Raw genomic sequence first — 72,089 nt, 5'->3', positions numbered from 1 at the left:
ATTTCGAACTTATGAATCAGTTGACTCACTCTAGGACTTGATGAAGACTCCTAGCCTCTAATCTTCATGACTGCAGGATACTAACACTAGACATATGAAGGAACTTAGGTTTGGAGAAGTATTTACCTAAGGAAACAAGTGGCAAAGCAGGGGTTATCCAGGTTAAGTATTTACCTAAATCCACAAGTGGAAAAACAGGGGTTATCTGAAGACCATATTTATTATCATTTGCTATTCTGACAGGCAAAATTTAAGACTACAAGAATATTTGATTGCAGGCTTCTGGAATTATGACCTAGCAACTTCTAGAATTTTTTCAACCATATTTTGCAGCTATGAAGTAGAATATGTGCATCCTCAAAATTTTGGGGGAAATTTTAAAATACAAAAATAATTAAGAGTTTCAGTACAATTCATAGGAACACACAGCATGGTGCAGTTCACACAGTAAACTAGGGGATGGAAGAACCAGATTCTGGTCCCTGTACTGACACAATAGCCAAATACAAGACCTTGTGCAGATCACCTCCCCTCTGTTCCAAGTCTCTTACTACGAAATTGTCCAAGGTCAGATCAGCTCTTTCGGTTCTAGTTAAGACAGACTTCAGCTCTTGGTCTGAGGTAGAAGAAGCAACTCTTTTTATGTACTGCATTTTAAAAAAACTAACAGTATTTTTTCTCCAAATATAGTTTCTTTATTCTCAAGTCACCTTGATCTATATGGTTACGTCAATGATGCTGCTCATGCGTAGGACCACGAAGCAAGACACCATCCCCAGAAGGTAACTATCTGTGCTCAATCTTTCCTCTTCGGCACACAGGCAGGGATTCCTACCAAGTGAAGAGCAGCACCTGAGAAGGGATTGTGAAACCCTAGTAACTAGGTGGTACCCATAGAGAACAGGCCAGGTTAAGGTACCACCAAACAAGTGCCATGGGTTCCAGGAAGTGAAAAGGATCACTAAAAGGATGGAGGGTCTGAGATAGACCATTCCAGCCACCAGTGAGTTGTCTGGGCTGTAAGATATCCAGGAGAGTGTTGCGGGACAGAGACCAAGACACAGTCGATGATAATAACTACTCCCATGCACCAAGAGCAATATTTGAGTTACTGTGCATGTGTTTTCTGAATTATTCTTCACAACCAAATGATAAAAACACAAAGAGCTACTTGGTGTCAGAAAAGACATCAAACAGTCTATAGAAGGGCCCCACACACTATGAGGCTCCAGTTTCAAAGAAACTCTCAAAGCAGAATTGCTTCAAATTTGAACTTGAAAAGCATTTCAATTATTAAAAAGTTTTATTTAATTTACATTTTAATTAAGCATAGTCTCTTATGACAACTATGCATCAGCTCTTAGAACAATTGGGAGTGTAAGGACATTGGCATAATGTATTTCCTAAAAATTTGTGACAAATACCATCAAACCTTTCACTTCAAATTTCAATTCACAGTGCAAAAGATAATTTAAAAATTTATTTGACTTCCCTGATGCTCTGCCTTGGGATTTCTCCACATCCATGAAATGCCACCCAGCCCTTGTGGACACATCCCAGCCTCCCCCCTGCATGGACGATCTTAAGGAACAGTCTACAGAGTTTCTCAGAGGGTCCTCAGCAGCATTTAGTCTCAGTCGTCCACAGGGGCACTCAATTCAGTAACTCACCCTTTTGGGCCATCCCTCATTCCCTCTCTCACTTTCCCTATGTTTATTCCCAAGTCCTCTGGATCCTCTTCCATCCACCTACAAGGTTAATGCAAGACCTTGTTTTAGGCTCTGCTTTCAGAAGAACCCCAATAAAGTCAACCACAGTATTATTTCTGTGACAGGAAATCCAAACTGAGATGCAGACAGTGTTGAGCAGGGGCTAACTTTATAAGTTATCAGTTCATTTGTAAATATCTGTATTTTCTACAATATTTGCCTCTCCACACAATTCTCTAACACCATGGCATTTATTTAATAAATATTCATATAAAGCTGCTTCTGGTGCTGCTAAGTCACTTCAGTCGTGTCTGACTCTGCTACCCCATAGACAGCAGCCCACCAAGCTCCCCCATCCCTGGGATTCTCCAAGGAAGAACACTGGAGTGGGTTGCCATTTCTTTCTCCAATGCATGAAAGGGAAAAGTGAAAGTGAAGCTGCTCAGTCATGTCCAACTCTTAGTGACCCCATGGACTGCAGCCCACCAGGCTCCTCTGTCCATGGGATTCTCCAGGCAAGAGCACTGGAGTGGGTTGCCATTGCCTTCTCCTAAATTATAATTCTTCAACTTAACAATCAAATATACCAAGGCTGAGAGAACTTAAGTAAGAAGCAGACAGTCTCCTAGCTGGTCCCATATCTGAAGCCTGAATTCATGTCAGTGGTCTCTCATTCACTCACTTTACAATCTCAGGCAGCCTTCACTTCTTGAAGTAAAATTCCTTCTGTAATTGACTGAGACAAATAGGCTAGGGCAGTTACACACACTGAATAAGTCAATCCATTCCAATGTGCTTTGCTGACACTGTGCTGTCCTCTTTTGCGATAAGGATACCATTATTTTTAACCAGGCATAATGATGTGATAATAACACACAAAGCAAAGGGGAAAATATTTTATAAACTTTTAAGTCTGATATGTGAAAGTGTGACAGTGTTAGTTGCTCAGTCATGTCTCTCTGCGACTTCGTGCACTGCAGCCTTCCAGAATCCTCTGTCCATGGAATTGTTCAGGGAAGAATACAGAAGTGGGTTGCCATTCCTTTCTCCAGGAGATCTTCTCAACCCAGGGATCAAATCCAGGTCTCCCACATTGCAGGTAGATTCTTTACTGTGTGAGCCATCGGTGAAGCCTAAAAGTCTGATACATATAGGTAATTAATTTTACTGCTGTGCAACTTTGGACCACTCAATTGCTTTCTCAGGACTTTCCAGCCATAAACAAGGGATGATCAATAAGATTCTCTTTAGTCTTGATATTTATAACCACAAAGAATTTACATACCTGCTAACCACTGACACAGGCCAAATTCAACAGAAAGCCAGAATAAAAATAAGGTCTTTAACCAGGTATGATTAATTATCTAAAGACATCTTAGTCCTCAAAATTTAAAGTTCACAAGGACCTTTATCCCCTCTTCATACACATTAATGTAAAAATATTAATGATAATACTAAATTAGTGCAATGTTTTGTCTACATTTTACAAATAAGGAAGGAAACTGAATTCTAAGAGATAAGGTAAATAGTTAACAAGAATGAATAATTACAATTGCAATGAGTAATAACAGGCTGCAATCTGTGTGGTTAACATGAGTACTTTATGTGTTGAGTACTGTATCCTTACCACAACCAAGTGAGGGATGTCCCATTTTTCAGATGAGGAAACCGAGGTCCAGAGACATTACAGCCTAACTCTGCACTAACCGTTCTAAGAAAATCTAGGCTAATAGTTTCTTGGGAAAGCAATCTGGACCTGTGCTTGACATAGCAAAGGACAAGGGAGCGCATACCATCAGCCTCCAGAATAAGCACACTACTGTAGGTGTCTCTAGTAGAGTGGATGCTGATCTTTAACACCCCTGGTCTTTTTTAATCCTGGTCACAGTAATGTGGTCTGTGAGGTATCTATGGGATATGAAGATCAGTTGGATGTTTGCACCTAGCTCAGATCGCTGAAGGGGGGCCTTGCAAGGCTTAAGAGTAGCTGCTCCTGTCTATAGGGGAGACACCGCCTATGAGATGATGCAGAGGAGCCCAAATCCAATGTGAGCAAATCGTCAGCATCTCCATCGACAAGGCACATCGCCTCCTCTTCCACAGAGTTTGAAGATTACCTTCCGAAGTGAGCTTGATTATGAAGCTGATTTCAGAAGGAAGACAAGGAAGTTACAGGATCCATGGGAGTTTGTAAGGAGGACTGACTCCCACCCACACCTCACGACCCTGCTTACTGACTATGAAACCTAAGCCATCGAGTCCTCACTGAACCCTAGGAGGGAGCTGCTCCTATTCTCATTTCATAGATGAGGATCCTGAGTCCAGAGCCTAAGTACCTTGTTCAAGCTCCACAGCTGGTCAGTAGAGTCAGGGTTCTTAGCCAGGAGTTAAGGACCTAGGATCTGCGCTCGCTGACTAAGATCAGCTCTGTCTTCAGTCCCGGGACAGGGAAGGGTGTATTACTGTTCAAGGACAGGTCAGATGAAGGCAGGCAGTACAGAGAAGGGGTAGGAGCACAGGCTTTGGGGTCACACTCAGCCAAAGTTTGCACTTTCAGACCCTCCATGGCATGAGCCTGGATAACTCAACTCTCTAAGCCTTAGTCTCCTCATCTGTAAAGTGGGAATGATCCTTAATTCTCAGAGTTATTTAGGAAACTCAGTAAAGTAACCCACCTAAAATACAGTACTCACTCTACAAGTTATAGCTATCATCATCATATATCCGCTACAACCATCTGAGAAACCTTTTAAATCATATTTCTAAAGTTGACAGAAGAGAGGGATGACTCACCCAAAGGCCTCACAGCAAACAGAACTCACATTCCAGCTCAGGAATTATGACTGTTACATCACAGCTGTCTCTATTTCTCCATAGTTGTCACCATTATAATCAATGACCTTCAGTATTTTCCTACTTTCACTTCAATTTTGGACTGGGCAGCATGGAAACTATATAGAGTCATCTAAGAGCACCCACCGTGGGCCCCACTGTCTGGATGCCAAGCAGGGGTCAAGGGAAGGGGTCCCCAGCTGATCCCCCTGAGGTGGACATAACACTGTTATTGCACAGTTGAGGAAACTAAGCTCAGGAGTACAGTTCTTTTTCTGGTGTCACAGATGGCTCAGGGCAGCCATGAAAGGTGACACCGATCCATTCCACTCCAAAGACTGGCCACCTCCAAACGTGAGAGGCAGTGTCTGCTTGTCAGTTGTGAGAGTCTCAACAGAGAGGAGAGGCAGAAATGCATCAAATTCCCAGTCGGAAACTTTCGGGAGACCTGAAGTCTCGGTGCCAACTGTGAGAACTGAATGTGTACAGACACGACAGTTCAGGATATTAAATACAGAGAACTGAAATGGAGATTTGAAATAAGACTTCTATAACTTTAAGATTCGTATTCTTATGGAGAATGGAAGAAAAAAAAGTATAGAAAGCACATTGAATGTTTAAACAGACAACCCTGCCTCTAATCCCAGCTCTGTCGTTTGAGCCCTTAAGACCTGGTCTCTCTGATCCCCCTGCTGCCTGTCCCATCTCATACATCAGACAACATACATGGGGACACCTGGTACACAAAAAGTGCTGTACAGGGGTCAGCGAACATGACCAGAGGCATAGAGGTGGGAGTGTGTAAGGGGTGGGAGCTGAAGAAGGGGCTTAGGGTTAACCTGAGGAGGTGTTACTGCAAAGGCGCAATAAGTCCAAGCAGAAGGGGGCCTGATGCCAGAAAAGGAAGTTTCCCTTCCCCACTGCAAGACCACAGCGCCCTCAATCAGCTGCACAGGGAGGTGGCAGAATCAAAGTGATGCTTTCACGGGACTAACCTTGCAGCAGCTGGACAGATACACTCGTGCAGGCAAAGAAGAAAAACAAGACAAGAAATACTCAGAGTGAAGAAGAAAGAAATATTATAACTTGATTCTGATCAGAAAGGACCAGTTTGGAGTTTTTCGCACCGATCTGGAATCCTACTGGGTGAACATTTTTCTTATTTTCTGCTGGATTAAAAAGAAGGCACACAGAAGTTGAAGGTAGTGGGGTCATTCATTCTGTCTGAGAATTCTTGGAGCAGGCAGAAAAGGCCAGTTCTTCCAGAGAGAGAATGAATGCAGGGTCAGTGCCCTTGTGGTAAATATGTGTGGTTTTCCAGCCCAGCATCCCTTCTACCTTTTATGCAGGTGGTTACTTGGGCTGTAATACAGGTTGCAGTCACAGAAGTTCCCATTGCTCATACGGAGCTTTTCCCGACTCTGGTTCATTCTTGTTTGGCCCAGAACTGGCTAATGCTAAACTTGACCTGAAATTTTTTCCACCTCTTCCCTCTCCACATTCCTGCCCTTCCGCCCAGTTGTTCATTTGCCAAGCTGACTCATTTAGTAATGTTGGAGCACACACAAAAAAACCCTCCCTTTGGGCTGAACTGCTTGCTGGCAGCTCCCTCTTGTGGAAAAAGACCTCTGAAGCTACACAGGGTGAGATAAGGAGGGGGAGAAAAGATTAAGATGGAGAGGAAAGAGGGAGAAAGAACAAGAGTCTGTGAAGAGACAGGGTGGGGAGGGGGAGTGGAGGATAAAGAATGATTAAAACTAATAGTAGGGAGAATGAGAATCTTGAACCCACATCCACCTATTTCCCAGCTAAGCCAGTCAGGAAAGAATTCCGGCCTGTCTTTAAAGTTGACTTTGAATAACTTCCTGCTGAACCAGTGTTGATTGAAGCCTTCCTGGAAGGGACTTGGTGCACAGCTGAGCATAATGTCTACTGTTTCCTCTAGTCTAGTTATTAATACGGAGAACATTCAACCTGAAGAGTACATGGAGTTGGGGACAGGAGTTTGACTCCTACTTTAGGAGGATGTAGGGGGTGGAGCGGAGAAGGTGATGGCACCCTACTCCAGCACTCTTGCCTGGAAAATCCAATGGATGGAGGAGCCTGGTAGGCTGCAGTCCATGGGGTCGCTAAGAGTCAGACACGACTGAGTGGCTTCACTTTCACTTTTCACTTTCATGCATTGGAGAAGGAAATGGCAGTCCACTCCAGTGTTCTTGCCTGGAGAATCCCAGGGACGGGGGGGGGCCTGGTGGGCTGCCGTCTCTGGGGTCGCACAGAGTTGGACACAACTGAAGTGACTTAGCAGCAGCAGCAGCAGGGGTGAAGAAATGGAATTTGGGGGTGGATACTTGAGAGTTTTATCACCAGTCCAAGGTATCCTCCCTTTCTTCACCATCATCCCTTTTTACCTGAGTCCTTAGCCTACGACTGTCTGCACCCAAGGCAAATAGCAGGTGTTTTCACATATGACCTTCCTGCCAGGCTGCCCAGAGGGGCTGGCAAGAGGCTTCATCCACCTTTTTCCAGCCTGGATTCCTGAGAAAGTCTCTTTTTCAGTATTTTATTTCAGTCCAGTTCTTCCTTCCGTCATTTCAATGTTTGCTTCTTATACTTAGAACTCTGACATTTGATGTACAAATATCAGTTATAGTTTCCTGGTTGAATTGATACATAGTGACCTTTTGATCACTATGTAATCCTTTTTGTTTCTAGTATCAGGTTTTTACTTAAATTCTATTTTAACTACTCTCAGTATAGAGACCCTTGCTATTTGGTTACCATTTTAATGAACATGATTTTCCTTTCTTTCAGCCTCAGTTTAAGTATGTTTTTTCAGATCTAAAATGAGTCTCTTATAGATAGAATGTGCTTGGGTCCTAGTTGCTTTTTCTTATTTAGTCAATCTATGTCTATTTATTGAGGAGTTGAATTCATTCACATCTAAAATGATTACTATTGGAGAAGTGCTTACTATTGCCATTTTGTTCACCGTTTTCTGTATATCATATCTTTCCCTCCTTTCCTCGCTTAATGCCTTCTGTTGCTTTTGCATTGTTTTTATCTCTGCTCTAATCTGCCCTAATCTTCTCATTTTCTTCCTTCTGCTGGCTTTGTGTTCAAGAAGAAGAACACAGTCATCTAAATGTATTTCACAATATTAATTCAGGGGATGGCAAGGGGGAGGAAACACTCATTCCCAGAGAATAAGAGAAGAGCGGACCTTGGAGTAGAATTCTCAGGGCAGACCAAGGAAAGGTCAGGGGGCAGGAGAGTGAATCAACCCCTCCTGGAGAGCTTTTCTAAACATGACCTGTAAGTGGGTGACACTCGAGACCTCTCCTTCCAGTCTCATAATTCCCCAGAGCTACTCCTGGCCTTAGTAGGAGGACACACTCATTCACTGACTTCCTATGTGGGGAATGAATGAAGTCCCTGACTAAACGGTGGTGATGCCTCAGGTACTTGCCACAGGCCCCATTCATATTCCAGTTGGAAATTGTTGCATGGAATTGTGAAGATGGGAAGAGATTCTGCTTGCTTAAGGATTCCCTTGTTTTGGCTCAGTTGATATTGGGAATCTGGGGGCAAGTTTCAACCATGCTGAAATTTCATCCTGAGTCCAGAAGCTAGAAGGCAGCTACAAGTATCTGTTTCTGATATTCAAGGTCAAGAAATAGGTCATAAGAGACAAAACATACATTTTGGAGCCCAGATTTGTTCCAAAAGTTCAGAATGACTAATCAGCCTTCCAGGTCTCAGTTTCCAACTTTTTGGAAGTTGCTTTGCTCCTACGTCAAATATTTTTACTTTGGAATGTCCAGTGCCTTACATTTGGGATATACCATATTTGGCCACCACAGAAGGGCTTGATTCAATATTGGACAAAGGACCCTAGTGTGAATAACCAGAAGGGCCATCAGCAGGATGCCAGTCTACAGGGTTGTTTGTGAATGAAGGGGAACAGAACCTAGTATGTGACAATGATTTACAGCATATTGCAGATTTTTAAAAATTTTACTTTTCCCAAGCAAGGGTATAGAATTATCAGATTATTAGCACCATTCATGGACACATAAGTGCCTGAACCAGATACACGGCATGTCAGGATGTCCTGTCATTAACTTCACACAACAGAAAGTGAAAGTGAAAGTTGCTCAGTTGTGTCTGACTCTTTGTGACCCTATGGACTATACAGTCTGTGGAATTCTCCAGGCAAGAATACTGGAGTGGGTAGCCTATCCCTTCTTCAGTGGATCTTCCCAACCCAGGGACTGAACCTGGGTCTCCTGCATTGCAGGCAGATTCTTTACCATCTGAGCGACTAGGGAAGCCCCGCTTCACACAGCTAGGGGTCCACAGTTCCTCTGACACATCCCTGATGAAGATGGGATCAACCTGTTTTGTTCCTTATTGTGTTTTCTACTTGGAATACTTGTGGGAAATGTCTTCTATTGAAACCATAGATTAGTTATCGTTCTTGCCCAGTTGCAATTGAGCCGCTAGAAAGGACTTCCTGGGGACAAAGAAGACACGTTGTAGTCCTGGTTAGAGCATCTCCAGCCTTGACCCTCACAACGCTCAGGTTAGTTAACCCAGAACTCTTCACCTGAAGTTCCTGTAGGGAATGCCACTTCATTGCCCAGGTTCCTTGTCTTGGCCCAAGATATTCTGATGTTCTCTTAAAATCAGGGTGAGATCTCATTACACATCCTTTTAGCCACATGTACTGGCACCAACTTATAAATGTGGTTGCCACATGAGTCAATAGGAGGGGGGCAATGCCCGGGAAGGAGGCTGGCATCTTCCTTTTGCATCAGGACATGAGGATGGCCCAGAGCATAGCAGACACAATTTAACACACTTACGATGAGGACAAATACATTTTAATTAAACAAGAAATGTCAAATAGAATTTATGTTAGACGTTTCTTTATGTTCTAGGATCGGAGACAAGGCCCCAATCTAAGAATGTTTTGATAACCAGCATACAATGTTATAAGAGTTACCTGGAGAAAGAGCCATCTCCCATTTTCTGAAAGTTCACTTTCATGAAAATGAATGTTAAGACTTGCTTTCTCAATGAAATTGATATGTTTCCAAATGGATGAGAATTATCATGTGAAAAAATCTTAACTATCACAATGTTTCATAGTAATCAGTGCTCTACCTTACCCAACAGATCTTATTCTTCAGTATTTAATACTCTTGCTATATGTTCTTAGGTATCACACAACCATCATTGTCACTGAGTTCATGGAAGATACACACAGAGTGTATTTGAGATGAGTTCTACAAAACTATGGAGGACTTTTTCTAGACAGATTTCTCAAATTTATTGCATTTGTTTTCTATTGCTGAATAACATATTACCACAAATATAGCGGCTTAAAAGACACAAGTCCATTATTTCATAGTTTATGTGAATTAGGAGTTCAGACACAACTTATCTTAGTGGTCATTCACAGAAAGAAGATGGTGTTGTTGCCAAAACTTGGCCTCTGTTCACTGGCGCCAGATAGAAACACAGAGACAGAGTTTTGGGTGAATTAGAAGAGAGTAGATTTTATCGCTTTGCCAGGCATAAGGATCCACAATGGGCTAATGCTCTGAAGACCATGTGACCCACCCTGGAGAGGTTAGGGAGGAGTTTTATAGTGTTCATGGAGCAGAGCGTGATCAGCTCATGGATATTTCTTAGACTGGTTGGCATCACGGTGATGTTTCAAGCAGCATCAACCTTCTGATTTCAATCAGTCGAGGGTCTATGTTCTTGTGGCCAACAGTTTTCATCTGGATGGGGGTCTGCTTCCTGTAAAAACAACTTGGAATGTGTATCAGGCCTTTATCTATGTCTTTCAGGGAACTGGGAGTTCAGTGACTCTGTTATGTGGCAGAATCCTAGTCTACATTTTTGCCAGTCCCCCAGCTCAACAACTATTCTTTGTTTCTACATCTTCACATTTCCCAGTCATTAACTCTTGAGTCAACATTTTACTTCAAGAGACAAGGACACAGGGGCTTGTACCTGGTTTCAGTGTGAAGACACAGGGGAATGCCATCTACAACCCAAGGAATATTTGAGGTACCAACTGGGAAGAGACCTGGAAAAGACTCTCCCTGAAGTTCATAGCAGCTTTATTTATACTTGCAAAAACTTGAAAACAACCTGATGACCTTCAGTAGATGAATTGATAAAGAAATTGATAAACCCAAATAATCAAATATTATTCAGAACTAAAATAAAATGAGCTCTCAAGCCTTGACATAATGTGGAGGAATCTTAAATGCTATTAATAATTGAAAGCAAAAACCTACATGCTTCATGATTCCAACAATGTGACATTCTGGGAAAGGGCTCTACCTTCATGATCTAATTCTTTCCCAAAGACACACTGCTGAACACCATCACCTCAGGGATCATATCTGAATATGTGAACTTTGAAGGGACACAAACATTCAGCCTATACCTGACTTCCTTAAGTTTTCCATAAGTCCTTGTCCTTTCCAACATCCCATGCTGGATACTGTACGCATTTACTTGTCATGTCTCCTTAGGTTATTCTCAGTTGTGACACCTCTGACTTTCCTTGTTTTTGAATGAATATTATTCAGATGTATTATCAGAAATTTCTCTGGTATTAGTACAATTTGTCCCATGCATTGCTCATAATTAAACTAGGGTTAAGGGTTTTAGGGAAGAAGATCCCAGAGGAAAAGTGCCATTTTTTATCAAATCTATATGATTTATGCCTATTGATATTGATTTTTGATTGGTGATGCACTCTTGATGACCTGGCTAACTTATTTTTGTTAGATTCCCTACCTTGAAGTTACCTTTTTACTCTTTTCTTTCTGTCCTCTTTGAAAGGGAGTTACCAAGTGTAGCCCATACTTTTGGAGTGGTGAACTTGATTTTCCCTTATTTAGACTGAAGTTTCTATTTGTACATAAATTTCTTGGGATTTTCCTGCACAGAAAACTTTTGGAGAGGGAGGTGGGGGGGGTTCAGGATGAGGGGGACACATGTATACCTGTGGCCGATTCATGTTGATGGGTGACAAAAAACATCACAACATTGTAATTAAATTTACAATTTAATTTTATAATTAAAATTCATTAATAAAATTTCCTTCATTTATTAATATCTTAAATTATTTATTTATACTAACATGGGCTCATATATATTTCTTTTATAATTTGGGCTATAATCTGTCTTAGTCTATTTGAGCTGTTATTACAAAATGTCACAAGGCTTCCCAGGTGATTCAGTGGTAAAGAATCCACCTACCAATGCAGGAGATGCAAAGGACTCAGGTTCGATCCCTGGTTCAGGAAGATCCCCTGGAGTGGGAAATGGCCACCTACTCCAGTATTCTTGCCTGTAAAATTCAATGGACAGAGGAGCCTTCTGGGCTATAAACCATGGGGTCAAAAAGAGTCAGACCTCACCGAGCACACACGCACAGAACGAAACATCTCAGACTGAACAGCTCACAGCGGAAATTTATTGCTCATAGTTATGGGGGCTCGAAGTACACGATCAGGGTGGCAGCATGATTGGGTGAGGGTCTTCCTGGATGTCAGATTTCTCATTGTATCTTCACATGGCAGAAGATGCTAAGATACTGGATGTCTTTTTCAGTGCCGGGAGCCAACGTGAGGAATCCCACCGTGACAAGGTCATGAGGAAGGAAGCCTGGCAAAGCGCAAGGACGTGATCAGGCTTCAGGGGTTCCCCCTGGAATTTCCTGAGCATCCACCCCCCAAAACCAGTCTGCTTTACTGTGTTATGCTTTCCACCTACTCTTCTGATATTAACAGGGGGCTGTCCCCCCACCACCTTTTTCTGGAAAAGAAAAAAAAAATTAATTTAGAGCTTTTAGATAATAAATCTCCTGGGCATAATACGAGTGTTTCAATCCAAAAACCCCTCTGATGGCTTTCTAGCCTGCCTGCAGGACTCGTACAGCTGCGCATGTGATTGTTTGAGGCCTCCTGACTGCGGGAGGCATAGGAAGCTTAAAACATCCTAGGAATGTAGGGGCTTCCAAGGAGTCAAAATCATTACAATAAGACTGATTAAAGGTTTCATTTGTTGAGCCAATACTTGCTGCCAAATTTTCATATCCTTTATTTTTAAATATAGTTGGCATATAGAAAAACAGGTAGTAGACCTGGTATTAGCAATATTAGATCTTTGAGTTAAGGACTTTCTCTGTTATAACCCACTACACTTTTGTTCTACAGGAATGAAACTTTATTTAGTACTTTGAGGGTGATGCAGAGTAAAGAAAAAACACTTCTAGGGAAAAGGACTTTTCTGGTTGATAGACAGTTATCCAGGAAGAGAGCCATAAAAACGTTATTAGGCCTCTTGGCCGGAAGATAATGGGAGGGTATGCAAAAAGAAAGCCTTGTCTCAATGAGGGTCAGGACTGCTGCCCCTGCATAACTCTGCATATTCCATTATTTCTTTATGTACAACTTGGGGTATATAAGCTGATTTTGAAAGTGGAGTCTTCGGAGTCTTGCACCGATGCTGGGCTTCCCCATGTCGTTCTTTTCTTCCCTTTTTCGGCTGAATTCCCATCTGGAGCGGGGAGGCTCACCACGTCTACTTACTTGTCCCGGCTTCTAAGATCCGTAAGAGAGAGAGCCCAAGGTGGGGGCACTCTCCGATATTCAAACGGACGCCGGTGGCCTAACGTAGATGGTACAAGTTCCTTGTCTGGAACTTTAGTGGCTTTCCATGTAAACCAAGTTATTCAGCCTCCTTTTCTCCGCCTAAATTTCCTACTATACCATTTCTTCCTAATCTAATCTTATATTTCTATATTAATAAATAAATAAGTTTCTCCTTGCCAATGCCATCCTCGTGTCAAATTCCCTGGATCCACCAGGGCTGGACCCCGGCATTTCAGTTCAATCGCTCAGTCGTGTCCGACTCTTTGTGACCCCATGAATCACAGCACGTCAGGCCTCCCTGTCCATCACCAACTCCCGGAGGTCACTCAAACTCACGTCCATCAAGTCGGTGATGACATCCAGCCATCTCATCCTCTGTCATCCCCTTCTCTTCCTGCCCCCAATCCCTCCCAGCATCAGAGTCTTTTCCAATGAGTCAACTCTTTGCATTAGGTGGCCAAAGTACTGGACTTTCAGCTTTAGCATCATTCCTTCCAAAGAAATCCCAGGGTTGATCTCCCTTAGGATGGACTGGTTGGATCTCCTTGCAGTCCAAGGGACTCTCAAGAGTCTTCTCCAACACCACAGTTCAGAAGCATCAATTCTTCGGTGCTCAGCTTTCTTCACAGCCCAACTCTCACATCCATACATGACTACTGGAAAAACCATAGCCTTGACTAGACGGACCTTTGTTGCTTTTGAATATGCTATCTAAGTTGGTCATAACTTTCCTTCCAAGGAGTAAGCGTCTTTTAATTTCATGGCTGCAATCAAGGGTACTAATTCCATGCATGAAAGGAGAGCCCTCATAAAGTAATCACATTCCAAATGTGCCAGTTTGTAACAGGATCACCTTGGACAATAGTATTCTAAAATGTGAGGTTTGAGGGGACAAAAACATTCAGAATATGCATATATATACATACACACACATACATATGTATCTCCAATGCTTTATATATTTGTTGCTCAAATTGTTCCATTGTTGACCATTAGTACCTCTTTTCATTGGTTCTGAGCCCCTTTGACAAACTCCAATCAATGACAATTTTGCTTTTCTGTATTCTTTTGGTTTTTAAATTCCTTGCTTTCTGAAGAATATTGAATTGATTATAGGATTTCTGAACACAAGAAGAGAGATTAGCCTTTGATGAAAGGACTTTAAAACACAAGATCCAGGTGACTGACTTAGGTAATTTTTATTTTGAAATCATTATCTAGTAAAAACTAATTCAATCATTTATTAAATTAAATATTAACAGCCTAGTATGTTGCAGTCACTGTTTTGGCAACTGAGGATTCAAAGTCACTTCTCATTAGAACTGACTTTCTGTTTGAGGAAGAAACATTACATTTTGCATGGTGCATGAGTTTCAGTTTAGTTGAATAGCACCAATCCCCCAACACACAGTTCAGTTCAGTTCATTTCAGTTGCTCAGTCATGCCCGACTCTTTGCAACCCCATGAACTGCAGCATGCCAGGCCTTCCTGTCCATCACCATCTCCAGGAGTTCACTCAGACTCACGTCCATCAAGTCTGTGATGCCATCCAGCCATCTCATCCTCGGTCGTCCCCTTCTCCTCCTGCCCCTAATCCCTCCCAGCATCAGAGTCTTTTCCAATGTGTCAGCTCTTCGCATGAGGTGGCCAAAGTACTGGAGCTTCAGCTTTAGCATCATTCCTTCCAAAGAAATCCCAGGGTTGATCTCCCTTAGGATGGACTGGTTGGATCTCCTTGCAGTCCAAGGGACTCTCAAGAGTCTTCTCCAACACCACAGTTCAAAAGCATCAATTCTTCAGCACTCAGTCTTCTTCACAGCCCAACTCTCAGATCCATACATGACAGTTCAGATGTCATTTACCACAAGAAATTTGCTGTGAGCAATTGCATAAAGTACAACTTTGCTGCTAACTGTCCTGCAGACCACAAATCACTATGTGCTAACAGATGCTCACTGTGATCTGTATCCATCATGTCCTTTCTTCAAGTTACTGGCCACTGTTACTCTGTTAGTTTAGGCAGAAACACTAAAATATGTACTTGTGTTGTCTCCCCTCATCTGATGATAAATCTACATGACATTTATAAAGAAAATATCGTGGAAAGGAATTGGCAGCAAAAATGAAAAGTGAAATGAAGAGATGACAAATGATGCTGAAACTTACATTCAAACTGAAAATTAATGGATTACAGAAGACATAGCTGATCGTGGGAGTAGTAACTTTATACTGTTAGAAAAATTTCAGATGTGCAGCAAGAAGAACTTAGCGAAGGCCCGCTGACCACATAAATGAGGAAGCTGGTGGTGAGGGGCCAAGAGTGAAAAGATCCCAGAGGGAGTGAGAGCAGCAAGTTAAAGAAAGTCTCGTAAAGATTTCACAACACTGAGAGTACAAGGCATATCATGTCTGAAACTGATCCAAACATAGCAAGGAGCTTGATAATTCATCACGTCATAAAAAAGATACTCTTTTTAAAAAATTTAATTAATTAATTTTACTTTACATATTGTATTGGTTTTGCCATACATTGACTTGAATCATTGTAAATTATACAAAAAGGAGAAGTCAAGCACTGTTGAAACACTTTGGATAAGTTTTTATAAAGAAATAAGTTTTATTAACGCTCAGTGTTTCTAATTTGTCAAACTATATATTATTGGATTTACTTTTAAAAAATGTCTCCATATATTTAAAGATGAGAGTAAGGTAGTTTTTAAGGTTTTGAAAGTAAATTTTAAAGATCATAGAATAATCATTATTTTTCCCATTGGTTACTGAGATCATTGTCCAGGATTCAGCGTACATAGTCATTTTTATGGTTATTCTCTATGATGCACAGTTAGCACTTCCTACATCAGATGGTAAAAAGTTCTCAGGAAAAAACCAATCAGGTGAAGAGGCATGGAATGCCAGGGTGAAATGGAATTGATATTTTGTACGGGGTGGTGTATGAAAGGTGCCTTTGATAAAGTGGCATTTGAGCAGAGGCTTGTAGGAAGAGAGAATGAACCATGCAGGTATGTGAGGGAAGGGAGCAGAGGAGCAACAAGATTTGACTGACATTTCCAGAGAATCACTGTGCCTGAAACGGGAAAACCAGTTAGAGACCATAGCAATGGTGCAGGAAGAGATAATGATGTCTGGGATCACAGAGTAGAGATGGGCATAAGAATGGGCAGATTCTTACCCACTGGAAAGAGCTCTATGGTGTGCTAGAGGAGGCTTGGACTGATGAAAGCTGATATTTACATTTTGAGGAATTTTGCAAGCTAATTATTGATTTTGCTAACTTGAAATTAACCACATTGGGAGTATTTACACCAAAAAATTGTACTATCAATAAAGTTTTTTTTTTCTTTTAAAAGTCAATTATTAAAGATTTACCATCTCACCACTGGACATAACCATTTTGAATATTGTCTATAAAAGAAAGATATGACTCCAGGTTTCTGGACATGGTATATTTTATGAGCAACAGGGTTGAGAAGGATGCACAGTAATAGAAAAACTCCTCTTCCCATTGCAGAGAGAAGAGGGGACACTACTTTCCAGAATTGACAAGTAGGCCATTTAGACAATGGACAAGAAGAGTAATTTCTCTTAAACAAAGATGAGGAATATTTGTACTGAAGAGGAAATAGAGAACCTCTGAGGATCAGGAGTTAGGTGAAAGCAGGAATCCAGAACAGACTAACTCCTCAGTACATGGTCCATTAATGTGTAGTCATGCAAGTCAGAGGTGATGGATGAGAGATAACCTGTCTGCGTAGATCTAGTTCTCACATTTCTGGGAGATGTCCTGAGTCAGTGCCCAGAGCTACTTTCCATGATCCCTGCTCAAGATCACGTATGAAGACCTAGCTCAAGGGACACCAAGGACTGTGGGAAGGAGCTCAGGAGCAGGTATGCAGGTCTCCATGGAGGGGAGGCATATGGAACATACCAGCTGGGTCATTCTCTTAGGCTGGGCCCCTCAAGGAGGGAAGGAAGCAGTAGAGGCTGCAGTGGCACCTAGTAGGGAGGAAGGAGGGAGGTAGAAAACATGTTGATCCTTAATTATCTGCTCATCAGTCAAAAAATCTTCCCTGCATGCTTCCCACATGCCCAGGTGTTCTCCTCCTGGATGCCTGTCCTAGGAGGATGGGTAGCCTCTGAGATAAGACTCTGCCCCCTTGGACTCCTCCCCTCTTCCCCAAGTCCTGCTACCCCCTCTCCAGCCCTTCCACTCCATCACACACAGAATCAGAGCAAGACACCCCTCAGAACAGCTGATCAAGGACTTCTCAACTTTACCCTAAAACATGGATTCCTTTTGCCTCCAAATAAATGCCTTAGAGTTCAAGGGATCTAGAAATGTGCTCCACTCAGCTTCCCCTCATATAGCACCTTCTCGCTACTTCCTCCAGAGAACTGCTAAGACTATGAAAACCCCAAGTCCAACTCACATCCTCCAGGACTTCACACACCCCCTGGGAGTTGGGAATCTCTTAGAGGGAAACAGGATACTCCTGAGGGTATTGAGAGAGGTGTGTCACCTCTTAACTCCATGTGGGCTCTGACCCTGTGTGACCTGCAGGTGGCCCCCTTGATGACCTTGTGTCTTCGAGGACAGATCTTGTCCTGCCATCCCTCCCACCCCAACTTATAGTCAGGCTCAACGCTTCCTGTGGACAAAGATGACAGACACACTGACCATCAGCAGCAGCTTGGGGCTGAGGAGGAGAACTGCCAGGAGAATCTCTGGGCCTGGCAATCAGGGGACAAGAGGAATGATTAGAGGGATCACGCAGGAGCCATTCTCAGGGGTCTTCACTTACTCTATCTGAGGCCATGTAGGCCCGTTCCCACTCTGAGTCTTTGACTGAGTCCTGTTCTGGGCTCAGCTCAAGGCAGAGATCAGAATACAAAGGTCATTCATTCATTCTCACTCACTGTCTACCAGACTGCAAGTGTCCTCTTTCTTATAGAGAAAATGCCAGAAGTAAAAATAACTGTGAGACAAGGGAAAATTCAACAGATCCTAGGGCACAATATCTCACTAGGTTGCAATCCCATCCTCAGCCAGCCACCTGGAAAACTGCAGGAGAAAGAGACAAGACAGATGCAAGAGGAACCCAGAGTTACTTCAACATACCACAAGTGATATTAAATTTGCCTAAATTTGAAAATACTGGAAAAGTGTCCTACAGAGCAGTGCACAGATCATAGGAAGGGGATTCAATTTATGCTTGATTTAAAAGGGTCGACACAGAATCTCCAGAATGTGTGCATATATTACTACATATGTCACAAGGGATGGTCCGTAGTGATCAAGTCAAGAATCTTGAGATGGCACATTATCTTGGGTTTTCCAAGTAGAGCCCATGTGATCACCAAGATTCTTATAAGTAAAAGATGGAGGCAGGACAACTGGAAAAGGAGATGTGATGTCAGAAGCAGAGGTCAGAGTGGTGTGGGGCCCTTTGCCAAGGAGTGTGGTCACCTCTGGGAGCTGAAAATGGCAAGGAAATGGACTCTCCCCTACAGCCTTCAGAAGGGACTTCAGAAGGAGTTCTCTGCAGGAGAACTCTGGTCTACAATAGCTGGCCTGTTGTAGATTTCTGCGTGCTGCAACTGTATGAGGGCTTCCCAGGCGGCACTAATGGCAAAGAACCTGCCTGTCAATGCAGGAGATGTAAAAGATCTCCTTGGTCAGGAAGATCCCCTGGAGGAGGGCATGGCAACCCACTCTAGTATTCTTGCCTGGAAAATCCCATGGACAGAGGAACTTGGTGGGCCACACTCCATAGGGTTGCAAAGAATCAGCACAACTGAAGTGACTTAACACACACACAACACACATTAAATCACTAAACATGGTAGTTACAGTGACTATCGGAACTAAGGAGAGATGTGAATAAATGGGCAAGAAAGAAAGAAAGTGAAGTCGCCCAGTTGTGTCCGACTCTTTGTGACCCCATGGACTATAGCCTACCACGCTCCTCAGTCCATTTTCCAGACAAGAGTACTGGAGATTTCCCAGGCAAGAGTACTGGAGTGGATTGCCATTTCCTTCTCCAGAGGATCGTCCCAACCCAGGGATCGAACCTGGGTCTCCTGCATTGTAGGCGGATGCTTTACCATCTGAGCCACCAGGGAAGTCAATAAAAAAAGAAAAGGACAGGAATAAGTTAAAATATACAACATCTGGGGAGAAGAGATGAAAAGGAGTAAAAAGTGTCATTTGGCAATTGAGTGGTGAAGGGAAAAAGAAAAAAGTAGGGGGAGGTATTTAGGTTCCTGAAAGACAAAATAGAACCAAGAAATTAGAGGACTCAGAACCTTTCTCCCTCTATCAAAACCAACCAACCAACCCACCCAAAACTCCATTAACTTATTGGATTATTATGTACTGAGAGACGAGAGGTCCATCAGGCTGTAAATATTCTAAAAACACCCCAATTTCAAGGAAACAAGCAATAAGATGTGCATGCTCACAGGAGACCAACTCAAGCAGCAGCGGATCACACGGGCGTCTTACACTTTGCTCAAGCCTCACAACCTGGATGTCCCGGAAACATTTCCAGACTTGAGACCCAGTGGGCACGCTGGGTTAGGCACACTGCAGGACCGAGAAATGCCAGCCCTGGCCTGAGCCCCAGCAGGAGACGGAAGTATTTCCAAGGTGCTCCAGGTAAGATGGAGTGGATTCTTCTCTTCTGCTTACCCAGGTCAGTACAACTTGAACCCTAGAAATAACACAAGGGAAAAGCATAGGAGAACTCTGAGGTGGAAGAGGAGACAGACTGGTTAGAGACCCAGGTACTGGAGAAGTAACCTAGCGGTCAGGCACCCAGGCCCACTCTCCTAACTCCCCAGCAAAAGAGGAGACCCTGGTGTGGCACCAGAAAAAAATGTCTAAACCAATAATCCTAGTTCCTTACTCAAGAAACAAGAAAAGAAGGACCAAAGTAAACCCAGAGCAAGCAGAGGGAAGGAAATCATAAAGAAGAAAAATCAGTGAAATTGAAAACAGAGAAACAATAAAGAAAAGAACTGAAAGTTTCTTTTTAAAGACCAATAAAGTTGAAAAACTTCCAGTATAACAGAGAAAGAAAAAGGAAGAAGGACACATTTCTACTATCAGAAATGGAACAGAGGACATCACTACAGACTCTGCAGATATCAAAAGTATAATAAGGGAATACTATGAAGATTGCTGGGAGAAATATCAATAACCTCAGATATGCAGATGACAACACCCTTATGGCAGAAAGTGAAGAGGAACTAAAAAGCCTCTTGATGAAAGTGAAAGTGGAGAGTGAAAAAGTTGGCTTAAAGCTCAACATTCAGAAAATGAAGATCATGGCATCTGGTCCCATCACTTCATGAGAAATAGATGGGGAAACAGTGGAAACAGTGCCAGACTTTATTTTTTGGGGCTCCAAAATCACTGCAGATGAAAGACACTTACTCCTTGGAAGGAAAGTTATGACCAACCTAGATAGCCTATTTAAAAGCAGAGACATTACTTTGCCAAAAAAGATCCATCTAGTCAGGGCTATGGTTTTTCCAGTGGTCATGTATGGATGTGAGAGTTGGACTGTGAAGAAGGCTGAGCACCGAAGAATTGATGCTTTTGAACTGTGGTGTTGGAGAAGACTCTTGAGAGTCCCTTGGACTGCAAGGAGATCCAACCAGTCCGTTCTGAAGGAGATCAGCCCTGGGATTTCTTTGGAAGGAATGATGCTAAAGCTGAAACTCCAGTACTTTGGCCACCTCATGCGAAGAGTTGACTCACTGGAAAAGACTCTGATGCTGGGAGGGATTAGGGGCAGGAGGAGAAGGGGACGACCGAGGATGAGATGGCTGGATGGCATCACTGACTCAATGGATGTGAGTCTGAGTGAACTCCGGGAGTTGATGATGGACAGGGAGGCCTGGTGTGCTGCAATTCATGGGGTCGCAAAGAGTCGGACACGACTGAGCGACTGAACTGAACTGAACTGATGAACAGCTATAAGGAGAAACTTGACAGCATAGACAACATGGACCAAATACTTCAAAAAGCAAAAGCTATCACAGTTCACATAATATGAAATGAATACTTTAAATAGCCCTTAACAATTCTGATACATTTTCAAATTAAAAAAAGAAATAAAGATCCTCAAGGGCCAGATGGTGTCACAGGAAAATTTGACCATGCATTTATAGATGAATTAAAAGGCATTTTTGGTGAACAAAAAACAATGATAAAAGCTATACTTAGAAAATTTGAACGTATACTGCACTCTAAATGATATTAGGGAATTATTTGGAGAAGGCAATGGCACCCCACTCCAGCACTCTTGCCTGGAAAATCCCATGGATGGAGGAGCCTGGTGGGCAGCAGTCCATGGTGTCACTAGGAGTCGGACACGACTGAGTGACTTTCGCTTTCACTTTTCACTTTCATACATTGGAGAAAGAAATGGCAACCCACTCCCGTGTTCTTCCCTGGAGAATCCCAGGGACGGGGGAGCCTGGAGGGCTGCTGTCTCTGGGGTTGCACAGAGTTGGACACGACTGAAGTGACTTAGCAGCAGCAGCAGCAGGGGATTATTATTGATCATACTAAGCGTGTAATGGTATTCATTTTGTAGAAAATCAGTCTCCTTAACCATATGACCACACAATCATGGGCTCCATTGACAACTATATGTACACACAAGACTAAGTTATGAGGGGACACAATTTTACAACTTTTCTACATCTCTTATTTATTCTTCCAGCAGGCAGGGACATGAGGCTTTCCTGGTGGTTCAGTGGTTAAGAATCTGCCTGCAATGCAGGAGACATGGTTTTGATCCCTGAGTTGGGAAGATCTCCTGGAGGAGGAAACGGGAACCCAGGCAGGTATTCTTGCTGGGACAGTCTCATGGACAGAGGAGCCCTGGGGACTAGAGTTGGGATTGCAAAGAGTTGGACATGACTGAGTGACTAAGCATGCGTGACATGATGCATTACGCAGGGACATGGACACTGAGTGACCCATCAAGGACCCTGCAGATGAGGGCAATACCACAGAGAATGCTGGAAGGGACATGGACTTTTAAAGTTCTTCTGGAACAAAGACTCTTGGAAACCTGACTTGACTCTCTCCTCAAGTTATATTGAGCATATAAGACAAGTTTTACATATAGAAAAAGGAACCTTACATGTCATTAGGACAATGCCTTGCTGAAGGGGAACTTGTCTCTACTTAACATAAGTCCACTGTACAGGTTGGTGGTTCTTGTTCTCAGGAACTCATTCATCTTGATTACTTTAGCCCACTCACCTGGATTAAAGACAACGAATCTTCAACAACCTCCCACCACTGCTTCCCGGGTCTCTTCTGTAAACTCAAAGCCCTCTGGGTGGCTGAAGCAGGAAAGGAGCTCACAGCTGAACTGATAGCTGCATTTAGTAAATGTGCAGTGAGCGACTGTGATCGTTGCTGGTCTATTGTCACAAATCAGGAGACAAAGGAGCCCTTTTCAGTGCCACTCTTTTCAGAGTCACCTGGGTGCCTGGTGCAATTCTAACTTCATATCCTCGGGGTTCCTCTTTCAGAATTTCGCAGAGTAGTATTGGCAGAAGATGATGAGGTGGCGATACTGATGCAGATGGAACCATCAGGGATGACAGGGAGACTAGGCAGAGGTTAGAAAGAGCAAACAGATAGGAATGATGGATGCAATTACTGATAGTTGATGAAAGCAACAAGCGGGACACTATGAATAGAATGATCCCTCTCCTTTCCTACTCTCTTTTTGCATATTTACATCAAAAGACCTATGAAGAATGTAACAAAACCTCAGTAGTGGTGGCTCTTTGAGTACGACATTTGGGAGATGGGAGCTCACTTCAAAATTCTACTTTATATATCTATAGACATCTAGATTATTCTATTATTACCACTCTGAACATTTAAGAAAGATAATGTTTAAAAGCCATGCCATTGGAGTGGAGGCTTCATCAGTGGTTCCACCTGTATCCTGGTCCTTCTGGGGAGCAGAGGTCTCCGTGGAGTTTTTGGTAACTGCTGGCTGCCCATCATGCTCCACCTTGCAGGTGAGCACCACAGCCTCCCTGTGGGCTGATGAGCTCACCAGGAGCCAGCTCGTGTAGTTAAAGGTCCCATCTTTGTTCTCTATGAGGGTCGAGGCCACTTCTGTTCAGGACATATTTCTGTTCTCCAGCCAGGTCAGCTGTAGTTGCTGGGGGTAGAACTTGTTCACCAGGCAGGTGATGATGTTCACCTGATTTCCCGCCATGGGTTGTTGGGTAACCTCCAAGGTGGGTGGTACTGAAACAGATCAGGCAGAAGGTCTGACCTTATAAAACAGACAGGTCACAGGGGAGGGGCTGGATATCAGCTCCCAGCACAGCAAGGGAGTCACCCAGGACAGAACATGGCAGGCAGCAGGTACTCACACTGAGGGCTCCTCGTTCATGAATGAAATCAGTAAACACAGTGCAGGGCACACAATAAGTGCTCAAGAACTGGGAGCTCCTATTAGGGTTATAGTGGGTGAAATAACAAGCTCAGCCCTAATAATTGCAGCAAAATAAATAAAATCAGCACTTAGGGGCTTGATTTGTAGGAGGTGCTCAGTAATTGGAGATACTATTGGTAAAGTAACGGAAACTATTTAGCACAGTGCTTGGCACATGGCAGGTATACATCTGGCAGCTCCATTAAACCAGCAGTGAGTGGTCAGAACAGCTCATCTAGGAGCCTGGTGATCAGGCAGGGCTGTAAGGAAGTAAATTCCAGACAATTCAAGGCCTGGAGCAAAAATCAGGCAGAAGGAGGAGGCTGGGGTCTTGGGGGCAGGTGTGATCTTGGACTCATATGAGGGGCACCGACCTCGGATGGTCTCAGACAAATTGGCAGTCCCACGGAGAGGAGGGCTCCCCTGCAGGGTGACATGGGCTACCTCGCAGATGACCTGGGAGTGAACATCCCCTGGGGCCAATAGCAACTTAGTTGTGCTGGTGATGCTGTAGGAAACGCCATCTTCCTCTGGATCCACACTGGTCTGGGAGGCTGAGAGCTCATTGCCATTTTTGAACCATTTCAGGGAGATGTTTTTAGGGAAGAATCTGTAGGATTTGCAGAGGAAGCTGACTGTCTGCTCAGCGGTGGCCCTCACTGCAGGGCTGGATACCATGGGAGGAGAGGGCTTGGCTACAAAAGGAACATTTATAAACAATGAACATGATTGTAATTATCATCACTAATGATAAGTGTGCAACAATGGTAAGAACTTATATATATATATTATATTTTAATTCTTCAGCTAGTTCTGGGAGGGCAGTGTCATCGTCCTCATCTCATCGAGGAGACACTGAGATTCCCAAGATGAGCTCTGTGTGTGGGCAAGGGTTACATGGAATCCCAAGTCAGAGTTCAGAGTCTACCTTCTCACAACTGCCAGGTGATTTCCCACCAATCTGGGCCCGGGAACAAAAGCACTGATTGGACTCACTCTCCAAATAACTGTTCCCAACTAGGCTCCCCTGGAAAACTTAACTACCTTCAGAGAAGTGTTTATAGAAGTAAATGCAGGGTAAATGGGGCAGGGGCGGGGATAGCAGGACCATGTGGAAGCTGAACCAGACTGCCCAGTTAATGAGAGGTGTGGTCATGGCATCTTCTAGCTCCCCACTTGCGAAAGGGGACAGCAGGCATTTCCCTTTCTGGGACTGCAGTGAGGTTTAAATCAGGCATTTCTTCTGTGCGTATAACACAAGATAGTTTACAAAACTAATCACAGGTCTATCTTGAACTCAAACTTTGTATTCAGAGCTGTCCCTTCAGGTGTCTGTGAATTTACTCCATAATTTTCATTCTTTCCATCAATATTCCAGTAGGAATAATGTGCTGATTCCAGGGTTTCAAAGTAAGAGGGCAATGAGATGTTTTTCTGAATATGGGTTTTTCTCTTGGGTTAGTTTTGGGTTGAAAACAAAGATCACTGAGTGCTGAGCAGCCAAAGGTGGTTAATTTCCTAATCGTTCCTAAATCAGAAGAAACATAGACACAGGCCTCAGAAGCAGGCAGAAGTATCTCCTGTGTCCTGAAAAAGTACACAAATCAGCCAATAAAAGTGAGGGTGATTTCTCCCTGTGTAGGGTGCTGGAGGGTGTCTCCAAATTGCTCATTATCACCCAACATCTCCTGTAAAAGTTCGCAGACAGCAAATGTTACAGATATTTTCATTTTTAAGCATTTAACTTTATTCCTAAATTTCATCAAACATTTGAGGACACAGTGAGGAGATGTTACTTGAATATGTTGAGTCATAAAAACAACAGCATCCTGGATGCCTCCAAAGGGAGAAGATGCTGTGAAACTTATTGAAAGTTTCTTCAGAGCATAAAGATGGGCTGATTTCTCTAGGACCCTCAGCTATTTAACCCTTGCATCAGTACTGAGCGGGAGGGCTGAGAGCGGCTCCACTGATGGGACAAGGCTCAGGGAGGAAGCAGCTGACCAAGGACACTCATCAAGGAATGTTCAGAGATCATCTCAGCATCAATCATCTCATCTGATTGATTTTAATAGCTTTGTTCTCTATCTTTGAGCTTCAGTGTCTGATTCCATACAACGTGGACAATAGCTCCCCCTGGTAAGATAAGTGAGGATGTTTGTAAACCACAGAGCCTGCGTATTATAGGTGCTTAATCAATAGCACCTATGATTGTTATCATAACATCTGCGTGTGCGCGTGCGTGCTTAGTCGCTGCAGTCATGACCAACTCTAACCCACACCATTTAGGGCTTCCTAGACCCTCTCTAGTCATCATAGACCCCTGAAAGGTAGTATGATCACCACCATTCCGCAGACGGGGAAACTGAGGACTAGAGGGAACTGTGAGACGCTCCCAGGACTGCACAGGTGGGAGGCCAGCACCAGCGCTCCCTGAGGAGCTGCCCTTTCACCAGGTCATTCTGCCCTCAGGACACCCTGCAAAGGTTGTGTGATTATCCTTTCTACAGGTGGAGAGGATGCCCAGCATAGGGAACCGGGTCTCAGCCTTGAAATAAGACCTCAATCGGGGAATTCCCTATGCTGTGCTGATTTAGACAGAGCATCTCAAATCCTTCCAACTCTCCTAAAAGGAGACCATGAGGATGACCATTTTATAGATGATAAAACTGAGGCTGAGAGGAATGAAGGGACTGTTTCCTCAGCACCACTCCACTCTGTCCCAGGAGTATTTCCTGCCACCTCCGAAGTTTCATATCCATCAGCAGAGCAAGTGCCCACCTTCAGGAGCCTCCACACTGACCACCACCCTTCCCTTTTCCCTCAGATTCCTGACTTCCAGCAACTACAGGGAGGAGAGACCTCTAAGGGCCAAGAACTGGGGGCCCTGTAGCAACAAGGAAAGACATGGGCTCCTGACACCTGAGTCTAGACTAAGAACTCTTGCTCACGCAGGGCCCTCATTACCCTCTAGGGAACACCTCCCCCTCCTCATCCTCAGTCTGCAGAGCCAGGAATGGGCATGTCTGGTGCTGCTGGGTTTGCAGTGGCCCCTCTGGACTCTGTCCACACTCACCTTCCGGACCTGCTCCACAGGAGCCTGGTGAAGGGGCAACATCACAACAATGGGCAGAATAAAAGATTCCTGATGCTGCTACGTGTGCTGAGCCCTGACTTTTAGGAATATTTCAGCACATCATGAGACACTGCAGCGTTTATCTAATCTGGTTTGTAAAGCTAGCTGTGCTTCCCACATGAGACTTTTCAAAAATGCTTGTTGCTGAAGAAGAGAAAAATACAAGAGTTAACAGGAGAGTTTTCTCCACACTTTGACAGGTACAGCAGAGGGTGCAGATAGCAGAGCTGTGAGTCAAGGTGCTTGGGCTTCAACCCTGGCTCCCCTACCTGCCCACCAGCCAGGTCCCCTCTCTGAGCCTCAGTGTCCTCATCTGTAAAGGGAAAACAGATGAGCCCCTCCCCCAGACACTGCTTATAAGAAGTAAACACCATGAAGAAGATTCAGCACCTGACCGGCTGCTGCTCCCCTCCCCTCCCTTCTTTCTCATCTAGGGAATTATGTGGGCAGGTGGCCTGGGGAACAGGATGAGCAGTCCTGGAAGCCAGCAGATCTGAGAGGTGGGGGAGCCACTTACTAGCTGTATTCAGACTTAGCAGGAGACCCACCATCTGGGAAGTTTAGTAATACCTTCAAAATCAGGATAAAGCCACCTGCCCTGCTGATGTCTGGAGGTTTGGGGAGATTCATCTGCTACCATGACTAGGAGGGAAATTAGGCAATATCATCACACAAATTAAAATCCACATGCTCTCTGATCTAGCAGTGCCACTTCCAGTGGGTATTCCTCCTCTGAGGAGAGGGACACATGAAAAGTTATCTCTTTAGCACTGTTTCAGTAGCCCAAGGTTAGGAACAACTTAGTGTCCATCAGCAGTACGGTAAATGATGCTGTCTCCATATGCTGAGTATTTAGTGACTATTGAAGCATAGGCCAGCTCTGGGTGCTGATATGGAATGCGGGATTTGAGATCACATGGCTGGAAGTAGGGAGAGTTTTCCAGTCACCTCAGGCTCAGGGTCTGAATGTGAGGGGCTTTCTGCACCTTTGGGAAACAATGCCTATTCCATGATTAATTCAAGGAGCTTTTATTCTGCAGCTTCTCTGTGCCAGATTCTTCCATGAAACGAGTTCCAGTGCTGGCACAGGAAGGAGGCTGACCTTGAATTGTACTGGGCTCTTGATGGATTCCCCTCGCTGACCATGTGGTTGTGGTCTGGGCTCCTGTCACCTCTTTGCCTCAGGCCCCCATCGATACATGTGGACTTGGGAGGATGGTAGAATCTAAAGGTACTTCCTCCACTGACAGTCCAGGATTCAGGAGTTAGAAAGAGGATCCAGGATCTTTGTCAGAACACTCTAAATGAGCACCTCTGCTACCTCACTGGGGCTCCTCCTAAGTCACCCACAAGGGGAACCTATTCCCTGGGGAGGGACATTCTGAGATGACCCAGCTCTGCTGGGAGCCTTCAGTGACTGTGTGTCAGTCCCCGAATCACAGGAGGGTTTTCTCAACAGATTCCCAGGAAACACCCAACCTCTAGGCCTCTCCTCCAAGCAGGGCCATCAGAGTAAACACTGAGCTGGTGCCATCGGAATTTCTTCTCAGTGTAGCATTCTGAAGAGAAAATAAGGAAACACACTTTCCCCTCCCTGCCTTGGATGGATTTCTCCTCTTTAGGAGGGAAGAGGACACAAGCTTCATGGGAGAAGAGCCCCCGTCTGTTTTGTTCACTGCCTATTCCACAGCATCCAGAGCAGGGTCTGGCGCACAGTAGGTGCTCAGTAACTGCTGAATGAGGAGAAGACTCTGCGACACTGAGGGGAGCACTCTCTGGAAGTGGGAGGTGATACCTGGCCTGTGGCAGGGCGAGTCACTCAGACTCTCAGTTCCCTCATCCCTGGAACCAAAGCCTGGACAAGATGGAGAAGACTATGGGCTGTAGAGCCAGGCAGACTGGCCTCCTGCCTTTCCCGACCTTTACCAGCCACAGGGCCTTGAGCAAATAGCACGACCCCAACAGGCTTCAACTTCCCTGATCTGTAGAAGAGAGTGAAATTATACTATGTCCAGATCATGAATAAGCACCCACTGTTGCACCTGATTTTTCTTTTTTCCCCAAAAGAGTGGAGGGCATTCCTATTGACATATTATCATGGTCCAGGGGACAAAGGCCGTACTCACCACTCACAGTGAGATGAGTGCCTGGTCCAGACTTAAACTCCATGTCGCCCTGTTCTCTTTTCTGGAACTTCACACAGTGGTAGACACCAGTGTCTGCTGGGGTGATGTTCCTGATACGAATGGAAAAGTCCATGTTGTTTCTCTTTGTGGCATCTACAACATTTGTTACTCTGGGGAGAGGGGCTTCTTTTGGGCTGTAGATTAACTCCTGACCTGGCCCAGTTCCTCTGAACCACATGATGGGCCCCACAGGGCTCAGGGAGGTCACGGTACAGTGCAGAGTGGCCGTCTCTCCTGCTGCAACTGACACTGACCTCTCAGGCTGAATCTCCTGCAGCTCTTCCTTACCTGATGCTCCTGGAAGAAAACACAAAGTAGTTATTTGTCCATCCTTATGTGATCCTATGTGTTTTCTTCAGTATGTATCAACAACAGGTTTTATTGACTTAGTGCACCATGAGCCAGCCTTGAACTCAGCTCGTTGCAGGTACATTGCATGTGACCTATACCATGAGCCTGTAATGTGAGACACTAATACAAGAGAGTAACTGAGGCACAGAGGGGTCAAATGATGTGGCAGAGAATGGGATTGAGTACTTGAGCCCTCTTTGGATGTGTCTGCTGCTGCTGCTAAGTCGCTTCAGTCGTGTCTGACTCTGTGTGACCCCATAGACGGAAGCCCACCAGGCTACCCAGTCCCTGGGATTCTCCAGGCAAGAACGCTGGAGTGGGTTGCCATTTCCTTCTCCAATGCATGAAAGTGAAAAGTGAAAGGGAAGTCTCTCAGTCGTGCTACACCAAATATTTCTGGCTCTTCTTCTTGTGGCCTCATGTCACACTTCTGACCTTTGCATTAACTGGAACCACATGTCTTTTTTAGACCACTGAGTTGTGAGAAGTGATGGATGTATTTTGTAGGCTGTTTATTTAATGAGAAAAATTTTATGAAACAACTTCTTTCTTCCCCAGAGATCCACATTCTCATGCTGGTGTTGGCTCCAACAACCTGGTTACATAAGTGACAGTGATGAGCAGAGCTCCCAATACAAAATGCACATTTAGTTCAAGAAGAAAGTAAAACATTGTTTGAAGTCCCTGGGATTTTATCCCAATGACATGAACGAGTGAGTGAAAGTTGCTCAGTCATGTCTGACTCTTTGCAACCCCATGGAATAGTTCATGGAATTCTCCAGGCCATAATACTGGAGTGGGTAGCTGTTCCCTTCTCCAGGGATCTTCCCAACACAGGGATTGAACGCAAGCCTCCCACATTGCATGCAGATTCTTTACCAGCCGAGCCACCAGGGAAGCCCTCCAATGACATAGTCATGTTAAATTAGTTACCTTAGGCTACTGTAATAAACTGACAAAAATTTAGTGTCTTAAAATGATAATTCTGGATGTCAAAGGACCAAAAATGGTATCACTGGACTAAAATCAAGGAGTCAGCTGGGTTACATTTCTGGAGGCTGTGATCATTGCCTTTCCAAATTCTTGAGATTGTCCACACTCCATTCTTCATGGTTTCCATCTTCTTACGACTCTAGAAGCGCTTCCATTGTCATTTGTCCTTCTCTAACTTTGGATTTCCTGTCTCCTTCTTATCAGATTATATTAGGCTCACACTGATAATCTAGAATATTCTCCCCATAGCAAGAGTCTTAACTTAATTCACTTTTACAAACTCTCTTTTGCCACATAAAATAAAATAATCATAGATGAGTATTAGGACCTGGATCACTTTGGGGAACACTATTCTTGTTTGTTTACTTGATTTATAACTTTTGAAAACTGGTGTGGGTTAGGGTTAGCTTCCTTGATGCATCAGTGGTAAAGAATCTGCTGGCCAAGCAGAAGATGCAGGATTGATCCCTGGTTGGGGAAGATACTCTGGAGAAGGAAATGGCAACTCACTTCAGTATTCTTATCTGGGAAACCCGATGGACATAGGAGCCTGGCAGGCTACAGTCCATGGGGTTGCAAAGGAGTCAGACGTGACTTAGTAACTAAACAACAACTGTTGATTTGCAATGTTGTGTTGATTTCTGCTGTACAGAAAATGACTCAGTTATACACATATATATATTGTTTTTTAAAATATATTCTTTTCCATTTTGGTGTATCACAGGATGCTGAATACAGCTCTCCATGCTATATAGAAGGACCTTGTTGTTTATCCATACCATACATAATACCTTATAATCCACTATGCTCTCCCCCCTGGCAACCACAAGTCTGTTTTCTACATCAGCAAGTCAGTTGATATTTCACAGGTAGGTTCTCATTTGTGTCATTTTCTTTTCCTGGCATGGCTTTTTGGATACTAGTTCCCCGACAGGGGTCAAACCTGGGCCGTCTACAGTGAAAACTCAAGAGTCCTTGCCACTGGACCACCAGGGAATTCCCCGTATCATCTTTTAGATTCCACATATAAGTTATAAGGTATTTGTCTCTCTCTTTCTAATTTAGTTCATTTTTTATGATAATCTCCATTCCCTTTTTCAAGGGATCTTCCTGACCCAGGGATTGAACCTGGATCTCCTGCATTGCAGGCAGATTCTTTATCATCTGAACCACCAGGGAAGCCCATGATAATCTCTAGTTGGTCCATGTTGCTTCAAATGGCATTATTTCATTTTTTGTGTGGGTTTGAGTAGCATTTCATTGTATACACATACCACACTTCTTTATCCATTCAACTGTTGATGGACTTCAGTGTTATGGCTGTATCTTAGATATTGTGGATAGTGCTGCTTTGAGCATATGGATGCATGTATCTTTATGGATTAGAGTTTTGCCTGGATATATGCCTAGGAGTGGGATCACTGGATAATATGGTAATTCTATTTTTATTTTACTGAAGAAACTTCATATGTTTTCCATAGTGACTGTACCAACTTCCATTTCCACCAGCAGTGTAGGAGGATCCCTTTTCTCCACATCCTCTCCAGTATTTATTATCTGTAGAACTTTTAATGATGACCATTCTGACTAGTGTGAGGCGGAGCCTCATTGTAGTTTTGATTTGCGTTTCTTTAATAATTAGTGAATGTCTTTTCATATACCTATTAGCCATCTTTATTTCTTTGGAGAAATGTTTACTTATATTTTCTGCTCATTTTTCAATTAGGTGTTTTGTTATTTTGTTGTTGAGTTACATGAATTGTTATGTATTTTGGAAATTAAGCCCTTGTCAGTCACATCATTTGCAAATATTTTCTCCCATTCTGTATGTTGTCTTTTTGTTTTGTTTATAATTTCTTTTGCTGTGCAGAAGTTTATAGTTTGATCAGGTCCCACTTCTTTATTTTTGTTTTCACTTGTATTGCCTTGGGGGACTGACATAAGAAAACATTGCTACAATTTATGTCAATGGATGCTTTGCCTATGATCTGTTCTAGGACTTTTGTGATGCCATGTATAATACTTGAGGCTTTAAGACATTTGGGTTTATTTTTGTGCATGGTGAGAGGGTGTGTTCTAATTTTATTGACTTACATGCAACTGTCCAACTTTCTCAATGCCATTTTCTGAAGATACTGTCTTTTTCCCATTGTATATTGCCTCCTTTGTCAAAGTTTAACTGAATGTAGACTCATAGGTTTATTTCTGGGCTCTCTATTCTGCTCCATTTATCCATGTGTCTATTTTTGTGCCAATACCATACTGTTTTGATTACTGTAGCTTTGTATCATAGTGTCTGACGTCTGGGAGGGTTATACTTCCTGCTTAGTTCATCCTGTTTGGCTGCTGAATTCTGTCAAATGCTTTTTTTTGCACCTATTGAGATGATCATGTGGCTTTTGTGTTTTCTTTTATGATGTGGTGTATCACATTGGTTTATTTGCATATGTTGAATCATTCTTGTGAACTTGGGATGTATCTCATTTGGTTTTAGTATATGATCTCTTTTATGTGTTGTTGGATTTGGTTTTCTAATATTTTGTTGAGAATTTTTTCATCGATATCTATCAAAAATATTGGCTCATAATTTTCTTTTTTGATGGTGTCTTTGTCTGGTTTTGGTATCAGAGTGATGTTGGCTTCATAGAACGTCTTTGGAAGTGTTCCCTCCTCTTAACATTTTGGAAGAGTTTGAGAATTATTAGTAAAAGTTCATCTTTGTATGCTTGGTGGGCTTTGCCTGAGAAGCCATCTTGTCCTATACTTTTATTTGTAAGGAGTTTTTTTCTTTCCTTAGATTAAAATATATATATATTTATTTTTTATGTATTTTTTTGGCTGCAGTGGGTCTTTGTTGCTGCATGCTGGCTTTCTCTAGCTGTGGCAAGTGGGCTACTCTTCCATGTAGTATGTGGGCTCCTCACTGCGCTGGCTTCTCTTGCTGTGGAGCACAGGCTCTAGGCATGTGGGCTGCCATAGCTGCAACACATGGCCTCAGTATTACAGCTTACAAGTTCTAGAGTCCTGATTTAGTAGTTGTGATTTGCAGGCTTAGTTGCTCTTAGAAGTGGGATCTTCCCGTACTAGGGATGGAACCAGTGTCCCTTGCGTTACAAGGAGTATTCTTAACCACTGGAGCACCAGGGAAATCCCCAGGAGTTTTTAAGTTACTGATTCTATTTCACTTCTAGTGATTGGTCCATTCAAATTATCTATTTCTTCTTGGTTCAAATCTGGTGGACTGTATGTCCATATCTTCTAGGTTGTCAAATTTATTGGCATATAATTCATAGGATTATGAATTCATAGGATTCTCTTATGTTCTACACATACATACGTAAGATATAGATATGTGTGTGTATATATATATATACATAAAACTGATACTGTAGTATCAGTTGTTCTGTTTCCTTTTCCATTGTTTATTTTGTTTATTTGGGTTCTCCTTTTTCTCCTGGTGAGTCTGGCCAGAGGTCTGTCAATCTTATTTACTCTTCCAAAGAATTGGCTCTTGGTTTTACAGATTTCTTCCATAGTTTCTTTAATTTCTATTTTATTTATGTCCTCTCTGATCTTTATTATTCTTTTGCGTCTGCTGACTTTAGATTTTGTTTGTTCCTTTTTTTCTAATTCTATTAGGTTAAGGTGGCTCAGAGGTTAAAGTGTCTGCCTGGAATGCAGGAGACCAGGGTTCAATCCCTGGGTCGGGAAGATCCCCTGGAGAAGGAAATGGCAACCCACTCCAGTACTCTTGCCTGGAGAATCCCATGGAGGGAGGAGCCTGGTGGGCTACAGTCCATGGGGTCGCAAAGAGTCGGACACGACTGAGTGACTGAACTGAGCTAAAGTGAAAGTGAAAGTGAAGTTGCTCAGTCGTGTCTGACTCTTTGCGACCCCATGGACTGTAGCCTATCAGGCTCCTCCATCCATGGGATTTTCCAGGCCAGAGTCCTGGAGTGGATTGCCATTTCCTTCTCCAGGGGATCTTCCATACCCAGGAATCGAACCCTGGTCTCCCGCATTGCAGGCAGACGCTTTTCTGTCTGAGCCACCAGAGAAGCCCGAACTGAACTAAGGTATTTTAAAATTTTCTCTTTGATTTCATCATTGATCCATTGGTTTTTTAGTAACATGTCATTTGCTCTCCATGTAATTGTTTTTTCTCATTTCTTTTTCTGTGGTTGATTTCTAGATTCATGCCATGTAGTCAGAAAAATTACTTGAGTTAGTTTCTATACTCTTAAATTTGTTAGGTCTTGTTTTGTGCCCCAATATGTGGTCAATCTGAGAAAATGCTCCATGAATACTTACAAAGAATGTGTGCTCTGCTTTTGGGAGGATATAATGTCCTGAAAATGTCAATTAAGTTTCAGTTCAGTTCAGTCACTCAGTCGTGTCCAACTCTTTGCAACCCCATGAATCGCAGCACTTCAGGCCTCCCTGTCCATCACCAACTCCCAGAGTTCACTCAGACTCACGTCCATCGAGTCAATGATGCCATCCAGCCATCTCATCCTCGGTCGTCCCCTTCTCCTCCTGCCCCCAATCCCTCCCAGCATCAGAGTCTTCTCCAATGAGTCAACTCTTCGCATGAGGTGGCCAAAGTAGTTGAGTTTCAGCTTCAGCTTCAGCATCATTCCTTCCAAAGAAATGCCAGGGTTGATCTCCTTCAGAATGGACTGGTTGGATCTCCTTGCAGTCCAAGGGACTCTCAAGAGTCTTCTCCAACACCACAGTTCAAAAGCATCAATTCTTCAGCGCTAAGCTTTCTTCACAGCCCAACTCTCACATCCATACATGACCACTGGAAAAACCATAGCCTTGACTAGATGGACCTTAGTTGGCAAAGTAATGTCTCTGCTTTTGAATATGCTATCTAGGTTGGTCATAACTTTTCTTCCAATAAGTAAGTGTCTTTTAATTTCATGGCTGCAATCACCATCTGCAGTGATTTTGGAGCCTCTCAAAATAAAGTCTGACACTGTTTCCACTGTTTCCCCATCTATTTCCCATGAAGTGATGGGACCAGATGATCCCTGTTGCCTTATTGCTTTCTCTCTGGAAAATCTGCCCATTGATGTGAGTGGGGGGAAAGTCTCCTACTATTCACATCAATTTCTTCCCTTGTATCTGATAGTATTTGTTTTATATATTTGGGTGCTCTTATAAATAGGTGTAAGATGGTAGGAGTTCCAAGAGGGCATCAGAGGGCAGACACACTGAAACCATAATCACAGAAAACTAGTCATTCTAATCACACTAGGACCACAGCCTTCTCTAACTCAATGAAACTAGCCATGCCTGTGGGGCAACCCAAGACGGGTGGGTCATGGTGGAGAGGTCTGACAGAATGTGATCCACTGGAGAAGGGAATGGCAAACCACTTCAGTATTCTTGCCTTGAAAACCCTATGAACAGTATGAAAAGGCAAAATGGTAGGATACTGAAAGAGGAACTCCCCAGGTCAGTAGGTGCCCAATATGCTACTGGAGATCAGTGGAGAAATAACTCCAGAAAGAATGAAGGGATGGAGCCAAAGCAAAAACAATACCCAGCTGTGGATGTGACTGGTGATAGAAGCAAGGTCCGATGATGTAAAGAGCAATATTGCATAGGAACCTGGAATGTCAGGTCCATGAATCAAGGCAAATCGGAAGTGGTCAAACAGGAGATGGCAAGAGTGAACGTTGACATTCTAGGAATCAGCGAACTAAAATGGACTGGAATGGGTGAATTTAACTCAGATGACCATTATATCTACTACTGTGGGCAGGAATCCCTCAGAAGAAATGGAGTAGCCATCAGGGTCAAAGGAAGAGTCCAAAATGCAGTAATTGGATGCAATCTCAAAAATGACAGAATGATCTCTGTTTGTTTCCAAGGCAAACCATTCAATATCACAGTAATCCAAGTCTATGCCCCAACCAGTAATGCTGAAGAAGCTAAAGTTGAACGGTTCTATGAAGACCTATAAGACCTTTTAGAACTAACACCCAAAATGATGTCCTTTTCATTATAGGAGACTGGAATGCAAAAGTAGGAAGTCAAGAAACACCTGGAGTAACAGGCAAATTTGGCCTTGGAATGCGGAATGAAGCAGGGCAAAGACTAATAGAGTTTTGCCAAGAAAAACTGGTCATAGCAAACACCCTTTTCCAACAACACAAGAGAAGACTCTACACATGGACATCACCAGATGGTCAACACCAAAATCAGATTGATTATATTCTTCACAGCCAAAGATGGAGAAGCTCCATACAGTCAACAAAAACAAGACCAGGAGCTGACTGTGGCTCAGATCATGAACTCTTTATTACCAAATTCAGACTTAAATTGAAGAAAGTAGGGAAAACCACTAGACCATTCAGGTATGACCTAAATCCAACCCCTTATGATTATACAGTGGAAGTAAGAAATAGATTTAAGGGCCTAGATCTGATAGATAGAGTGCCTGATGAACTTGGAATGAGGTTCATGACATTGTACAGAAGACAGGGATCAAGACAATCCCCATGGAAAAGAAATGCAAAAAAGCAAAATGGCTGTCTGGGGAAGCCTTACAAATAGCTGTGAAAAGAAGAGAGCCAAAAAGCAAAGGAGAAAAGGAAAGATATAAGCATCTGAATGCAGAGTTCCAAAGAACAGCAAGAAGAGATAAGAAAGCCTTCTTTAGCGATCAATGCAAAGAAATAGAGGAAAAGAACAGAATGGGAAAGACTAGAGATCTCTTCAAGAAAATTAGAGATACCAAGGGAACATTTCATGCAAAGATGGGCTTGATAAAGGACAGAAATGGTATGGACCTAACAGAAGCAGAAGATATTAAGAAGAGATGGCAAGAATACACAGAAGAACTATACAAAAAAGATCTTCATGACCCGGATAATCACGATGGTGTGATCCTTCATCTAGAGCCAGACATCCTGGAATGTAAAGTCAAGTGGGCCTTAGAAAGCATCACTACGAACAAAGCTAGTGGAGGTGATGGAATTCCAGTAGAGCTATTTCAAATCCTGAAAGATGATGCTGTCAAAGTGCTGCACTCTATATGCCACCAAATTTGGAAAACTCAGCAGTGGCCACAGGACTGGAAAAGGTCAGTTTTCATTCCAATCCCAAAGAAAGGCAATGCCAAAGAATGCTCAAACTACCGCACAATTGCACTCATCTCACATGCTAATAAAGTAATGCTCAAAATTCTCCAAGCCAGGCTTCAGCAATACGTGAACCGTGAACTCCCTGATGTTCAAGCTGGTTTTAGAAAAGGCAGAGGAACCAGAGATCAAATTGCCAACATCCGCTGGATCATGGAAAAAGCAAGAGAATTTCAGTAAAACATCTATTTCTGCTTTATTGACTATGCCAAAGCCTTTGACTGTGTGGATCACAATAAACTGTGGAAAATTCTGAGAGATGGGAATACCAGACCACCTGACCTGCCTCTTGAGAAATCTGTATGTAGGCCAGGAAGCAGCAGTTAGAACTGGACATGGAACAACAGACTGGTTCCAAATAGGAAAAGGAGTATGTCAAGGCTGTATATTGTCACCCTGCTTATTTAACTTATATACAGAGTACTTCATGAGAAACACTGGACTGGAAGAAGCACAAGCTGGAATCAAGATTGCTGGGAGAAATATCAATAACCTCAGATATGCAGATGACACTACCCATATGGCAGAAAGTGAAGAGGAACTAAAAAGCCTCTTAATGAAAGTGAAGGAGGAGAGTGAAAAAGTTGGCTTAAAGCTCAACATTCAGAAAACAAAGATCATGGCATCTGGTCCCGTCACTTCATGGGAAATAGATCGGGAAACAGTGGAAACAGTGTCAGACTTTATTTTTTTGGGCTCCAAAATCACTGTAGATGGTGATTGCAGCCATGAAATTAAAAGACGCTTACTCCTTGGAAGAAAAGTTATGGCCAACCTAGATAGTATATTAAAAAGCAGAGACATTACTTTGCCGACTAAGGTCCATCTAGTCAAGGCTATGGTTTTTCCAGTAGTCATGTATGGATGTGACAGTAGGACTGTGAAGAACGCTGAGCGCTGAAGAATTGATGCGTTTGAACTATAGTGTTGGAGAAGACTCTTGAGAGTCCCTTGGACTGCAAGGAGATCCAACCAGTCCATTCTGAAGAAGTTAGCCCTGGGATTTCTTTGGAAGGAATGATGCTAAAGCTGAAACTCCAGTACTTTGACCACCTCATGCGAAGAGTTGACTCATCGGAAAAGACTCTGATGCTGGGAGGGATTGGGGGCAGGAGAAGCAGAGGACGACTGAGGATGAGATGGCTGGATAACATCACTGACTAGATGGACATGAGTCTGAGTGAACTCTGGGAGTTGGTGATGGACAGGGAGGCCTGGCATGCTGCGATTCATGGGGTTGCAGAGTTGGACACGACTGAGCGACTGAACTGAACTGAACTGGTAAATAGGTGCATATATGTTGATAAAATTCTCTTCTTATATTGATTCTTTTATCATTTTATAGTGTCCTTTTTACCTTTGTGGCCTTTGTTAAAATCCAGTTTGTCTGATATGTGTATTGCGACCCCCACTTTCTTCTCATTTCTATTTACATGAAATATTTTTTCCATCCATTCACTTTCAATTTATGTGACCCTTTGCCCTAAATTGTTTCTCTTGTATGCAGCATATTGTAGGCTCTTATTTTTTTAATCTAATCTGTCACTCTGTGTCTTTTGATTTTACCATTTAGTCCATTGACATGTAAGGTAATTATTGATAGATGAGTATATATTTATTGCCTTTTAAAGTTTTTCTTTCCAATTGATTTTATATTCCTTCTTTCTCCCTTTCTTTTTCTTTTACTTTTTTCTTTTGTGGTTTTATGATTTTCCTTTGTATTATACTTACATTCTCTTCTTTTTGTTTTGTGTGAATCTATTGTGAGTTTTAAATTTGTGGTTACCCTGTTTTACAAGTATGTCAATCTCTCCTATAACTATTTGTCTTAGAAAGAAAAAGAAAGAAAGAAAGAAAGAAGGGAGGGAGGGAGGAAGGAAGAACTCATGTCCATTGAGTTGGTGATGCTATCCAATCATCTCGTCCTCTGTTACTCCCTTCTCCTCATGTCCTCAATCTTTTTCAGCATCAGGGGCTTTTTCAGAGAATCAGCTCTTCAGATCAGGTGGCCAAATACTGGAGCTTCAGCATCAGTCCTTCCTGTGAATATTCAGGGTTGATTTCCTTTAGGATTGATGGCTTTGATTTCCTTGCTGTCCAAGGGACTCTCAAGAGTCTTCCCCAGAACCAAAGTTCAAAAATATCAATTCTTCAGTGCTCAGCCTTCTTTATGGTCCAACTCTCACATCTGTACATGACTATTGGAAAAACCATAGCTTTGACTATGTGGATCTTTATCAGCAAAGTGATATCTCTGCTTTTTAACACTCTGTTGAGATTTGTCATAGCTTTTCTTCCAAAGAGCAGGTGTCTTTTAATTTCATGGCTGCAGTAACAGTCTGCGGTGATTTTGGAGCCCAAGGAAATAAAGTCTGTCAGTGTTTCCATTTTTTACCCCCATCTATTTGCCATGAACTGACGGGACCAGATGCCATGATCTTAGTTTTTTGAATGTTGAATTTTAATCCAGTTTTTTCATTCTCCTCTTTTGCCTTTATCAAGAAGTTCTTTAGTTCATCTTAACTTTCTGAGGTTATTGACATGTTTTGATTCCAGAAATCTCTATTCCAGCTTGTGATTTATCCAACCTGGCATTTCACATGATGTCGCAAAGACTTGGACACGACTGAGTGATTTTCACTTTCACTTTTCACTCTGCATATAAGTTCAATAAGCTGTGTGATGATATATAGTCTTGACGTACTCCTTTCCCAATTTTGAACCATTCTGTTGTTCCATGTCTTGTTCTAACTGCTGCTTCTGAACCTGCACACAGGTTTCCATTTATAATGTAATATTGCCCAGCCATAAAAATGAAATTTTGCCATTTGCAGCAAAATAGATGGACTTGGAAGGCATTATGCTAAATGAAATAAATGAGACAGAGAAAGACAAATAGTGTATAATACAACTTATATGTGGAAAATAAAAAATACAACAAACTAGTTAATATAACAATAAAGAGACAGACTCAAAGATATAGAGGACAAACTAGTGGGAACAAAGAAAGGAAGAGGAAAATATAGGCTAAGGGGTAAAGAGGTGCAAATTATTACATATGAAATAAGCTACAAGGATATATTGTACTATACCAGGAATACAATCAATATTTTATAATAACAATAAATGGAGTATAACCTTAAAAATTGTGAATCACTATATTTTACACTTGTAGTTTACAAATTATTTTATAGCAACTATACTTCAATATAAAGGAAATAGCCCAAAATTCCATCAATAGATGAATAGATAAATTAAATGTGATATATATATATATATATATGTATATAATATTTCAGTCCTAAAAAGCAAAACATTTTGACATCTACATCATGGCATGGATGAACCTTAAAAATACACTCAGTGAAATAAGCCAGATAAAAAAGGACAAATAGATGATTCCACTTATGGTACACAGAATAGGCAAATTCACAGAATAGATGTTTCCAGTGGTTGCAGGGAAAAAGAAATGGGGAGTTACAGTTTAATGAATAGATTTTCTGCTACAGATGTTGAAAAAGTTCTGGCAATATGTACTGGTAATGCTTCACAACACTGTGAAGGTCCTTAGTGCCACTTTGTATCCTTTAAAGTAGTTAAAATGGTAAATTTTATGTTTTTTCTATTTCACTGCCAAAAAAAAAAAAAAAAAAGAGAGAGAGATCTGAAACACGGTGATTGCCCCAAATAAAGCTTTTGAACTGAACTAAATGGTTCAAGGAAAAATTAAATGTGTGATTCTACACTTGATCTTAGCCAAAAAATAAATAAAAAAAAAAATAAAATTATATGACTTCATATTTTAGAAGAATTAAAACTAAAAAACAAAACAAAACAAAACAAAAGGCCAAGACGTGATAAATGTGTGATTCTAAATGTTGATACATTTGAGGAAACTACAAGTGAATAGGAAGGTAGAACCATGGGGACAAGCAAGCAAGGAAACAGCAAACTCCAAAATCATGTTTTGAAAAGAACTGCAGGTGGCTGACTACATTTGGACAATGAGTTACAAGTTAAAGGGACACGAGTCACCATGGGGCCAATTATTTTATTACATGTGCAAGTTTACCAGATTGATTTCGCTGCCTCCTTAACTACCCAGTTTCTGGAGATACAGAGAAATACAAACATATTCCTTATCTGGAATGTTCTATTAAACAGGCAAGGGTCTAATTACAGGGATATAAATCAGAGGAGCAGGCTGTTGTGCCACAAACAAATTCTGTGTTCTTTTCTGTTTCTTCCCTATTCCTTAAGCAGAAAATGTGTGGTTCATCTTTGCAGAGTGTGAGCTGGTAATCCACTCACTTCAGTTCAATTCAGTCATTCAGTCATGTCCTACTCTTTGTGATTCCATGGACTGCAGCATGCCAAGCTTCCCTGTCCATCACAAACTCCAGGAGCTTGCTCAAACTCATGTCCATCGACTCAGTGATGCCATCTAACCATCTCATCCTCTGTCATTCCCTTCTCCTCCTGCCTTCAATCTTTCCCAGCATCAGGGTCTTTTCCAGTGAGTCAGTTCTTCGCATCAGGTGGCCAAAGTATTTGAGTTTTAGCTTCAGCATCCGTCCTTCCAATGAATATTCAGGACCGATTTCCTTTAGGATGGACTGGTTTGTCTCCTTGCTGCAAGGGACTCTCAAGAGTTTTCTCCAACACCACTGTTCAAGAGCTTCAGTTCTTCTGTGCTCAACTTTCATCATGGTCCAACTCTCACATCCGTATATGACTACTGGAGCTTTGACTATACGGACCTAAGCACTATTTGTAACCCATCACGCCTCTTAATGAGGGTGCATGCTATTACAGGATAAGTACTGTGATGTACCAACATCATCAAATGGTTTAGGTTTTTAAGCCTAGACAAGATTGAGGTTAAGGAAGTTGAACTGTTAAGACAAAAATTGGAAGAAATAGGAAAGAACATTGGAGGGAGGAATGGAAGGAGAGGAGGAGGGGGAAGAGAATAAGGGTCAGGAGCCAAAGAATTAAAAAAAAATACTCTACAATCTGTGAATCAATAATTATCCTATTTACATCTCTGCTCCAGACCTTTCCTCTAAACTCTGAATTGAATGTCCAACTATATACTCTTCATGTTCTTTGTATAGATATAACCATCTCACAGCTAAAACATCTAAAACTGGACTGAATTTCCCCCACATTCTCTGTATCTCAGCTGAGCCACTCTTCTTCTTCCAGATTGTTAGGGAAATTAAATAAATAGTCTTGTTTAAGCTTCAGAGACAAAGCAGAGCAGGCCTGTGACCTTGCTTCTAGCCTGCCTGGACACTGACCTGACTGTGAGTGCCCTGACTTGCCTGCTGTGAGTGCAAATCTTGTAGCACCATGGATAAGAATCTTAAAATTGTTGAGCCGCTGGAGGGGCCCTGGCTAACCAAGTCACAGGCTCAACATTCCAAGTTTTACATGACAAAACAAACAGCATTAACGTGAAACCAGAACTGCAGTTTGCTCACAGATTGATGATGATATTAGTTTGCATTCTGTGATTATAACTGGGAATCCTGAACTGCAGTTTTTGAATTCTCACCTACAGAACAGGCATACTGCCTGAGACCTTTTCCCAATTGGGACTCCAGATGTGCTGTGTCACGGGGACTTCCCAGTGCTGTTTGAGTCTGGATGTTGGTCAAAACCCAATTTGATTATATATCCTCTGCTGTTTCTATTTCTCTCTCTCTCTCTTTTTTTTTTTTTTTAAATGTTAGTATATTGAAAGTAAGCTAGATAATTCTCTAATCAGTTCAGTTCAGCTCAGTTCAGTCACTCAGTCATGTCTGACTCTTTGCAACCCAATGGACTGCAGCACGCCAGGCTTCCCTGTCCATCACCAACTGCCGGAGTTTGCTAAAAACTCATGTCCCTTGCATTAGTGATGCCGTCCAACAATCTCATCCTCTGTTGTCTCCTTCTCCTCCTGCCTTCAATCTTTCCCAACATCAGAGTCTTTTCCAGAGTCAGTTCTTCGCATCAGGTGAGCAAAGTATTGGGAGTTTCAGCTTCAGCATCAGTCCTTCCAATGAATATTCAGAACTGATTTCCTTTAGGATTGACTGGTTGGATCTCCTTGCCATCCAAGGGACTCTCAAGAGTCTTCTCCAACACCACAGTTCAAAAACATAGATTCTCCACTGCTCAGCTTTCTTTATAGTCCAGCTTTCACATTCATACATGACTACCGGTTTGTATACAATGAGTAGCTTATTTTGTTAACAAATCCTTTGAACCTGGGACAAAAGTGAAAACTTTCACCAAAACACAGATGCAGAAGTCTCAAAACATTGGAGGCTTTTTCTTCCACCTCAAATCCTATGCATCAGAAAATTCTGTTGCCTCCTCATCAGCATGCATCTGGAATCTGACTTTCTTTTCTTATCTCTATTAGCTCCTGCCCGGGTGCAAGTCACTTTTACATTATTATTATTATTATTATTTGCATGAATGTGATTATCTCAACTGATCTACTTGTTTCTTAGTACTCTTGCCTGGAAAATCCCATGGACAGAGGAGTCTGGTAGACTGCAGTCCATGGGGTCGCTAGGAGTCGGATACGACTGAGTGAGTTCACTTTCACTTTTCACTTTCATGCATTGGAGAAGGAAATGGTAACCCACTCCAGTATTATTGCCTGGAGAATCCCAGGGATGGGGGAGCCTGGTGGGCTGCCATCTGTGGGGTCACACAGAGTCTGATATGACTGAAGCGACTTAGCAACAGCAGCAGCTACTTGTTTCTGTTATGTGTAGTCTGTTCTCAGTCAAATAGTAGAATAAATTAAAACTCATGTCAGATTATGTCTCTTCTCTCTTCAAAACTATGAGGGCTGAAATAGGAAGAGTAAAATACCTAGGGATAGACCTACCTAAGGAGACATAAAAGTTGTATATAGAAAACTATAAGACACTGCAGAAAGAAATCAAAGACACTATAAATAGATGCTCATATTTTTCTTGGACTGGAAGAACCAATATTGTGAAAATGACTATACTACCCAAAGCAATCTCAGATTCAATGAAACCCCTATCAAATTACCAACAGCATTTTTTTCATAGAACTAGAAAAAAAATTCACAATTCATATAAAAATGCAAATACCCTGCATAGCCAAAGTAATCTTTAGAAAGAATAATGGAGCTGGAGCAATCAACCTTCCTGACTTCAGATTGTATTACAAACTTCATCATAAAGACAGTATGGTACTGACACAAAAACAGAAATATAGACCAATGGAACAAGATACAAAGTCCAGAGATAAATCCACACACCTATATACACCTTATCTTTGACAAAGGAGGCAAGAATATTCAATGGAGAAAAGATAGTCTCTTCAATAAATGGTGCTGGAAAAACTGGACAGCTACATTTAAAAGAATGAAATTAGAACACTTCCTAATATCATATACAAAGATAAACTCAAAACAGATTGAAACGTAAATGTAAGATGAGAAACTGTAAAACTCTTAGAGGAAAACATAGGCAGTACAGTCTTTGACATCAGTCACAGCAAGATCCTCTATGACCCACCTCCTAGAGTAATGGAAACAAAACCAAAAATAGGCAAATGGGACCTAAGGGACCTAATTAAACTTAAAAGCTTTTGCACAACAAATGTAACCATAAACAAGATGAAAAGACAATCCTCAGAATGGGAAAAAATAATTGCAAATGAAGCAACCGACAAAGGATTAATCTCCAAAACCTGCAAGCAGCTCATGCACCTCAATATCATAAAAAGAGACATTTCCCCACAGAAGACATTCAAGATGGTTAATAAACACATAAAAAATACCCAACGTTGCTTATTATTAAGTCAGTGCAAGCCAAAGCTACAATGCAAGTCAAAACAACCTCATCCCTATCAAGTTGGCCATCATAAAAAAATCCATAAACAACAAATACTGGAGAGAAAGTGAGAAAAGGGGAACATTCTTGGTGGAAATATAAAATTTTTAAATAATTTATTTATTTTAATTGGAGGATAATTACTTTACAATGTTGTGATGGTGCTTGCCTTTTATCAACATGAATTGGCCACAGGTTTACATGTGTCCCCCTCATCCTGATCCCCCCTCCCACCTCCCTCCCTACCCTGACCCTCTGGGTTGTCCCAGAACACCAGCTTTGGGTCCCCTATTTCATGCATTGAATTTACACTGTTCATCTGTTTTATGTATGGCAATGTACATGTTTCAATGCTATTCTCTCAAATCATCCCACCCTCGCTTTCTCCCATTGAATCCAAAGGTCTCTTCTTTACATCTGTGTCTGAGAATATAAATTTACATGGTGACTACAGAGACCAGTATGGAGATCCTTTAAAAACTTGAAATAAAACTACCTTAAAAAATAAATATATAAAATAGGGCATACTCCTGGAAAAGTGTGTGTCCAATAAACTAAATGAAATCTTAAAAGAAGAAACTGCAATGGCAACAATTTCACTCACAGCAAAACCAAATCCTTCGATACAAGAGGATGATTCTACTCTCAGGACTTTTGTACATGCTGCTCCCTGCCAGGAAGGCTCCTCCCCCAGATAACCACATGGCTCACTTCGGAATTTTCTTTTCATCTTTGCTCACAAGTCCCCTTCTCAGAGATGCCCACCCAAGATCACCAGGTTTGAAATACATTGCACCCAACATATTCTCCCAATTTGTTATCTAGCTACTCTTTTTAAAAACACTTATCACTTTCTAATATACTATGTTATTTAAGTATAAGTCTATTGTTTATTGTCATTTCTTCCACTAGGCTAAATATCCATGAGGACAACTTCTTAGTCTCTTTTATTCACCAAAGTACCCCAAGTTCCTTCCTGCAATATAGAAAGTATCCCCAAAATATATGTTGTTTGAATTGCCCACTGTGACATCTCCATGAGACACTGAATTCTATTTTAAGTGGAGATTTCTCTGGAAATTACTAGTATATCAGAAGCTGAGTTGTCCACGTAGGTCAGTTTATGAAAAACAAAAGAAATTTGCACTTATACAGGAAGAGGAAGAGCCCAGGAGAAGAAAACCATAAACCCTCTTTCCCACACTCCATACTGCTCCATACCCACTGGCAGAAGGTGCAGAAATATTCATGGGATGGAAAAAGGGCACAGCATCAAGAAGAGCCGTGGTTAAACTCATGAGCTTAACTGCCAGGTTGCTTGAGTTCAAATCGTACCTTTATCAGGTACCTTGAACTGAGTGACCCTGAACTTTCCTTGCTCAGTTTTCTTATCTGTAAGGTAGGGGTTGAGAAGAGGATCTAGCTTGGATATAATGATCACATGAGTAAATGCTGTGGGCATTTCCAACATTGTCTGGCACATGCTGAGTGGTCAATAAAATGAATAGTTATTACTCATTAGATTTCCTAAGGCATGGAAGCTTCAGATAGCATTAGATTATATATATATGTATATGTGTGTATACATATATGTTTTAGATATGGATATGGTTATAATTATAGATATAGATATGGATATGAATATATAGGTGATATAGGCAAGATTCTTGTGTCTTTTGTCCCTCCTTTCCTCCTCACTTCTACCCAGCATGGAAGCAGAGACTAAGATAACAATGCAAGAAATTCTACTCTTTAACCAAGAGAAAAGTTTTCTTAAGAATTTGAGTGAGGGTAAGGGGTAGATTTGGCACAGTCAATAAAGCAGAAATAGATGTTTTTTTGGAACTCTCTCGCTTTTTCGATGATCCAGCAGATGTTGGCAATTTGATCTCTGGTTCCTCTGCCTTTTCTAAAACCAGCTTGAACATCAAGAAGTTCACGGTTCGCATATTGCTGAAGCCTGGCTTGGAGAATTTTGAGCATTGCTTTACTAGCATGTGAGATGAGTGCAATTGTGCAGTAGTTTGAGCATTCTTTGGCATAGCCTTTCTTTGGGATTGGAATGAAAACTGACCTTTTCCAGTCCTGTGGCCACTGCTGAGTTTTCCAAATTTGCTGGCATATGGAGTGCAGCACTTTCATAGCATCATCTTTCAGGATTTGAAATAGCTCAACTGGAATTCCATCACCTCCACTAGCTTTGTTCATAGTGATGCTTTCTAAGGCCCACTGGACTTCACATTCCAGGATGTCTGGCTCTAGATGAGTGATCACACCATCATGATTATCTGGGTTGTGGAGATCTTTTTTCTACAGTTCTTCCATGTATTCTGGCCACCTCTTCTTAATATCTTCGGCAAAGCCTTTGACTGTGTGGATCACAATAAACTGTGGGAAATTCTGAGAGAGATGGGAATACCAGACCACCTGACCTGCCTCTTGAGAAATCTGTATGCAGGTCAGGAAGCAACAGTTAGAACTGGACATGGAACAACAGACTGGTTCCAAATAGGAAAAGGAGTACGTCAAGGCTGTATATTGTCACCTTGCTTATTTAACTTATATGCAGAGTACATCATGAGAAACGCTGGACTGGAAGAATCACAAGCTGGAATCAATATTGCTAGGAGAAATATCAATAACCTCAGATATGCAGATGACACTACCCGTATGGCAGAAAGTGAAGAGGAACTAAAAAGCCTCTTGATGAAAGTGAAAGAGGAGAGGGAAACAGTTGGCCTAAAGCTCAACATTCAGAAAACGAAGATCATGGCATCTGGTCCCATCACTTCATGGGAAATAGATGGGGAAACAGTGGAAACAGTGTCAGACTTTATTTTTTTGGGCTCCAAAATCACTGCAGATGGTGACTGCAGCCATGAAATTAAAAGATGCTTACTCCCTGGAAGAAAAGCTATGACCAACCTAGATAGCATATTCAAAAGCAGAGACATTACTTTGCCGACTAAGGTCCATCTAGTCAAGGCTCTGGTTTTTCCTGTGGTCATGTATGGATGTGAGAGTTGGACTGTGAAGAAGGCTGAGCTCCGAAGAATTGATGCTTTTGAACTGTGGTGTTGGAGAAGACTCTTGAGAGTCCCTTGAACTGCAAGGAGATCCAACCAGTCCATTCTGAAGGAGATCAACCCTGGGATTTCTTTGGAAGGACTGATGCTAAAGCTGAAAGTCCAGTACTTTGGCCACCTCATGCGAAGAGTTGACTCATTGGAAAAGACTTTGATGCTGGGAGGGGTTGGGGGCAGGAGGAAAAGGGAACGACAGAGGATGAGATGGCTGGATGGCATCACTGACTTGATGGATATGAATCTGAGTGAACTCCGGGAGTTGGTGATGGACAGGGAGGCCTGATGTGCTGCGATTCATGGGGTCGCAAAGAGGCGGACATGACTGAGCGACTGAACTGAACTGAACTGAACTGAACTGAAGGGGTAGATTTATGGAGAAGTAGAAAAGGAGAGATGTTGCTAAAGACCTCAAAAACTGAACCCTGTCCATATCATTTCACGTAGATTGAAAAATGTTTTAAGGGGAAAAACAGAAAAAGTCTTCTTGAAATACCATGTGTCTGGAAACACTTCCTCATACCCACACATACATACACGCACATACACACACATAAACACATTCACCCACAAACATGTATTATAAAGTACCCTAGGAATCTAATGTACAAGCTGTTTTGAGCATTAAAAGAAATTATAACACATATTAAAATCTCAGTAAAAATGTCATCGCATAGGACCCATGCAATATACTGAAAAATTTGAACTCTTCTCTGAGTGGCATGATGGGTGATGACTAATATATTGTTTGCTTCTTGGTATTTTCTGATATTTCTGCAACTGGGCTCTTCTGAGAAGCTGAGCAGCTCAACATTATTCAGAGAATCAACTCTGGAGCTGGACAGCCTGGATTTGAATACTATGCTCCACTGCTTTAGATAGGTGACATTGGACAAGTTACTCTGTGCCTCAATTTCTCCATTTACAATTGGAGTAATAGTTATCACATAGGGATGTTGTGAGGATTAGTCAAGTAAATATGCACAAAGCTGTCAGTGTTTAAAACATCCTCTGTTTGGAAGACTCTGGTAACCAGCTGCAAACGATGGAGCTACAGACAAAACTCAGATCCCTGATTTCATGCTCTCAGATAAGGCCCAGCCCTTGGCCGTATGTGACTGCCTTGGGTAGCATACCCATAGTTTACATGGAGACCCTAAAAGCACAAGGACGGGGGAAAGTCCAGGGGACAGGGAGAGGGGATTCTACTCTAAGCAATGCTTACCTATGAGTCCCAGGAGTAGAGTAAGCAACAGGCAAGAAGGAGGAGGATGGAAGTAGCAGGCAGAGAATGTCATTGTGGAGGCCTGTGGAGTTGCTCTGTCCAAACATGTCAGTTGAGAGAACTTGAATTTCTGTGCTCTGTGGAGAAGAGAAAAACTCCACCTACCATAATATAAAAGGAAGTGCATGTGATGGGGTGAAATGTCTGTGAGAAAGTAATCTGCTTCTGGATTCTTGTAGTTCCTGTTTCTAGACAATGAAATAGGACTCGGGCAGAAAACATAGGTACAAGTTACGAATTTTGTGTTTTCAGAGACTGGACAAGCCTAGCAGCAATAATGCTTCCTCCCTACCTGGGGTCTCTGCTTTCTCCTCTGGGTCCCTTGCCCCATTCATGGTGACCCCTCTTTCAAAAGCACCAAGCAAACTCACATAAACCAAGAGGATCTGTGGTTATGGTCTATGTCCTAAAGACACAAGCCCAGGACCCTAGGATGTGACTGGTTTGTGGTCTCCTTCTGTACTTGCCTCAGCAAAGACCTGCTGTTTGCTGGAAAAAGGAAGAGGGTTCACCAGGGCCTTCTCTATTTTGGGATGGAACCAGATCAGCACCTGAAATGATTTCCTATTCCAAACCTGTATTGATGTTGCTAGTAAAATTTTGCCCAGTTGCAAAGTGCAATGTGGACCTAGACTGGTATGGCCAGCACTCAAAAAAGGAATCATTTTCTACTTCTTTTAGGAGAAGAAGTAGATTATATGACCCAGAAATTATACCTCCAGGCATTTATCTCAGAGAAGTGAAAACTCTGTCCATACAAAATCTGTGCACAAATGTTTTAAAACGTTTCTTTTTGAGTCAAAACAGCGGAAAAAGCAAAATGTCTAATAAAAGGGAAGAGTTTACCAACCTTTCTATATGAGGAAATACTATTCAACAGTACAAAAAAAATGAGTTATATATGAGTACAGCTTTGTCTCTTGAAGGCATTAAGCTGACTGAACAAAGCCGTCTCAAAGTATCACTCCACTTGCACAACATTATCAAAATTATATGTATAAAACAGAATGGCATTTGCCAGAGGTTTGGTTTGGAGGGGATGTGTGTCAATTTGTCATGCTAGCACATGGGAGACCCTGTGGCTATGGAATGTTCTACAGCCTGCCCATAGTGGTGGTTATACATACGCACAAAAGGATCAACATAAACCAAAATTAAGAGTGTTACAAACTCAGCTATTAATAATAATCTCATAGTAACAATAACATGGACACTATTAAGCTATCCAAAATTATAATTATATTAGAGTAGTGAGGAATAATGTGTGCATAGGTCAGAAGTAACAGAGCATTACATCTTCATCCTCCACACTGGGATGTCTATAAATAATGCCTAAGAGTGAAAAAAATCAAGAAGTATCAGTAAGCATACTATGTGACATTTGGCATTGAAACCTAAAATCATCCGTTAAAAGAGTTGAAAGTGGTTTTGTCTCAGAGGTGGAGAATGGCAGGAGGTTAGAGAGACTCCAGTTTTCATATGTATAACTTGTAGAACTATTGGACTCATAAACTATCTGCATATGAAACTTTAATAGATATAAAGATGATTGGATTGATGTCAATAGAGTTACACATAAAAAGAATGCCTTTACTGTTCAGCAATGGTAATGACTTTTAAGCTTGCGGGACAAAACAATGATGATCTACATCAAATACAATCTTATAGTCAAAACTATTGAAAGCAGTAATAATAATTTTTAAAGATTCCATAAGCTAGAAAGTATTGAAGACAGCTTTAACTAGAGATGAATAAGACCATTCGTGGTAAAAACAACTGTAAAATTGTGAATTTAAAATCACTTGAAAAACTAAATAAACAGAGGCATATTATATACATGAATGAGAGAACTCAATATTTGAAAATTTTCAATATTCCCCAATTCATATATAAATTCAATGAAATCAAGCAATAATCCTAAAATAGTTTTTCATGAAAATGCATCAGGTGATTGAAACTGAGGAGACGAAAAAGTGATGTCATACAAATGGAAATGCCAAGAAAACAGGGATACTAATACTCATATCAGAAAAAATAGACTTTAGAGCAAGGCTACACAAAAGACAAATGAGGCATTATATAATGGTAAAGTGATCAATCTAAGAGGAGGTTATTAAACTCATTAACATACATACACCTAATACAGAAGCATCTAAATATACAGCAAATATTAACAGGCATTAAAGGAGAAGTTGGCAATAATACAGCAATAGTAGGGGACTTGAAGACTCCTTACATCAATGTACAAATTATCCAAGAGTAAATCAATAAGGTGGTCTTAAATGACAGAGTAGACTGGTTGGAATTAATAGATATATACTATAAAGCAGTAGAATATACATCTTTTCAAGCATACATGGAACATTCTCCAAAACAGTTCATATATTAGGCCAAAATTCAAGTCACAGTACATTTAAGAGGATAAAAATTAGATCAACTACTTTTTCTGACCACAATGGGATGAAAGTAGAAATCAATTACAGGGAGAGGAATGCAAAAGAACAAACACTTGGAGACTAAAACACATGATACTAGAAAACCAATGGTCAAAGAAAAGAAATCAAAGAGGAAATCAGAAAATACCATGAGACAAATGAAATTCAAAATGACACTTTTCAAAATCTGTGTGATGCAGCAAAAGTAGTTTGAAGAGGAAAGCTTATAGTAATACGGGCCTACCTCAAGAAACAAGGAAAATCTTAAATAAACAACCTAATCTACCATCTAAATGAATTAGAACTGGGAGAACAGATGAGATGAAAAGTCAGAAAAAGGAAGAAAATAATAAAGATCAGAATGGATATAGATAAAAGAGACAAAATACACTAGGAAAGGTAAATGAAACCTGGTTTTTTGAGAGCTGGTTATTTGAAAAGATAAACAAAGTTAATAAAGCTTTAGACAGGCTCATTAAGAAGAAAAGAGATATTATACATGTTTCAATGCCATTCTTGTTGACAGACTTCTAGATTGCTTCCATGACCTGGCTATTTTCAATAGTGCTGCAGTGAACATTGGGGTACATGTGTCTTTGAAATTATTTGAGTGTTCTATCACATTTCACAGAGGCCTCTTTTAATCAAAATGTTCTCTTTTCAAGTGCTCAGAGGTCATTGGTATCATAGATAATTTTTCTTTTTCCATCTGTAAATGCTCAGAAGACAACCTATGATCCCAGCATTTCCCCAGCATCATTTGCATCAACTTCTTGAAATATACTTCGCCAAATCTCTGATTTTGCTTTGTGATGGGTGTGAGATTCTGATTACACAGTATCGTCTAAAATTTTCTACCCATCATTCAAATCCTAAAGCAGAGGGTTTCTGGGCTCCCTACCACCTCTTGAATCCACCTGATCTCAGAGCAGCAGAGCTGGGTGATGCCATGTCCCAACTCAGTTTCCTAAAACTCTTCCTCCATGAGGCTCTGCCTGGGGATTTCTCCACACCCATGAAACAAGCCTGACCAGGCACATTCAAGCCTCTTTTCTCAATGGGACAATCCTAAGGAGTAGTCCACACAGTTCCTCAGAGTGTCCTCAGTGGTGTTTAGCCTCAATTGTCCACAGGGATACCCAGTTCAATAATTCACCCATTTAAGGGTTTCCCTCACCCCCTCTCTCTCTTTCCATATGTCTTATCCCAGTTCCAATGGATTACCTTCCAATCACCTACATGCAAGACCTAGTTTTAGGCTCTGCTTTTTAGGAAACCCAAATAAAGAGACCCATGAGTTATTTCTGTCATGGGAAACCCAACCTGAGAGGCAGGCATTGTTGAACAGGGGCTAACTTCATAGGTGATCAATTCATTTGTGAAAATTTGTGTTTTGGACAATATTTGCCTCTCTATACACCCACTCCAGTACTCTTACCTGGAAAATCCCATGAACGGAGGAGCCTGGTAGGCTGCAGTCCATGGGGTTGCGAAGAGTCGGACATGACTGAATGACTTCACTTTCACTTTTCACTCTCATGCACTGTAGAAGGAAATAGGAACCCACTCTAGTGTTCTTGCCTGGAGAATCCCAGGGATGGCGGAGCCTGGTGGGCTGCCGTCTCTGGGGTTGCACAGAGTTGGACATGACTGAAGCAGCAGCCTCTCTATACAATTGTCCTAACACATAGTATTTATTTAATAAATATTCATATAAGGAGGACCCCCTGAACTATAATTCTTCCACTTACAATCAAACATACCACGGCTAAGAGAACTTAAGTATCAAGCAAGAGGTCCTATAACTGCTAAACAGCACCATCTGAAGCCTGAATTCATGTCAATGTTTGCTCGCCCACCTACTTTACAATCTCAGGCAGGCTTCACTTGAAATCGAATTCCTTCTGGAAGTGAATGGGACAAACAAAATAGGGCAGTAATACACATTAAATAAGTTAGCCCATTCAAATGTACTTTGCTGACCCAGTGCTGGGCTCATTTGAGATATGATTCTTATCCAGGTAAAAAGAAGTGATAATAGCACACAAAATGAGGGGGAAACATTTTGTAAACTTTGAAGTCTGATATGTACATAATTAATGTTAGTGCTGTGTAACCTTGGACCCCTCACTTGCTTTCTCAGGATTTTAGGGTCATAAGCAGAGGGATGATCACTAAGATTCTCTTTAGGCATGATACCTTATGACCTCCGTGAATTACAGACCTACTAAGCACCTATATAGGCCAGAAATTCAACAAAAAGTCAGAATGAATTCAAGTCTTTACCCAGGCATGACTAATGGCCTAAGACAGCATAGTCCCTAAAATTTTATATCCTCTTCATATACATTAATTTCAAAATGTTGATATTAAATTGGTATATTATTTTATCTCCATTTTAAAAATGGGAAAGGAGACTGAATTCTGAGGGGTGATGTGAATAGTCAATAAGAATGACTAATAATTACCACTTCTGTGTGGTTAATACAAATACTTTATACACCGAGCACTTTACCATTGTAAAGTATGGTATCCTTGCCACAACCAAGTGAGGGACGTCCCGTTTTTCAGATGAGGAAATGGGTTCAGAGACATGACAGCCTAACTCTTCATTACAGCTCCTGAGAAGGTCCAGACTGATGGTTTCCTGGGAAACCAGTGGGGATCTCTGCTTGACTGGTAGAGAAGGGCGTGCCCATCATCACCCTGCAGAATGAGAACGCTGCTGGTCACATTCTAGGTTTCTCCTCGAGGGTGGACACTGATCTCTAATAGCCTCTGGTCTTTTTAAAGCCAAGTCATAGTAACCTGGCCTGTGGGGAATCTATGGAATATGAAGGTCAGTTGGATGATAATGCCCAGCTCAGATTGCTGAAGGGGGCCTTGCAGGGCCGAAGAGTGGCTGCTTCTGCCTGGAGTAGAGACCCTGCCTGTGAGAGAATGTGGAGGAGCCCAAACCCAGTGTGAGCATATCCTCAGCATCTCCATAGAGGAGTCATATTGCCTCCTCTTCCATAGTGTTTGAAGATTACATTTTCACAGGAGTTCAATATGAAACTGATATCAGAGGCCAGGCAATGAAGCTATAGGGACTACAGGGTGTGTAAAGAGGCCTGACTCCCACCCACACCTCACAACCCCACTCACAGACCCTAAAACCTAATCCTCTGAGTTCTGACTGTAACCTGGAATAGGGAGCTGATTTCATCCTCATTTCACAGATGAGGACACTGAGGCCAGAACCTTGGTACCTTCTCCAGGCTCCTCCGCGGGTCAGTAGAGCTGGGATTCTTAACCAGAAAATAAGTTCCCAGAGTCTGTGCTCAGTGACCAGGCTCAGCTCTGCCCCCAGTCCCTGGACAGGGAAAGGTGTCTGAGTGTTCCCAAGACAGGTCATATGAAGGCAGATAGCACAGGACCAAGGTAGGGGCACAAGCTTTGTGGTCATACTCAGCCCAAGTTTGCACTCCCAGCTGCTTTTGTGCATGAGCCTGGACAGGTCAACTCTCTAAGACTTGGTTTCCTCATCTGTAAAATGGGGATAATTCTTAATTCTTGGTTATTTAAGAAATTCAGTAAAGTAACTCACATATATCATAATATATGGCACATAGTATTCACACTATAAGTTGTGACTATTGTCAGGGTAGACCCACTACAACTATCTTTATTAATCATATTCTAAAGTTAATAGGCTTCCCTGGAGGATCAGACGGTAAAAAATCTGAGACCTTGGTTTGATCCTGGGTCAGGAAGATTACCTGGAGAAGGGAATGGCTCCCCACTACAGTATTCTTGCCTGGAGAATTCCATGGACAGATGAACCTGGTGGGCTACAACCCTTGGGGGTGTAAAGAGTTGGACATAACTGAGAGAAGTTAACAAAGGAGAGGGTTAATGACTCACCCAAGGGCCTCACAGCAAACAGAACTTGCATTCCAACCCAGAAATTCTGACTCCAAGTCCAGGGCTCTTTCTGTTACATCACAGCTGCCTCTGTTTCTCCACAGTTGTCCCCATTATTATCAATGAACTTCAATATTTTCCAACTTTCAGTCCAGCTCTGGGCTGGGCAGCATGAAGACTATATACAGTCATCACAGGGTACCCACTGTACACAACTGTCTGGATGCCAGCAGGGTTCAAGGGAAGGAATCTTAGCTGATTCCCATGAAATGGACATAGTATCATTATTGCACAGCTGAGGAAACTGAGCTTGGAACGACTGTGCCTTCTCTGAGGTCACAGATGGCCTGGGGCAGCCCTGAGAGGTGACACAGATCCGTTCTGCTCCAAATTCTGGCCACCTCCAAATATAGGACCCAGTGTCAGTTTCTTGACTGTGAGAACATCAGATGTAAGAGAGGCACAAATGGCAGTCAGGAATTTGCAGGAGGCCTGAAGTCAGTGCCAAAAGTGAGAACCGAGTGTGTGTAGACATGGCAATTCAGGAGAAAACAAATATCAAATATAGAGAATTGAAGTGGAGACTTGAAATAAGACTTGAAATAATTCACACAGAGGATGGAAGAAAAATACAGAAAATACTCTGAAATTGTGAATAGACAGCTTTCCCTTCGAATCCCAGCTCTACTGTTTGAGACCCCTGAGATCTGATCCCTCTGCTTCCTGTCCCAGCTGCCACATGTCAGACAACATATGTGAGGGTGGCTAGTGCTCTACAGGTGTCAGAAAACATGACCAGAGGCACAGAGGTAGGGGTGTATAAGGGGTGGGAGCTGAAGAAGGGGTTTAGGGGTCAGGTTGCAGAGGTGTTGCTGCAAAGGCACATGAACACTAAACAAAAGGGGACCTGATGCCAGAAAAGGAAGTTTCCCTTCCCCGCTGCAGACCAGAGGGCACATCAAACAGCTCCACAGGATGGTGACAGAATCAAAGGGATGTTCTTAGGGGATTAACCTTGCAGGACTGGGACAGATCCATGTATGCAGGCAAAGGAGAAAAATAAGACAGAGGAAATACTCAGGGTGAGTCAAGAAAAAAAGAATGTACCTTGCTTCTAATTCGAAGTTAACAATTTGGAGTTTTTCAGCCAGATCTCTGTATTTCACTTTATAAATGTATTATATGTTCATACATTTTTCTTATTTCTGCTGGCTTCAAAAATATGTCATTGAGAGTTGAGAGGTAGTGGAGTCATTCCCCCTGCATATTTCTAGAGCAGGCAGGAAAGGCCAGTGCATTCGGGGAGAGATGGAATGCAAGGTCAGTGTCCCTATTGTGAAGATGTGTGGATCTGTAGCCTAGCGTCCCTTACACATTTTTTGCTAGTGGTTGCTTGGGCTGTCATACATGCTGCAGGCAGAGAAGCTCTCATTGCCTATAAGGAGTTTTCCTTCCCTACTCTCCTTTATCCTTGCTTGGCCTGGAACTGGTTAATCCTGATCCTGAACCTAACTTTTCTCCATCCCTTCCCACTCCCCACAGTCCCTGCCCTCATTCCTGGTCATTCATTCTCCCAGCCCCATGCGTGTGTGCTGTCTCTTCAGTCGTGTCCAGCTCTTCGCAGCCCTATGGACTGTAGTCTCCCAGGCTCCTCGGTCCATGGGATTCTCCAGGCAAAATACTAGAGTGGGTTGCCATGCCCTCCTCCAGGGGAACTTCCAAGGATCAAACCCACATCTCCTGCAGAACAGGCAGATTCTTTACTGCTGAGCCACCAAGGAAGACCTCTCCCAAGCCAACTTACAAAGTCATCCTTCCTCTGGTCTGAGCTGCTAGCAGGCAGCTCTTCCTTGTGGAGAAGGTCACCTGAGACTGCACAGGGTGAAAATATGAGGAGGAGAAAGAGGATTCGGCTGGGGAGGAAAGATGAAGAACGAGCAGGAGGAGTTGAAGTGACGGAAGAGAGAAAGAGAGAGACACACACACCTGAGAATGAGAATTTCACACCTGCGTCTCCCTGTTTCCCAGCTAAGCCAGTCAAGAATCCGGGCCTCTCCTTAAAATTGACTTCCAATAACTTCCAGCGGAACCAGTATTGATTAAAGCCTTCCTGGGAGGAATCTGGGGGCACAGCTGTCCTTAGTGTCTATTGTTTACTGCAGTCAAGAGAGACAGAGAAACACAGAGAATTTTCAACCAGAAGAGTGCATGGAATTGGGGACAGAAGTCTGACTCCTTCTTCTTGAGGAGGATGTAGAGGATGGAGAAGTGAAATTTGAGGATGAGTGCCTGAGACTTTTATCATCAGCCCAGAGTGTCCTCCCTTCCTTAACCTCATCACCTGCTGCCCTGAGTCCCTGACCTACTGTTGTCTGCACCCCAGGCAGATGGCAGGTGTCTTCACACCTGATATTTTCAGCCACGCTACCCAGAGGGGTTAGTGAGAGACTGTACCCACCTTCCCCCAGTCTAGGCACCTGAGCCTGCAGGGTGATGTTGGCCTGGACTGGGAGCTGCTCATTCCGGACTATCCAGCAGGCAACTCACTCCCGTACAGCATGGACTCTGCCTTCCAGGTGTGCTCCAGAGAGTAGGTCCCATTTGGGTTTCTAGTGACTTAGGGGGACTCTAAAGGTCTTGTTTTGACCTGTTCTCCAACCCAACGAGGTGCAGGTGGGTGGGATAGAAGCGGCTCACATGGGTACAGACACTAAGGAGAAGAGTATGGAGGTTCCTGAAATGACTAAAAATAAAAGTATCATATGATCCAGCAATCCCACTCCTGGGGACACATCTGGAGAGAACCATAATTCAAAGAGATACAAGCACCCCAAAGTTTACTGAAGCACTATTTATGATAGCCAGGACATGGAAGCAAACTAAATGTCTATCAGCAGAGAAATGGATAAGATGTGGTACATATACGCGATGAAACACTGCTGCTGCTGCTGCTGCTGCTAAGTCCCTTCAGTCGTGTCCGACTCTGTGCAACCCCATAGACTGCAGCCCAACAGGCTCCCCTGTCCCTGGGATTCTCCAGACAAGAACACTGGAGCGGGTTGCCATTTCCTTCTCCAATGCATGAAAGTGAAAAGTGACAGTGAAGTCACTCAGTCGTATCCGAGTTTTTGCAACCCCATGGACTGCAGCCTACCAGCCTCCTCCGTCCATGGGATTTTCCAGGCAAGAGTACTGGAGTAGGGTGCCATTGCCTTCTCTGGATGAAATACTAGTCAACTACAAAAAAGAACAAAATAATGCCATTTGCAGCAACACAGATGACCTAGAGGTATCACACCAAGTGAAATAAGTCAGATGGAGAAAGACAAATATCATATGACATCATTCATATGTGGAGCCTCATTACAAATGAACTTGTTTTCAGAACAAATGAACTTATTTTCAGACTTCAGTTCAGTTCAGTTCAGTTCAGTTCAGTTCAGTCGCTCAGTCATGTCTGACTCTTTGTGACCCCATGAATTGCAGCACGCCAGGCCTCCCTGTCCATCACCAACTCCCGGAGATCACTCAAACTCACTTCCATCGAGTCGGTGATGCCATCTAGCCACCTCATCCTCTGTTGTCCCCTTCACCTCCTGCCCCCAATCCCTCCCAGCATCAGGGTCTTTTCCAATGAGTCAACTCTTCGCATGAGGTGGCCAAAGTACTGGAGTTTCAGCTTTAGCATCATTCCTTCCAAAGAACACCCAGCACTGATCTCTTTTAGGATGGACTGGTTGGATCTCCTTGCAGTCCAAGGGACTCTCAAGAGTCTTCTCCAACACCACGGTTCAAAAGCATCAATTCTTTGGTGCTCAGCTTTCTTTACAGTCCAACTCTCACATCGATACATGACCACTGGAAAAACCATAGCCTTGACTAGATGGACCTTTGTTGGCAAAGTAATATCTCTGCTTTTTAATATACTATCTAGGTCGGTCATAACTTTCCTTCCAAGGAGTCAGAGTCTTTTAATTACAGGTATCAAAAACAAACTTACACTAACCAAAGGGGAAACGTAGAGGAAAGGATAAATCAGGAGCTAAGGATTAACACACACTACTGTACACAAGACAGATAACCAATAAGGACTTACTATATAGCAAGGGGAGCTCTACTAAATATTTTGTTATAACTTATACAAGAAAAGAATCTGAAAAGGAATGAATACGTGTATATGCATAACTGAATCACTTTGCTGTACACCTGAAACTAATACAGCATTGTGGATCAACTACATTTCAATAAAATTTTAAAAATAAATTACAGACCTAGTAATACCAGCAAAGATTATTGGACACACTGAAAAAAAGAAGTAGTGCATACGGCACCAGAGATTCTCTGGTTCACCTGGATTTGTATCCCAGAAGGTTTGGTACTGATCTTTGGGGTGGGGACAGTTAAACAAAAAAACAGAAAGAAACATCCATTGAAATTACCCCTGCCTGCCTGCCCTCTGTGTCTTCATTTCCCAGGAACTGGTCACAAGTTCTTTCTCAAAAGAAGATCTTTTTTCTTTGATGTTTCAAAGTAAGGCAAATAGAGCTAAACGTTGTTAATTAAATACAGGTTGGAGTATTAGAGCCTTGCTTTCTGTATCCATAACTGTTGGTAAGGGGGTAAGTTGTGTTTTTGCTTTTATTTATCTCAAAGTATTATCTAAGTTTCCTGATGATTTCTTCTTTCATATATTGGTTGTATATTTAATTTCCAAATATCTTTGTTTTCATGTTCTTCTTCTGCTATTGATTTGTAATTTCATTCAATTGTAATCAGAGAAGATGCTTTCTGTAATTACAATATTTTAAAATTTGTTGAGGCTTATTTTGTTGCTTACCACATGGTCTATCCTGGAGGATATTCCATGTGCACTTGAGAAGAATGTCTATTCGGCTGTTATTTGGTGGAATGTCCTGAACATGCCTGTGATGTCCAATTAATCTAGGTGTGTGTGTGCTCAGTTGCTCAGTTATATCCAGCACTTTGTGATCCTATGGACTGTAGCCCACCAGGCTCCTCTGTCCATGGCATTCTCTAGGCAAAAATACTGGAATGTGTTACCATTTCCTACTCAAGGGGATCTTCCCGACCCAAGGACTGAACCCACGTCTCTTGTGTCTCTTGCACTGACAGGTGGATTCTTTAACACTGCATCACTTGGGAAGTCAATTAATCTATAGTGTTATTCAAGTCCTCTGTCCTTATTAATATTCATTCTGGTTTTTCATTTATTATGGAAAATGAGGTATTAAAATCTCTCTCTAGTGTTTTATTTCTGTCTAGTTCTCCCTTCCTTTCTGGCAAAGTTTGCTTCTTATATGTAGAAGACTGACATTTGATGTACAACCATTAATAATATTTTCTTGGTTGAATTGATCTATTGACAGTACATAATGTACTCTTTGACTATTGTATCAGCTTTTTAAGCTCAATTCTATTTTATCTACTACAGGGATAGTTCTACCCCCTGCTATATTTTTGTTACTATTTTCATGGAGCACATTATTCTTTTCTTTCACTTTCAGACTGTGTATGTTCATAGATCTAAATTTAGACTCTTACAGATACCATGTGCTTGTATCCTGGTTGCTTTTTCCCCATTTAGTCAATCTATGTCTCTGTGTTAATGTATTGGGGAACTGAATCAATTTTCAATTAAAATAAGTGCCAATAGGGCAAGAAGTGAAAGTAGTAGCTGTGTCCAACTCTTTGCGACCTCATGGACTGTAGCCCTGCCAGGCTCCTCTGTCCTTGGAATTCTCCAGGCAAGAATGCTGGAGTGGGTAGCCATTCCCTTCTCCAGGGGATCTTCCTGTCTCAGGGATCCATGTCTCCCACATTGCAGGCAGATTCAGGTGATCTGGATCTATGTCTATACATTGATGTATTGAAGAACTGAATCAATCTGCATTTAAAATAATTACTAATAGGGAAGGACTTATTATTGTTCTTTTGTTAATGGTTTTCTGTGTTTCTTGTATCTTTCTCCTCCTCCCTTTTTCTCTTACTGCTTTCTTTTGATTTTCATTGCTTTTGTTTATCTCTGCTCTAATTTTTCACATTCTTCCTTCTGCTGGCTTTGTGTTCAGAACAGAAAAACACACTCATCTCAATATATTTCACAATATTAAAGCAGAAGGTGGCAAGGAAACATTGGTTGTTCCCATAGACTGAAAGAACAACAGACCTTAGGGTACAATTCTCAGAGCAGACCAGGGAAAGGTCAAGTGTCAGGAGTCTGACTTAACCTCTCCTGGAAGAATTTTGTAAACAAAATCTGGAACTGAGTGACACTCACTCCTTCTAGTCTCATGATTCCCCAGAGCAAATTCTGGCCATAGTAAGGAGGACATACCCGTTCACTGACTTCCTGTGTAGGGGATGAGGTCCCACACTGAACTGTGGTGGCCCTTCAGGTAACTGCCACAGGCCCCAGTTATATTCCAGTTGGAAATGGGTGATTGGAATTTGCAGACTGGAAGAGATTCTGCTTGCTTGCAGATTCCGTTGCTTTGGCTCAGTTGATATTAGGGATCTAGGGGCAAACTTCACCCATGTTGAGATTTCATCCTAAATCCAGAAGTGAAAATGTAGCTACAAATATCTGTTTCTGATAGTCAGGGTCAAGAAATAGGTCATAAGAGAGGCAATAAATGTTTTGGAGCCCGGATTTGTCTAAAACTTCAGAATGACTTCTCCTGGTGGCTCAGCTGGTAATGAATCTGCCTGCAATATGGGAGACCTAGGCTTGCTCCCTGGGTTGGGAAGATCCTCTGGAGAAGGGAATGGCTACCCACTCCAGTATCCTGGCATGGAGAATTCCATGGACTGTATAGTCCATGGGGTCACAAAGAGTTGGACACAACTGAGGGACTTTCACTTTCACATTTTAGAATGACTTGTTAGCCATCCAGGTCTCAGTTTTCCAACCTTTTGGACCCTACAGTGCACACATTTAGTTGCCTTTTTCCAACCTCTATTTTTTTTTTAAATTAGGAATGTCCAATGTCATATTCAGGTTTTAATTGGGAATGCCCAGTGTCTTATGTTTGGGTTTTAATTGGAATGTCCAGGGTCTTAAGTTGGCCATCACAGAAAGGAATAGCACCTCAACCTGGCTTGAATCAGTATTGGACACAGGATTCTTGAAAGAATAACCAGAAGGGCCATCATCAGGATTCTAGCCTTTGGGGTTGTTTGTGAATGAAGGAGCACAATATCCAGTGTGTGATAATGATTTAGTGCACACTGCATAAAAAATTTACTTTTACCAAGCAAAGGGAAGTAGTTTATCAGATTATCCTTACCATTTGTGAACACTTAGTTGCCTGAACAAGATATGTGGGCTTCTCAGGATGCCCTTTCGTTAACTACACACAGGGTTGGTGTCACATCCCGTGTGACGCGTCACTGATGCAGATGAAATCTATTTAGTTCATTGGTCACTGTGTTTTCCACTTGGAATAGTTGTGGGAATTGCCTTCCATTGAAACCATTAATCAGTTATCATTCTGGCCCAGTCCCAACTGAACCACCAGGCAAGACCTCCTGGGGACTGAGAATGCACGTTGCAGCCCTGGTTGCAGCCTCTCCAGCCTTGACTGACACTAGACTCTCAGGCTGGTCCACCTGGAACTCTTTATCTGAAGTTCTTGAAAGAAATGTCGCCTCATTGCTCATGTTCCTTGTCTTGCTCAAGACGTTTTGAAGTTCCGGTGTCCATCAAGGTGAGATTTCATTCCACATTCTTTCAGCCACATATACTGGCACCAAAGTATAAAAATCATAAATGTGGTCACCACCTGGGTTAGAAGAAGGGAACCAATGCATAGAAAGGAAGATGGCACCTCTCTTCTCCATTAGGATATAAGGATGGCCTGGAGCATAGTTCAGTTCAGTTCAGTCGCTCAGTCGTGTCCGACTCTTTGCAACCCCATGAATTGCAGCACGCCAGGCCTCCCTGTCCTTCACCAACTCCCAGAGTTCACCCAAACTCTTGTCCATCGAGTCGGTGATGCCATCTAGCCACCTCATCCTCTGTTGTCCCCTTCACCTCCTGCCCTCAGTCCCTCCCAGCATCAAGGTCTTTTCCAATGAGTCAACTCTTCTCATGAGGTGGCCAAAGTACTGGAGTTTCAGCTTTAGCATCAGTCCTTCCAAAGAACCTGGAACTGATCTCCTTCGGAATGGACTGGTTGGATCTCCTTGCAGTCCAAGGGACTCTCAAGAGTCTTCTCCAACACCATAGTTTAAAAGTATCAATTCTTTGGCACTCAGTTTTCTTTACAGTCCAACTGTCACATCCATACATGACCACTGGAAAAACCATAGCCTTGACTAGACGGACCTTTGTTGGCAAAGTAATGTCTCTGCTTTTGAATATACTATCTAGGTTGGTCATAACTTTCCTTCCAAGGAGTAAGCGTCTTGGTGGCTCAGAGGTTAAAGCATCTGCCTGCAGTACGGGAGACCTGGATTCAATCCTTGGGTTGGGAAGATCCCCTGGAGAAGGAAATGGCAACTCACTCCAGTATTCTTGCCAGGAAAATCCCATGGATAGAAAGCCTGGTGGGCCATACCCTATGGGGTAGCAGAGTCAGACACTACTGAGCGACTTCACTTTCTTTTCACTACAACAAGGACAAATATGTTGTGTCCGACTCTTTGTGATCCCATGGACTGTAGTCTACCAGGCTTCTCTGTCCATGGGATTTTCCAGGCAAGAATACTGGAGTGGGTTGCCATTTCCTTCTCCAGGGGATCTTCCTGACCCAGGGATGGAACCCAGGTCTCCTGCATTGCAGGCAGACGCTTTACCCTCTGAGCCACGAGGGAATCCCTTCTAATAAACAAGAAATGTCATATAGAGTCTGTGTCAGACTCTGTATGTTTTGGGATCAGAGATAAGGCCTCAGGCTAAGGATAATGTGATCTTAACAAAACAAACAATCTTCAGAGAGTTACCTGGAGAAAAAGCCACCTTCCATTTTCCACAAGTTCTTTTATGGTGCAAAAGTCAACTTATCCCAATTCACAAGAATAAATGTTAATTCTTGTTTTTCTCCATGGAATTGATATTTTTCCTAATGGGTGAAAACTGTGAAATTCTTAACTATGTCTGTGAAAATTCTTAACTATCGAAGTGTTTCATGTTAATCAATGCTCACCCTAGCCAACGAAATATTATTCCTTAGTAGTTAATTGTTCTTGGATGTGTCCTTGGGTGGTACATAAGCAGCACTGTCATGAAGTTCACAGAAGATACGCAGAGTGCTTGCCAGAGGAGTTCTAGGAAACTACGGAGGACTTCCTCTTGATGGGCTTTTCAGTTTCAGTGCATGTTTTCTGTTGCTTAATGACATATTACCACAAACATAGTAGCTTAAAAAACGCAAGTCTATTATTTCATACTTGTGTGAATCAGGAGTTCAAGCACAGTTTAGCTGTCATTCACAGAAAGATGATGTTGTGAGACAGATGGAGCATATCTACAATCCAAGGGATATTTGAGGTATCAGGAGAGAGCCCTGGAAAATATTCTCCCTAAAGTTCATAGCAGCTTTATTCATACTTGCAAAAACTTGAAAATCAGCTAGATGAGTTGGTAAAGAAATGGGTGAATCCAGATAATAAAATATTATTCTGGACTAAAATGCAATCAGCTCTCAATCCTTTAGCAGATGTGGAGGAATCTTAAATTGTTTTAAATAACTGAAAGCAAAAATCTACATGCTGCATGATTCCAAATATATGACAGTCTAAGAAAGGGCTCCACCCTCAAGACTTAACTCCTTCACAAAGACCCACCTCCAAATACCATCGCATCAGGGATTAAATTTGAACGAATGAATTTTGGAAGGACACAGACATTTGGGCCATAACAGATGTCCTTAAATTTCTCATAAAGCCCTTGTCTTTTCAGTGATCCTGTGCAGGATCACACAGGATGTGTACCACACACACTTACATGTGTTTCTCCTTGGGCTCCTCTCAGCCGCGATATGCTTCCTGACTTTCCTTGTTTTGATGATTTTGACAGATCTGATAAATACTTCTCAAATTGACTGTAGGATGTCCCTCTACTACAACTTTTCTGATGCCTTTCTCATAATTACTCTATGGTTTTAAGTTTTGTGGGAAGAAGATCCCAGAGGAAAATTGCCATTTTCATCAGATCTACATGATTTATGTCTATTGATATTGATTTTGATTGTTGAAGGACATTTAATGACCTGGATAATTTGTATTTGTCAAATTTCCCCACCATAAAGTTATCCATTTTCCTCCTTCCATTCTGTCTTCTTTGGAAATGAGTCGCCACATGCAGTCTATACCTCAGGAGTGGTAAACTGGGTTTCTCCTTTTTAGAGTGAAGTATCTCCAAAATCACTGCAGATGGTGACTGCAGCCATGAAATTAAAAGACAGTTACTCCTTGGAAGAAAAGCTATGACCAACCTAGATAGCATATTCAAAAGCAGAGACATTACTTTGCCGACTAAGGTCCGTCTAGTCAAAGCTATGGTTTTTCCAGTAGTCACGTATGGATGTGAGAGTTGGATACTGTGAAGAAGGCTGATAGCCGAAGAATGGATGCTTTTGAACTGTGGTGTTGGAGAAGACTCTTGAGAGTCCCTTGGACTGCAAGGAGATCCAACCAGTCCATTCTGAAGGAGATCAGCCCTGGGTGTTCTTTGGAAGGACTGATGCTAAAGCTGAAACTCCAGTACTTTGGCCACTTCATGCGAAGAGTTGGCTTATTGGAAAAGACTCTGATGTTGGGAGGGATTGGGGGCAGGAGGTGAAGGGGACGACAGAGGATGAGATGGCTGGAAGGCATCACCGACTCGGTGGATGTGAGTTTGAGTGAACTCTGGGAGTTGGTGATGGACAGGGAGGCCTGGTGTGCTGCGATTCACGGGGTCGCAAAGAGTCGGACATGACTGAGAGACTGAACTGAACTGAACTGATCTCCATAAATTATTTAGGACTTTCCTATACAGAAGATTTTAAAAAATTCTGCTCCATTCATTAATATATTCAATGATTTATTTACATCAATATGGACTCACAGATATTTATTTGATATTTGAAGTTGTAATCTTAGCTTATTTTGGCTACTATAACAAAATATCACAGACTGAGTGACAGAAAACAGAAATTTATTGCTCACAGTTCTGAAGGCTCAAATTCCACTATCATAGTAGCAGCATGATTTTGGATTGATCCCAAATCCTTCTTTTGGATTGTAGATTTCTCATTGTATCCTCACATGACAGACAGAACTAGGAAGACCTTGTGGGTCTCTTTTGGAAGGTACTAATCCCATTCATGACAGAGGGTCCCTTGTGAACTAGCTGTGCTCCAAATGCACCAACTGGAAGCATGGTACATTGAGCATTAACATTTTAAATATGAATTTAGAAGTGACAAAAGCATTACATCCAATACTTAATATATTTGTTGCTCAAATTGTTCCAGCTTTGTCCACTGGGGCCTCTTTCGGTTGTTTCCTGAGCCCCTTTGACAAACTCTAGTAAATGTCAGTTTTTGCGTTTTGGTTTTGTTTTCTTTTGGCTTTTCACTTCCTTATATTCCAAAGGATACTGAATTTTTGATAGGACTTCTAAACACAAAGAGGAGAGTTTAGCCTTTAATGAAAGGACTTTAGAACGCAAGAGTCAGGTGACTGAATTAGACAATTTTTATTTTGAAATCCAACATTTAGTAAAAACTAATTCACTCATTTATTAAACATTAATGGCCTGGTATGTGGCAGTCAATGTTCTGGCAACTGAGGATTCAGTCTATTCTCATAAATCCGACATCTTGTTTGAGGAAGAGACAACACACGTCGGAATTCATGTTGCATGGTGCATTAGTTTCAGTTTAGTTGAATAACATCAACCCCCAACACATGGTTCAGATTTCAGTTATCACAGGAAATTTACTGTGAACAATTGCATGCAGTCCAACTTTGCTGCTAACTCTACGTTGGTCCACAAATCACTATGTACTAACAGATGCTCATCACGATCAATAACCAAGCCTGTTAATTCTTCGAAAGTCTGCAGGATTGGTCACTGTGACTCTGTTACTCTGTTTTGGGCACAGACAGAAAAATAAGGAGCTGTGTTGTCTCCGTTCTCCCAGTGATGGCCTCATTTGTTATTTACAAGGTGAACAATTGTAAAAGGGAATTGGCAACAAATAAAAGTGCAATGGAGAGACAAAAAGTGATGATGCCAGAAGTTATATTCAAATTGAATGCAAATGGATTACAGAAAAAATAGTTAACGCTGTAAGAAAGATTCCAGATATGCAGTCAGAAGAACCTAGTGAAGGCCAACTTACCACATAAATGAGGAAACTGGTGGTGAGAAAAGGGTGAAAATGACCCAGAGGATGTGACAGCAGCAAAAATTTCAAATCAAAGGAAGTTTTGCAAAGATCCCACAACTTCGAGAGAATAAGCACAAAATGTTGGAAACCGATCCAAACTTACCAAGGAGCATAATTCACCAAGTTGGAAAAAAGATGCCCTTATATTGCAAATTATACAAGAAAAAGAAAGCAGGCACTGTTCAAACACTTCAGATAAGTTTTTATAAAGCAATTAATTGATTTAATACTCAGTGTTTCTACTTTGTCAAACTATATATTGTTAGTAGCTGACAATCAGAGAGTTTCTAATGCTTTAAAAACAAATTTTACAAGTCACAAAACAATCATTATTCATCCCACCTTATTGAGGTCAGATTCCACGATTCCATTTACACAGTAATTTTTATAGTCCTTTTCTACCATTCAAAGTGAGAGCTGCCTATCTTTTATGTCAGATGGTGATAAGTGCCCAGGAAACAAACTAACCAGGTTAAGAGCTCATGGAATGCCATGGTGAGAGCGGAACTGAAACTTTGTAGTGTGGTATATGGAAGGTGCCTTGGTAAAGAGACATTTGAGCAGAGACTGCAAGGAAGGAAAAGAGTGAGCCAAGCAGACATGTTGGAGGAAGAAGGTGAGGGTAGAGATAGGATTTAACTGACATTCCGAGAATCACTCTGCCTGAAACAGGAAAGCCAGTTAGAGACCATAGCGGTGGTGCGGGAAGGGATGATGGTGTCTGGGACCAGGGAGTGGTGATGGGCGTGAGAGTGTGCAGATTATGGACAGAGTTCAGTGGTGAGCTGTGAGAGGCTTGGACTGGCTCAAGAGAGGCAATATTTACATTTTCAGGAATTTTTTATGTTGCCAAATGGTTGTGAACTTGAAATTGACCACATTGAAAGCATTTTACATCAAAATTTGACATGTACTAACAATTAAGCTTATTTTTTCTTTTTTAACAGTTGTTAAAGATTTACCATCATGCTACTGGACATAATCACTTTAAAGACAGAATTGAATATGTGATATAAAAGAAAGAGAAATCAAGGATGACTCTAGGCTTCTGGACATAGTGTATTTACCATGAGCACCAGGGTTAGGAAGGATGCAAAATGATAGAAAGACTACTCTTCCCATCACAGAAAGAGGAGGGAACACTACTCTGTGGGTTTGAAAAATAGGCTATTGAGACAATGAGGGAGGAGTATAATTTTTCTTAAAACCAAGATAAGGCATCATTTATACTCAAAGGGCAAGGAGTCCAGTGAACAGAGGACAGAATCACTTCTCTGCAGAGAACATTAGTGTGAGCCAAGTCCAGGGTTACAGATGAGAGATCACCTGACCTGTGTTGATCTGGCTTATTTCTCACATTCCAGGGATATGTCATGGTCAGTCCCCAGAACTACTTCCCATGATCCCCACTCAGGACCAAGTATGAAGACACAGCTCTGGGGGCTTCAGGAACATGTGAGCAGGCAGGTCTCCATGGAAGGAAGGCATTTGGAGCAAAGTTGTGGGAGCTTCTAGCTGGGTTCTTCTCCAAGGCTGGGCCCTTCAGGGAGGGAAGGAGGCAGCAGAGACAGAGGGTGGCACCAAGCAGGCGGGAAGGATGGAGCTGTGGGAAAATGTCATAGTTATGTGCTCATCACTCAAGAAACGTTTCATGAATCCCTCTGATGTACCCAGGTGTTCTCCTCCTACGATACCTGTCCTGAGAGGATGGGCAGCTCCTGAGATAGGACTTTACCCAGTCAGCCTCCTTCCCTTCCCCAGGTCCTGTGCCCCTGGTGCCCCTTCCTAAGCCTTTCTCCTGTTACACAGAGGATCAGAGCAAGGTCAGAACAGCTAATCCAAACTTCTCAACATTGCCCTAAGATATGGATTTCTTTTGCCCCAAGAAGTCCCAGATTTTAAGTGAACCACCCGCTCAGGTGTTCCTCATTCAGCACCCTCTGCCCACTTCCTCTACAGAACCCCTAAGACTCTGTGGACACCCTTTGAAAACCCCTGATCCAGCCCACCTCCTCTAGGACCTCACACACCTCCTGAGAACTGGGTAACGCTGAGAGGGAAGCAGGGTCTCCTGAGGGGATTGAGGGAGCTACTTCCCCTTCTCTTAACTCCACGTGGGCCCTGACCTTGTGTGGTCTATGAGTAGCCTCCCTAAGCTCTAGGACAGAACTTGTCCTGCCCTCCATCCCACCCCAACTTACATTTATGCTCAAAACTTCTTGCAGATTAGGATGATGGAGACACCAGCCAATAGCAGCATCTTGGGACCTAGGAGGAAAACTACCAGGAGAGGCGAAGACTGTTCTGGGCCTGGAAATCAGGTGATAAGAGGATTGATTAGAAGGATCACAGAGGAACCATTCCCAGGGCCTCCACTTGTTCCATCTGAGGCCACCTGGGCCCGCCAGCACTCTGTGGCTTTGACCTGCCTGCTGGCCTCAAGCTTGAGGCAGACATTAAGGCACAGGAATCCCTCATCTCACACTCTCTTTTCTCAGGCTTCAGTGGTCCTGTAAGTTGAAGAGAAAATTCCAGAAGTGAAAATAACTGTAAGACAAGAGAAAATTCAGCAAGTCCTAGTGCACAGTCTCTCACTAGCCTGCAATTCCATCCTCAGTCAGCCATCAGAAAAATTTCAGGAGGAACAGTCAAGTCTGATAAGGTCAGGAATCTAGATATTTGAAAATAACATCATGAATGTGAAATTTGCCTAAACTTTGAAAATATTAAAAAAAAAAGTGTCCCGTAGAACAGTGCATAGATCACAGGAAAGGGTTTCAAGCTATTCTTGATTTAATATGGTTGGCACACAATCCCCCAAATCTGTGCATAGATTACCATATGTGTCAAAAGAGGTGATCGGTAGTGATCAAGTTAAAGATCTTAAGATGGCACATTATCTTGGATTTTCTGAGTGGAGCCCACGTGATCACGAAGATCCCTACAAGTAAAAGATGGAGGCAGGAGAGTCAGAGAAGGAGGTGCGATGTCAGAAGCAGAGGTCAGCGTGATGTGGGGCCCTTTGCCAAGGAGTGTGGGCACCTCTAGGAGCTGGGAAGGGCAAGAAAATGGATTCTCCTCTAGAGCCTTTGGAGGGAACACAGCCCAGCCACCATCGTAGATGTCTGACCTCTACAACTATATTAAGCATATTTGTGTGTGTATATATATATGTATTAATATGCTTGTATTAAATCACCAAACATGGTAACTACTTACAGTGACTATAGGAACCTGATTCAAGGAGAGTCACAATTTAACATGCTTAACTTCTGCGTGTGCGTGGGTGCGTGCTCAGTCGCTTCAGTCATGTCTGACCCTTTGTGCCCCCATGGACACCTGTGACCCCTGCCAGCCTCTCTGACCATGAGATTTTCCAGGCAAGAATACTGGAGTGGGTTGCTATGCCCTCCTCCAGAGGATCTTCCTGACCCGGGAATCTAACTGTGACACCTATGACTCCTCCATTGCAGGCAGATTCTTTACCCACTGAGATACCTGGGAAGCCCCAGCTTCTAGGTGAAAAGAAGGAAAAAGTACTGTTTGGCTATTGAATGG

General features: G+C 42.3%; 1 protein-coding gene across 1 annotated transcript; it reads right to left on the bottom strand.

Annotated features, from left to right (window-relative positions):
- On the bottom strand, positions 17,886 to 49,802 carry LOC102175312 (tyrosine-protein phosphatase non-receptor type substrate 1-like). Its single transcript, XM_013968633.2, is given in 5 exon segments — positions 17,886 to 17,977; positions 23,223 to 23,540; positions 24,105 to 24,425; positions 28,993 to 29,349; positions 49,730 to 49,802. Coding segments are annotated over 5 exon segments (1,161 nt in total).

The sequence above is a fragment of the Capra hircus genome, chromosome 13 (assembly GCF_001704415.2).
Source record: "Capra hircus breed San Clemente chromosome 13, ASM170441v1, whole genome shotgun sequence".
NCBI classification, from domain to species: Eukaryota; Metazoa; Chordata; class Mammalia; order Artiodactyla; family Bovidae; genus Capra; species Capra hircus.
This window is presented reverse-complemented; position numbering and strand designations above follow the sequence as displayed.